The sequence below is a fragment of the Myotis yumanensis genome, unplaced genomic scaffold (genome assembly GCF_028538775.1).
Source record: "Myotis yumanensis isolate MYYU_CA2020_CCGP unplaced genomic scaffold, mMyoYum1.0.hap1 SCAF_13, whole genome shotgun sequence".
Taxonomy (NCBI): domain Eukaryota; kingdom Metazoa; phylum Chordata; class Mammalia; order Chiroptera; family Vespertilionidae; genus Myotis; species Myotis yumanensis.
Genome location: NW_027223764.1, coordinates 21,765,792 through 21,836,911, shown reverse-complemented (window position 1 = coordinate 21,836,911; position 71,120 = coordinate 21,765,792). Strand labels below are relative to the sequence as shown.

At 44.8% G+C, this 71,120-nt stretch overlaps 3 protein-coding genes across 4 annotated transcripts in view; 1 reads left to right on the top strand and 2 right to left on the bottom strand.

The window, feature by feature from the left end:
* Nucleotides 1-3,402, bottom strand: part of LOC139021861 (sodium-dependent serotonin transporter-like) — a 17,749-nt gene extending 14,347 nt beyond the window's left edge. The window contains exons 1-3 of the mRNA XM_070432602.1: nt 3,322-3,402; nt 2,827-2,844; nt 1,893-2,326 (exon numbers count right to left, since the gene is read on the bottom strand). Coding sequence (XP_070288703.1) covers nt 1,893-2,232 — 340 coding nt within the window. The 5' untranslated portion in view covers nt 2,233-2,326; nt 2,827-2,844; nt 3,322-3,402. The remainder of the gene's footprint in view (nt 1-1,892; nt 2,327-2,826; nt 2,845-3,321) is intronic.
* Nucleotides 3,403-30,951: 27,549 nt separating this feature from the next.
* On the top strand, nt 30,952-55,489 carry DNTT (DNA nucleotidylexotransferase). Its single transcript, XM_070431864.1, has 11 exons — nt 30,952-31,154; nt 39,974-40,148; nt 41,220-41,348; nt 42,537-42,707; nt 44,018-44,089; nt 45,477-45,600; nt 48,804-48,936; nt 49,964-50,072; nt 50,973-51,218; nt 53,446-53,529; nt 55,403-55,489. Exons 1-11 carry the CDS (start codon nt 30,952-30,954, stop codon nt 55,487-55,489), a joined length of 1,533 nt encoding a protein of 510 aa, XP_070287965.1.
* Nucleotides 55,490-55,858: 369 nt separating this feature from the next.
* Nucleotides 55,859-68,348, bottom strand: OPALIN (oligodendrocytic myelin paranodal and inner loop protein). 2 transcript variants are annotated; one of them, XR_011473517.1, is made up of 7 exons: nt 68,032-68,348; nt 65,362-65,397; nt 62,609-62,644; nt 60,647-60,769; nt 59,618-59,674; nt 57,745-58,124; nt 55,859-56,276 (listed from the first exon to the last, which is right to left on the bottom strand). XR_011473517.1 is itself a non-coding variant. In XM_070431863.1 (6 exons), exons 1-6 carry the CDS (start codon nt 68,032-68,034, stop codon nt 57,948-57,950), a joined length of 432 nt encoding a protein of 143 aa, XP_070287964.1. In that variant the 5' UTR covers nt 68,035-68,348; the 3' UTR covers nt 56,602-57,947. The 2 variants fall into 2 exon arrangements, 1 of the variants encoding a protein (XP_070287964.1); XM_070431863.1 differs by lacking the exon at nt 55,859-56,276 and having other exon boundaries at nt 56,602-58,124.
* Nucleotides 68,349-71,120: the final 2,772 nt, after the last annotated feature.

Sequence of the window (71,120 nt, the reverse complement as noted above, 5' to 3'; positions counted from 1 at the left end):
GAGGCAGAGAGCAAACGGAAAGAAAGCTGGGCTTGGGAGTCAACAGAACAGCCACTGGGACAAGTTAGTTCCACTTCTAACTGCCTGGAGGTCCTGGGGCCACATCTCCTCTGTGAGTATTGGCTCCCCTATCAAATGACTGGGTTGAGGAGAGAGCTGAGGTTCCCAAACCCAGCCAGCCATCATACTCACTGGTGGGCTTAAAAACATACATCTACCCAGACTTCCTGAAGCAGGAGCTCCAGGTATGGGTCTCACAAAAAATATTTAAGCTCCCTAGGATTTCTGATGCAACCAGTCCATGGATCGGCGTTTGGGAACCTTGGATCAGATCTCCGTGACAAACAGCTGCAATAATCTACGAGTCACTGAATTAGAACTTTGTTCACTATTGATTATCGATAGCGAGCTATTTTCTCTAATTCCACTGAGCCAGAACACTCCCTCCTGAGCCACTTTGGCGGATGTGGCCGAACAGGGTAGTTTGTCACAGGCTGAGAAAGGCCGGAGCTGCCGCATGTCTGGCGATGCTGGTCTCTCATGGCTGAGGCAGAATGTGGAAATGCCAAGTTAAGGCTGCTCGCTCGCCTGCAGCCTGAGTTTTAGCCCAAAGGATGGATGAGCTGTGATTTCCCCTGACAACTTACCCTCCCATTAAGTGCTTTGAACCTAGAAGCCTGAAGTCGGTGTCGCTCAGAAAGGCCCCACCTAATTTACAATCTGGGGAAATCTGGATTGAGAATAAGAACCATGTTGTGTTCTCTTGGTGGCATTTGTCCAAAGGGTTTTTGCTCGCCTGACTTCACCGTAGGGAATGAGTGTAGCACTGGTGACCCAGCACCTTAAGTAACACTCAGGCTAAAGGTGAGTCCTCCCGAGCTGGAGATAACGTTCTGCTCCTCCCAGGCAGGGCGTGCTGGGCTCCCCTCCCCTCAACAGGAACTGCTTTTGCAGCTGCATGGACCATGGCCCTTAAAAGCAGCAAAGACAGGCAGTTCTGTGTTAAGCAATGGACACAAATGAATTACCCCGCCCTCCCACCTCCCCTCTCTGCGCCCCCCCAACCCCTGCAACCTCATTTTAGCTGTCCTCCCAAATCTGTTGCCAGAGCTCCTGTCAAAATAAATATCAACTGATTTGACTCCCATCTCTCGTCCTTTTCCTATTCTGATGGCAAGTCCAATGTCAGTCCCATACCTACTCACTCCCCTCTTTGGGGCTCCCATATCCATGCCTACTATTTTTTCCCCCATGCCTACTATTTTTCATAATCTACAAGTTCACTGCTCTGAAGGTGTTAGGGGTAGAAGGAGGAACAAGAAATAGTCGCTGGCCTCAAAAACCTAACCCTTTTGTTGGAGACACGAGACACATCCATGCATGGCTTGGGATTGGTATGAATGTCATGCTTGCCTGGGTTCAGCTCTGGATCATGCCCAGGCTGTGACTTATGACTCTGGACCTGAGCTGACACCCTTCTCTGGTCTCACACAGGTCCAAAGGCCCAGGAGGGTCTGGACCCTAGAGCTACCACCCATTTGTTCCTGCCACAGGTCTCCCCTCTCTGGACTCCTCTGAGCAGAATCTGCCAGCAGGAGTGAAGGAGCTCAGCATAGTGAAACTGGTGACCCCCACATCTCATTGGGTGGAAGTGGAGCTTGGATAATGCAGGGAGGAGAAGGGATCACTAATGTTGGGGAATGATGCTGAAGATCTGCTGAGGTCAGGTTTGGGAGATTTCACCCAGCTTCACAGCTCAGAGAGCCTGAGACATGCAGACTTAGTCTGGAGATTTATCTTTTTGATAAGTTTCTATGTCTAAGCAATCATGTTCCCAGACCCATATTGGTTAAGCAAGACAGAAAAGATTGCTCGTGGCCCATGATACTGACCCCCTCCATTCTGGTAGCATATGTAGGGAAAGCGCCAGACGTTGCCCAGGTCCACGGCGTAGCCAATGACCGACAGGAGGAAGTCCATCTTCTTGCCCCAGGTCTCTCGTTCCTCTTGGTGAACCTCAGCCACTAGGGCGGTGGTGGCAGCTGGGATGGAGTGCTGAGTGTCATCTCCTGCACTGGGGCTCAGAACCACTGAGTACCCATTAGAGATCTGGCCGGACTCCTTATCCCCAGGGGTGAGGACACCCTTCTGTAGAATTCCATTTTCTTGACAGTCTTCTCCATCCTTGCACAGTGTTGGCTGCTCCTGGGAATTTAAAGATGTGATCTCCATCCTGTTGGCTAATGGATGATGCTGATGCCCATTTGCCAAGAACCTGAACTGAATTCTTGGTGCACGATCTATGTCAATGGGATTGAGAGCTCTGCTGGAAAGGCACACAGAGAAAGGAGAATAGAATTAAGCATTTTACTTGGCTTTAGTATTAACTCATCATACATCTTAACCTACACTAGTTAATGGAATTGCAAGTGCATCTGTTAAATGTGAGACATCCTATTTGCTACGAGAGTCAATAAAATCAACTACACTCGTCAACCTATACAAGATATCAAACCACAATGAAGTACCCAGGTTGCAGGTTTGATTCCCAGTCAGCATGCATGTGGAGGCAGACGGTCGATGTTTCTCTCTCTCCCTTTCCCTTCTTCACTCTCTAATATCAATAAAAAACATATTTTTTTAAAAGATTTTTAAAAAACAAACAAACAAAAAACCCACAGCAAATCACCCAGGTCCTTCCCAGGCTCTATTTGAGAACAGAGTATTGACTTTACTTGGGACTGGAATCTCACGCTGGAGTTTACCAGTAACGCAGAAGAATGTAAGAAGAGGGCTCGCTTCATCAAAGCTCCCCGGAGTACTCACTTGGTCCTGGATGTTGTGCTGGGAAAAGAATAACAAATAAAGAGGCAGTTTTGGCCTGCAAGCAGATAAGGACAGTCCTTTCATTTCAGCTGGACACTCAAAGGATATTTTATGGGAACTACAGGTGTTTACATGAAGAGGAAAATAGTAAAGGACAGAGGTGAAAAGGCCGCCCTTTATGAGGCACCCGCAGCTCCTGAGCTTTGGACTTTTTCACTCTCCCTGTCGCTCAGCTCTTAAAAACCTTTGGGCAACTCCTAGCTGGCTTCTGGCTGTGTCCGGTCCATCTATGCTTCTCCTTTCTATGTTCCCTAAGGTCCTACCGGGCCTTACACAGCACTGCTGCTCGCCATTCATTCTTCTTGCCACTCCCAGCAACTCCTGTGGCTAACCCACTTGTTATTCTGCAATATGGGCAGCGGGGGCACCTCTGATTCACCCCAGAAGATCCAGAGAAAGTAGGTTGGCAGCTACAGATGCCGGTATGGCTGGTACCTCTGTCCCCACACACCGTGGTGGAGAGGGCTGGGCCAGGTCCCCTGAGCCTTCACATCACTGTCGTGTGTCAGGGTGTAGGAAAGTCAGCTCAGCTCGCTCTCCTCTGGGTTGAGGTCTGAGACGTCAAACATGGGGTAGGAATTCGAGCCCTTTTGGACTTTAAACCTATAACCTGTTATAAAATAGTAAGCAACCAAAACCTTCCAGCTAATTTCATTTCTTCTGGGCCTGAACCTTTCCAACTCTGGAAACAGTGTGGGAGTTGAAACATGTTTCTGCTTAGCTCAGATCACATACCTTTCTAGGAAAAGACATCTAGGGATGACTGCCACCCCTATTCAAACTGCAAAGATTTATCCTAACTTTGCAAATCCAACAGTTGGAGGATGGCTAGGAATTGGTAGCTAATAAAAATGATAGTGTATGTGGCCTACATATTGGGGACTTTTAGTGAACATAACTATCACACATGGGAATGTAAAGACAAAACATAATGAGTGAAAAATTAGAACACAATGTAGTAGATTAGAACACTGATGACTATATACACAAATATCATGGCAAGAATTAGACATGAACCCCAGAGACACAAGTAATTGGAGTTTTAAGTTTGTTGAGTTCTTTTTTTCTGTACAGCAGAAAATAAAAATTCTAAAGGGATTGATTGTTGCCAAAAATATTATAGCAACAAAAGGGAAACCAGTTCTATGGAGGTAGAGGGTGTATGTACGTAAGGGGTGGGGTAGGTGTACTGGTTTCTACCTTATCTGGCTGTTTGGTCCCCACCCCTGACCTTATCCTGGGCTCAAGGACACAAATACCACTCATAGAAGAATATAAATTTCTGACAAAGAGCAATCTAAATAAAACCCCCATTCTTATCATGTTCACACTGCTGTCCAGCCTCTTCCTGTTCCCTGGGACTTCAACTAAACTGATGAACTTTTGAAATAACTACACATTCTCTCATCCACCATAAATAACTATGAGGCTAAGAAAGTTCTCTCTCTCTCTCTCTCTCTCTCTCTCTCTCTCTCAGAGAGAGAGAAAAGGTGGAATGTCAACATATTTAAGTATACAGCTAAATTCAACCTGAACTTGTTAATCTCTGGCTGCATTGCTCGAAGAAGGCCTCTGTACTCCCCTCCATTCTATATCAACAACATGCTTTCCACATTAAACACTGAAGAACTGGAAGATCAGATGGCAGAAGTAAGGAGCTTTACAACATGCAACCAGATAGTACCCCATGACGGAACCCGCCCATGACTGAGGCCCTCCTAGCCTGATCTTTCTTTCTCCACCTTCAAAACTTTACTCAAAATATACTTCTTCTTATCTTTAGAACTGAAACATTCCTCTCATTTAAAATAAACTTTAAAGAGTATCACCCAACCTTTCTCCAGCATGTCCACCCTGGTCAATGGGAATGAAACTTCATCTCTTTCTGAGAATACATTGGAAGGGGGAAAACATTTACTGGTAGCCATACTAGTGACTCATCCCCTTCCTGCTGCAGGAGTCAAATGATTTGTTCTAGATTTCATGGTCTTCCTCCTTTGGAGCACTCTTCAGGGAAGTTGAAAAATGTATGTGTTGGTGGACTTTTCGAGGGCCATGTGTCTTCAGGGTCTTCAGGGCCTCAGCCCCCAAGGCATTTATCTGATCTTTTCTCTCTCTCTTTTTATAAAATATGTTTTTATTGATTTCAGAGAGGAAGGGTGAAGGCGAGAGATAGAAACATCAATGATGAGAGAGAATCATTGATTGGCTGCCTCCTGCACACCCCACACTGGGGATGGAGCCCACAACCTGAGCATGTGCCCTGACCACTAATCGAATCGTGACCTCCTGGTTCATAAGTTGATACTCAACCACTGAATCACGCCTCTGGGCTATCTGATCTTGATTTCTTAGCAACTGTCATGAGCAGCTCCTACAAGAACACACACTACTCTCTATTTTTGTTCAGAACATTACATTGTTTCCTGAAATATCCCAGCAGTTAAAACAGTGATCAACAGGCTGAAATGGCCCAAGTCATAAGGAAACATGTTAAGAGCGTCCCTCAGCCGACTCAGATGTTGGTCTTCCCAGAGGTTGGTCTCTTCATCCAGCTCTGCTTTCTGAGGTTCTCCTATTGTGCTCCCACCCCTGACCATAGGAACTCGGGTACAAACACATATGTTACAACTACTTGAAACCCCAAATTGATAAAGATGCACATTCCTCCCCCCCCCCCCCACATATTTTCTTTAACTCACTGTTAGGCCTCTCCCAATGAGAATAAAAATCCCTCTTGATAACTAATTGGGTTGGCTAAGAGCAGATGGCTTGGCCTAGGCCCCCTTCTGCCTGCAGGGTCCTGCCTGTGAATCCCGACTCCTTTCCCTTGTTCCTGACTTTACAGAGCATTTTTGAGCTATTTCTACTGAGACCAGCAGATAGCAATGATTAGAGCAAGCTGGCCCAGGAATATAGAACTAAGGGTTGTTAAGGTTGGTTTCTGAGAATGCTCTCTTGAAAGCATTTTTTTTTTTAAAAAGGGTATTTTTGTCAAGGATGGTGGCAGAGTAGTTGGATGTTACACTCACTTCCTCCCAGGATCAAACTAGAATTATAACTCAAAGATAGAGCAACCAACCTGAATGACCAACTGAAGACCAGCTGAAGAGAAGTCTTATAAGCAAGGATTTACAGAAAGAAGCCACATCGAGACTCGTAGGAAGGGCAGAGATGTTGGTGGCTGAGATTCGGGAGAGATATCTCAGCTGCAAAATTCCCCCAAGAAGTGTGGGGTCTCATCTTCAAACCAGGACCCCAAGCCCAGCGCACCAGAGCTGGGACGAAGCACACGTATAACCTCTGGCTGTGAAATTCAGCAGGGATCCCGTCTGGCAGAGAGAGACAGAGTCTACTACAGACACGGGCACCCTCTTAAAGGCCAACACACAAAACCTCGTTCACAGAAACTCACACTGGACTTTTCTGTAATAAGAGATCAAAACTAGGCAAACACAGGTTAATTAATATTTCAGTAACAACTTATTTCAAAATACCTAGATATTTAATAATTTCTACTATTTAAACTAGTGTAACTCCAATGTTTTGTTACCAAAGACTTTTTTTTCCTTTACAAAGTGGGAGTGGCCCCTGCCTGAGGGCACTTCTGCAGATCTGGCCCTTCTAGGAGAAAAACTTTGGGGGTTTAGAAGGCTTATTTCTCATAGTTGTCTTTCTGAGTAGACTGTAAAAACATGAAATTTTGCGTATAAGAAGAGATCTTATCCTATTTCAAAATAGGAACAAAAACAACCCCTAAAGCAAATAGGTGAGTGATCCCAAAAGGAGGGACTGGGACATTAGCCTTAGAATCTTATTTTGCACTAACCCAGAAGAGCAAATGGCCTTTGGTTCTGAGTGGCCCAAGGCCCAAACAGCAGAAACAGAGGATTCCCTGTGTTCATAAAACGGTGAAGAGTAAACCAAGTCCTCAAAAGATTAGAAAGCAAGCAAGGAACATCCTTAACCAATTTACATTACAGACAGACAAAACTCTCACTAGCTAAGAATTTCAGGCGGCTGATGCCTTGAGAGGGAGAGCAAGGAGGGTCCCCAAGAGTAAGAACTCGGCAGCTGCTGGGACGTTCCTGCAATCCTTGCCACGGGTTCAGTCTGCCACAAGCAGCTGAGACCCTACAGCAAAGTGGGATATGCCCCCATCTTTAAATAAGTTAAACCAAACAACGAAGAGACACAAAACAACCATCAACAGGGACACTCTATGTACAACATTTATAGGTGCGCACAACCCATAAACAAGAGCTTCACACCATGCTCCTTGTCTGTCCAGCCACAGAAACCTCAGAATGCCCTGCGTTTAAAACACTACTGAAGCAGAGCAATGTATCTCGTCCCAGAGTGGATCAGACTAAGGGCTCAGAGACCAGGCAAGGACTGCTGGAGGTCCCTTGCCACCAGGACCTGGTCAGGCTCACCTGATTCCTCCTCCTGTCATACAGAAATGCTTGATTCAACTTACATCTTAGGTGAGACGAGGCTGCAGCTGGGATTCAAAACAGAAAAATTCCTGGCAGTGCTTTGAATAAAAAAGTCCAGGCCTCAGCCCCAGGAACCCCAGTCCAGGCAGCAAGGGAGATCCCTGATACTCACCCAGAGTAGTCCCTTGCTTACATCCCACCAGAGTCGCCAGGTTATGTAACCGGACAACCAAGGGGTTCTGGCTGCATGTCACTACTTCAGCCAATTGAGCAGAGACAGGGTTGAATAACAGGTGAACGTTTATTCCAATAATTTCGGCAGTGTGGGAGAGCAGCAGGCCATCCACAGAAATCTGCTCTCCTCTCCCTATAAGCCAGTTGTTTATATTGGGTAGAAGGACAAAGATTACGTGGGAAAGTAGGAATTACAGGCATGGGAAAGTAGGCACGGTATTAACATTACAGGTTACAAGTCATGCGGGCTCGGGGAGTGGTCGCAGAAGGCTGGCGCCTCCAGGTGCCCCAGGACCAGATCACAGGTAATAGGGGCTGGGGGTGGTCAAGAGCGGGTGCCTCCAGGACTAGACAGCTTCAGCCACGAGATTGTAAATCTTTTCATAATGATAAACTGTTCTTGGGAAAGGAGGATGACTACATTCCGATGTCAGCTCCCATGTCCCAGGACGTACAACTCTCAGCCAAGTTAGAATATGCTTTCTCTAATCAGAACAGAACCATCATGATTACTATTTCTTATAACTGTAGCTGGTCCCCAATATTCTATTTCTGCCCCTAACAAAATGAAGGGTTTATGATCAATCTTTTCAGTGATAATTAAATGCCTAAACATGATTTTAAGGAATGAAGCCAATAAGAGGGGCTTGGAGAAAGCCTGGTACCTTGCTTGGTCATGTGGTTCATGGCAGTCTTTCCATGAACGAAGGTTGGAACGAAGGTTGCTTTCCTGAGAGATGGCAAGGAAGGAACCTCAAGACATCATTAGGGACCTCAACTTGAGGAATTCACCGAAGTCTATGGGTATTGCAGACAAACCTGATGGCAGCTACATGGTTCAGCTTCTTTGCCCTGTGGGGCTAATTAAAGCTTGATCATGAGATTCCAGCGAAGTGTGGAATATATATTAAAAGCCTATACAATCAGGCTAAATTGTAAATAAATTGGTCTTAATTTGGCTCTTTAATAAAAATGAGGGTGGTTTTCGGGGGTGGGGGGGGGGATTGTGTTTCAGTGGAGAATTATTAGAACTGAAATGTTTTTTCCTTCCACCAGACCATTTGTCGTAATTCTTTCTCTCCTAACTTTTGCCCAATAGTACTAAATTTTATAACACAGTTTATCTCCACCAGGTTACAAGCCTTACTCACACTTAGGGAATACCTCTTCTAGACACCATTGCCACCTCCTTCTGTGTCCAGGCTTCATTGTCCCTCTGACAGAGAGCAAGGATCTCTTGACTCTGAAAGAAAACTTCTGTCCCTCCTCAGCATGAAGTATTTTCATAAGAGAGCCTATACCCCTTTTCCATGAAAGAATTCAGAGTCAAGGTCCTTGATGGGGGATGTGGTAGGTAGTTAGACAGACACAAGCAGAGCAAGGACGATGGGCCAACCAGAGGAGAAGTGGACGAGACCCTTAGACATGCATCTCTCCACTCCAACTGCTCTAAAGCTGGCAATGGAGGAACCTATGTAGAACGGACCTTTACATTTTGCCTAATAGGCATTGGGACACCTATTGCTAATTTATAGAATTACTAGAGGCCTGGTGCACAAATTTGTGCACTGGTGGGGTCCAGTCGGCCCCACCCCATGGGGACCAACCGGGGCCAGGGCAGGCCGGGGCAGGCCGGGGCAGGCCGGGGCAAGGGGCCCCAATTGTTCCACTTGTTCTGGTCGTGCTGCTTTTTGGTCCCTGGGCTTTTATTATATAGGATTCTATTCTTTTTGGGCAGGGATGTTTTCTCTAAAGCAGTGGTTCTCAACCTTCCTAATGCCACGACCCTTTAATACAGTTCCTCATGTTGTGGTGACCCCCAACCATAAAATTATTTTCGTTGCTACTTCATAACTGTAATTTTGCTACTGTTATGAATAGCAATGTAAATATCTGATATGCAGGATGTATTTTCATTGTTACAAATTGAACATAATTAAAGCATAGGGATTAATCACAAAAACAATATGTAATTATATATGTGTTTTCCGATGGTCTTAGGCGACCCCTGTGAAAGGGTCGTTCGACCCCCAAAGGGGTCTCGACCCAGAGGTTGAGAACCGCTGCTCTAAAGGTTGCCACAGTAACTTTCCGTGGTGAATGTCTGACTTTTTAGCAGGTGTTCTATTTATTGTCTTTAAGTATCTAATAACTACGATATGAATTGTTCTGATCATTTCTCCTTCCCTTATAGTAATGGACATACTAAGCTGCAGGCTGATTGGTTTCTGAAATGTGGGATAACTGTTTATTCATTTATATCCCTGCCAACAGGAAGAACAGGGGGCTTTGCTCCTTAGGACGACTGACAGTCTTTATGCCCCCAAAACATCTCAGGGTCCAAACCAAAAGAGACCTTCTCACAGCCATGGCACCGGACTGCAAAGACGACCTCCCCCTGTGGAGCCCTGCTGAATATATTGCTTTAGCCATTTTTTAAATGCTGGTGATGGTGGGCTCCCTTAATGTAGAAGTGACCTGGTTCGCTTGTGGCATGGTAAAAGCCCTGAATGCCACTTCCAGGGCTACACGTGGGATAAATCAAGAGCTGGACCAGGTCAGGGAGGCAGTTCTAGAGAATTGAGCAGCGATAGGTTATTTGTTGTTGTAGCATAACCATGGTTGTGAGGAATCTGAAGGAATGTGCTGTTTTAATCTTTCTGACAATTCTCAATTAATAGAAAGCAACATTCAACAAATTAGGGAAACCATCTCCAAGGTAAAACAATGAGAAGGGTTTCTTTGGAATTGACTTATCCAACCTAAGTGGGTTGCAGGAATTCTTTTTAATTTTTCTCCTGTTTATTTTTTTTGTAGTCTGATAGCTTGCTGCTGTATTTAATGTCTTCCTCTTTTTAGATCCTGCATTCGCTGTATTCCATCCCCAAGAACTGTTTTCAAGGCAGAAGAAAATGCAGTCCAGCAGGATGAGATTTTTTCATCTAAAACTAATTTCATAGATATAACATGATAAAAATAGCAGTGGGGAAATGACAGGGACAGAAATACAATATTTGGGACCAGCTATAATTGTAGAAATATTAATCATGCTCTGTTAACTGTGATTGTTTTAATTAAAGAAGGCACATTCTGGCCTGGCTGGGAGTTCACCTGAAAATTCAGATTATCTTGAAAAGATTAACAACTTTGTTGCAGAAACCAGAATCACCAGGCCTTTGAAGACCCCCAGCCCCTTGCATGCCTGTAAACTGTCCATTCGGCATATCCCTTTTGCCTACTTCCCCATGTAATCTTGGTCCTCCTACCCAATATAAGCAGCCGGCTTATGGTGGGGTGCAGAGCAGATTTTTGTGGATGAGCTGCTGCTCTGCCATACTGTCTGCATTATTGGAATAAATGCTCATGTCTCTACGTAATTGGCTCAGGTAGTGACAGGCAGCCTGGACCCATTGATTGTACGGTTGCATTGAGAGAATGCTCTGGAGAATGGCGGTTTTTCACCTAGTTCTATAAATTACCATCGAAGGAGGAGTTGTAAGTGGGTTACATAAAATCCACTGGTGATAGATTAGGGAAGTGGGAGAAAGCAAAAAGTGGAAACCTCTGGGATTGGATAAAAAGTAAGATGATAGACATGTTTCTTTTACATAGGTGGGTACAGGATAGTTAACAGTCAATAACTGACACTAACAAGTAACAATATACAAATAACAAATAATAACAATGAGGGAATTGTGGTCTTAGCCCTGGCACCCTGACACACTGGTTGTGCCCTGAGGGGTCCAGAAAAAGGGAAGTTACAAGTTACTCTGACATTCCAAAGGTATATTATCATAGATGCAAAAAGACAATAAGCTGAGTTAAGATCAAAGTTGATCTTTGTCAGGGAAGATACTGGCCTAGGACATGACTACCCACCATAGAATGCTTTTTAATTTAAAAAGTTTTAATTTCAGACCATCCTTTGTGGTTACTTGAGGTCTTTGAGTTTGCAAGGCCGCCACGCAGGCCTTTCCTAAGTTAGTCAGGTAGTATGTGGCCCCTTTTGGTCCACAACCTCTACTCTGACTTCCTCTATCTCTTGGTACATGGACTACAGTTTTGGCTTTTAGCCATATGCCAAATCTAATATTTTTTTCTGGTGCATATTATATCATAAACATTGCAGCAAAAGGACTATATTCTACTTCTTTGATCTTTTTCTATAGCGAACACAAAACTAGAATATTATTTATGTACTAGAGGCCCGGTGCATGAAATTTGTGCATGGGTAGGGTTCCTAGGCCAGAGCTGATTGGGGCCGTCCAGCTGCTGGCCAGGGTCTTCCTTCGTTCTGCGCCACCCCCTGGTGGTCAGCGCACGTCATAGCGAGCAATCGAACTCCTGGTTTCCTAGTTGAACTCCTGAGGGAACAATTTGCATATTAGGCATATATATATATATATATATATATATATATATATATATATATATAAAACACTTTCTGAATTAGATCTGGCAATTATTAAAAGACGCCTGAAAATAAATAAAGTAAGAAGTAGTTGTGAGATGTAATTACTATTTAAACTCAGGAATTGAATTAATGCTAAAAAACACTGAGGTTGCCAGCTTCCCACATATAAGGTGGTTGGAAGTTGCAACTCCATTCTAACAACAAGTAAAAAGCTGAACAGAGTGAAAAATCAACAAATCTTGTTTGACCTATAAGAGAGGAGAGGACACAGTGTAAACCGCTGCCCACAGGATTGGAGAGACAGGTGAATATAGGTCATTGTGGCTACTGGAACAGACTCAGGAGGAAATGAGAGAGGGTGTAGAAAAACCCGAACTGGAGTTGACAAATTGCTGGAAGTTCAGTGGGGACAACTTTGAGAATTAAAAATTACAGGGAGCCCTAGCTGGTTTGGCTCAGTGGATAGAGCTTTGGCCTGAGGACTGAAGGGTCCCGGGTTCGATTCCGGTCAAGGGCACATCTATTCTGGTCAAGGCCGTGTACCTCAGTTGCAGGCTCCTCCCCAGTGCAGGGGTCATGCAGGAGGCAACCAATTGATGTATTTCTCTCACATTGATGTTTCTCTCTGTCTTTCCCTCTCTCTTCCACTCTTTCTAAAAATCAATGGAAAATATCCTCAGGTGAGGATTGAAAAAAAAATTATAGGGAGAACCAGCCACAAGGGAACCCAACTGTATTGTGAAATTTACCTCTAGAAGCTTAACCGGGTTCCCACGGTAAATAATCAGAAAAAACCCCCTTGGGCTGCCAGCGGGGAGAAGAAAAGAAACTGTTTTGTAGTGACCAGAGCACTAGCTCACTCTTAAGAACGCCTGCCCTCTGGGGAAACTAGGTAACCCAATCCTGACTTGCTGGGGTTTTATCAGAGCCCAAGTGACCTGGGAAAGGGAGAGACCCACTCCAGCTCACTCTGGCCATCCTGTCCCACCTAAGGGGAAAGAATAAAAAAGAAAAACGCTCGTGAAGTTCACAGCCCAGGGGCAGAAGATCACTGAAAAACTGAGACCTAATCACAGTACCCTAAAATGCCTCCCCTGCCCCCACACTGCACCACCACATAAACTAAAGACCTGTTTATAGCGGTTCCTTTTACCCAGTTTATCATGTCCATCTACCAAGAAAAAAATTACAAGGCATACCGGAAGTGAAAACAAAACAGAACACAATTCGAAGAGACAGAGCAAGCCTCAGACCAGACATGACAGGGATGCTGGAATTATCAGACTGGGAATTTAAAGCATCTATGATTAATGTACTAAGGGTTGTTGTAATGGATACAGTAGGCAGCATGCAAGAGCAGATAGGCAAGGTTAGCAGTGAGATGGAAATCCTAAGAAAGAACCAAAAAGAAATTCAAGAGATTAAAAACAAAACAAAACACACTGTAACAGAAATGAAGAGTGCCTTTGGTAGGCTTATTAGTAGACTAGGAAACAAATCTCAAAGCTAGATGATATATTAATAGAATATTCAAAAAACAAAAAGAACAAAGATGGAAAACAACCCCCTACCCCAAACAGAGTATACAAGGACTGTGGGAACACTCAAAAGGTATAATATACATATAATGGAAATATCAGAATGAGAAGAAAGGAACAGAATAAATATTTGAAACCATTATGACTGAAATTTCCCCCAAATTAATTTCAGACACCAACTCATACATCCAGGAAGCTCAGAGAACACCAAGCAGGATAAACGCTATTACACACACACACACACACACACACACACACATATATATATATATATATATATATATATATATATATAATGCAAATATATATATTTACACCACAGGAATTGAAAAGTACTATAAATTAGGGGTTTTCTTACAGCACCAATTATTAAACATTCACCAACATACCACCACTCTGGCTCCTCCAGCGTCAGGTTCAAGTACAACAGGATGGTGAAGGCACCCTCAAGAGTAGTGAGATCCACCCTGATTAGACGTTTTTGTTACATCTCCATCCCTAAACCAACACCAAGGCCAAGAAGAAAGTGATGCCCTGTTGTCCACCTGGAGCTGGGTTAGAGGCCCACCCAAGCCCATGTATTTGGGGTGTTCCCCACAAGGAAATCGGGCTGTCACTGATTTCATACCCACCATAGCTTGTAAAGTAGTAACTTATACTTAGTTTTAATCTCACCTAACCTGCCTCAGGATTCCTTCTTCCATTCATCTTGGAGAAGAGGCAAGGGGTTCTGGACCAAAGAAGGGAGAGATGGGTAGGCTGTGATCTGAGACCTGGTCCCTACAGTCTCAAATCTCCCCCTGTGGTGGGATGATGTCCCCACTACCTTCCCCTGCTCCTGTTTTTTGCTGCTCATAGCTTGCTTACAACTTAGACAATTGAAACATGCATTCCTGTGTTTGCAGTTTCTTGATATATTTTTAAAAAATAATTTATAAAGGAACCCTCATCCACTGCTGGTGGGAATGCAGACTGGTGCAGCCACTGTGAACAGTATGGAGTTTTCTCAAAAAACTAAAAATGGAACTCCCATTTGACCCAGTGATCCCACTTCTAGGAATATATCCCAAGAAACCAGAAACACCAATCAGAAAGGATATATGCACCCCTATGTTCATAGCAGCACAATTTACCATAGCTAAGATTTGGAAACAGCCTAAGTGCCCATCAGCAGATGAGTGGATTAGAAAACTGTGGTATAGCTACACAATGGAATACTATGCTGCTGTAAAAAAGAAGGAACTCCTACCATTTGCAGCAGCATGGATGGACCTGGAGAGCATTACGCTAAAGATAAATACCACATGATCTCACTCATTTGAGGAATATAATGAACAACATAACCTGATGAATAAAAACAAATCCAGAGACAGAGAAGCATCCATCAGACCATCAAACCTCAGGGAGAAGGAAGGGGAGGGTGGGGGAAGGGGGAGAGATCAACCAAAGGACTTGTATGCATGCATATAAGCCTAACCAATGGACACAGACATGAGCGGCATGAGCGGGGGCGGGGGAGGGGGGAGCAATGGGGGGCGGGTGGGTAAGGACACATATGTAATACCTTAATCAATAAAGAAAGAAACAAATAATTTATAGTATTTTTTCCTGTGAGTGGTTCTAGTCAAGTGTAGAAGACACATAAGTAATTACAAAGCCATGTTAAGTGTGTTTCCACAGAGAGAGACTTAACTGGGCTGGTAGCTAGTGGGGGGTTCGGAATATGCGGCAGCTCCCCAGAGAAGAGGACCTGTGAGCTGGAGCTTTCCATACACATAGGAAGGTGGCAAGAGGAGCTCCAAGGGGAGTTTCTGTTCCAAGGGAACAATGTGGGCCGTGCTACCACAGTTCACCCAGCTTTAGTCACCCCCCCCTTGTCCCCCAAACTCTAGACGCCTCAGGAAAAGTCCCTTCCTCTCTTGCTCTCCTTTGCATTCTGAGCCAAAAACAGAACTCAGATCTAGGCCTCACACCAGCGCCGTGTGGTTTACCCTTGCGTGAGGGGCCGAAGAGTCTGGGTCTCTGAAATGACCCACGGCACCTCGGAAACCTGCAGCTGCCTCTTCACCTTCTCAGATGAAACCCTTTCCCCTCCAAGCATAAGCACTCAAAGCAAACACATTCTTACTTTGGTTAGCGTTTCTCTTTGGCTCAGTGACTGTATTGCCACAGAATTGTTTTATATTTTCATCACCAGACGTTTCTGCAACAGTTTTTTGAGCCTGGGGACCATAGCACCATTTATAGCTTTGCTTCTATGGGGAAAAGTGCTTTCAAGTTCTAAACAACCAAGTTACAAATAAATGATTGGACTCAACTGCTTTTAGGCAATGAGCTTCCTGTAATGTTTTGCACACTTCAGTGCTAAAGGCTGGTGTGTGTGTGTGTGTGTGTGTGTGTGCGAGTGTGTGTGTGTTTAAAATTTCTAAATATGGGTGCCAGGTGTTCCATTTTCAGACTGACCAAGTGTAACATTTTTTTTTTCTCTCTTAAAGCAACAGAATCATTTCTTTGGTGAACACATATCTGTTTAAGAGAAAACTTGGCAAAAGAAATGGCTGGGACCAAAAAAGGAAATAGTGCTAAATATGTAGGGAGAAAAATATGTACTTGCACAGAATAAGAAAAGAGGTTAACTTATTTTTTAACTGTATTATTACAGGTTAAGGAAAAATGGTAAAATGACTCCAAGTAGAAGGAGAGATAGGGATCAAAGCCACCTGCACAAGTTGGTGTTATTTTGAGCGCGGTCACCCAAAGAGGTTGTCGAGAGAGATCGTGGAGATGTTTCTCGTGTGTTGCAAAGCAAGTTCAGGCCTAGAAAAATTAAAAACCACACAGTGAAGAGAGCACACAATCTGTCTCCTAATAAGTCAATACCATCAGGTAATGCAGACATCAGGAGGCGAGGCCATGCAAATTGTTTTCTTTGCCTCAAAAGAGGACATTGGGCTCAATACTTGATTAATTTCACTCTCCCACCCTAGATCCCTCTCTCTTTCTTTTCTACACTGTTGACTGACCTTCTCTATTTAGTCTTATTTCTTTCTCACTTCCTCTAACTGTAAGGGATGACGTGGTAATTAATGCTCTTGAACCGAAGAAACTAATTCAACTGTAGTTTCCCCCCTTTCAAAACCATTAATTTACTGCTGTTCGTTCAAGATTCAGACCTTTTGTATATGCATTAGCATAAGATATATACATTTTCCCCTATAAGCAATGGTATGTATTTTCTATGTACCTAAATGGTAGGCATTTAAAAAAAATAAAATACTGGTAACTATCAAAATAAACATTTTTTTAAAAAAAAAACTTATTTGTCCTTTTGAACCAAGCCTGGTATTTCATAGTGACCAGGACTGGCTACATATTTTGTGGAATCCAGTGCAAAATGAAAATGTGAGGACCCTTGTTCAAATATTATTAAGAATTTCAGGACGGTGTTAGTAGAGCATTAAATCAAGTGTGAGTCTCTTCTGAGTGGGGGGTCCTATGTGGCTTCGTAGGTCACGCACCCACGGAGCTGGCCCTGCTGGTGGATGTTTTTAATCGGAGCACACACATATAGACACAGGCACAATGCCCTAGGCGGGTATAGAAATCATCAGAAATCCATGCTGAAAATTTAATGACATCACCTCACAAAAAGCGCACACATCCTGCGGTGGTTTCCAATACACTTCCTGAGAATTCACTTATTGACAATAACTGACGCGGAGAAAATATTGTAACTCATAACAGCACCTGGGCCAACTGATGAACAGAGTGTTTGGGGTGCCCTGTTGTCAGACTTTTAGGACTTAATAACTGAGAATGTCCTAAACAGAGAAGGAACTTTGAGGTCACTTTTCCCCTGGGGCCGGGAACCTTTGTAATGACCTGTGTGTTGGGAATCAGGCAATGGGTTGACAGAAGGGCTGATAAAGCCAGGTATACAGCCAAGAGAATTACGAAGAACAGGTTTCTCTGGTTCCAACCAAGCAAATCACAGTCAGATTTTTCTTCACCGAAAGATGCAACCTGAGTGGTGGCTTGATTGTCTCCTAGTCCTTCTGCTGGTCTCATGGACTGCCATCCCCCACCTCCTGGACACTGTCTTCCCCTTGTGAGAACGGAGTCATTGTCCCGTGTCATTTCATGCAAATTTGGCGGGGTGTCCGTAGCATCTTCCTCTGCCTAGACTTCTGCTAGCTTCAAGGTGAGGAGGGGCATTTCTCTGGGATGGGGGAGGGCGATTGCCTGGATTCCAGTTGCACCTGTCTCCAGCAGGATCGGTTACTGCGTTTTCCAAAGGCAAACACAAGCCACCCTCATGAGATATTTTCTTGATCACCCACTCCGATGCCCAATCTGTCTCACGTGAGCGTGAGGAATGCATATACGTATCGTTCTCTGCTTCAGAGATGAGAAAACCGGGGCTACTAAAAAAAGGAGGGACTCGGATCCAACCACTGCACTACCTGACCCTTCGCCTTTATTCTGTACTGCCCACAAAACTTACTGTCAGTTAAATTATAAAACAGCAAAAGTCTAAGATTTTCTGGGAAATAATTATATTTACAAGATTGCAAATAAGTCCATTCAGGCTCCCTCTGGGTTTCCCTGTTTTCTCTCTCCACCAAATCACTCCCCCTCCCCTATGCTGATTCCCCTCCCACTCCCTCAAAGCCAAGTGGATGATTCTAACTTCCTAATCTCCCCTTCTCCTCCTGTCACCACCTTCTCCCACTCAGATGTCAGAAAACAAATAAACAAAAATCAGCGAACTCAGAATACTCACCAGCAGGGAGAAAGAAGCTAGCCATCTCCAAAGAAGTTGGAAGGATTTCAAGAAAGTTAATAAATTTCAAAATCTAGAAGTGTGTTGCCTAAGTTAACTGGCAATGCTGTATCAACTTGTAAAAGTTAAAATAACTAATGTGTCTAGAGACCTTTAAGTGCATAAAACTCTTTCACACGTATTAATGCAGTTTAACTTCACAATGCAGTATAACACAGATACTATTATTAGGTCCATTGTGCAGAGGAGAAAACTGAGGCACAGAGCAGTGGAATGACTTTCCCACAATTACTCAATAGGAGAAGGGAAGTCAGGTGTTCTGACTTGGAAGCTCATGTTCTTTCCACGCTCCCACACAGCTAGTTGTTGAACTATTTTTAGCTCAATGCGCACATATTTCTTCTTTTTCCAAATGACAAGAGATACAACTCAGAAAGTGCTAAGGGCCTAAAGTTCTGCACCTTGACATCCTCCTGCTGTCAAATTTAGAAGCCACTCACCTTCTTTCAACACTCCAGTAGGTTTCGAGACAATATGGATCCAATACCTTACTTTGTACAGAAAAATCAATCCCATGAAGATTAAAGACTTAAACATGAAAATAAAACCATTTTTAAAACACGAAAGAGAACTTGAGGAATTTTTTCCCTTTGGTTTAGAATCTCAGAGTGGGAAATGACTTTCTAAGCATGACAGAAAACATAGAAGTTTTAAAAGATAAAATTGATATATAAATTACATTAAAAAAATCTATGTTTAAGAAAACACCACCCATTCATTACAAGATAAAAAGTCAGAGGAAAAATTATACCAAGCATTTGCAACCTGTATGCAGGAAAAGGGCTAATTGTGTAAAATGGAAACAAGTTTCACAAATTGACAAGAAAAATACAATACATTCCATAGAAACTAGGCAACAGATATAAATGATGCGCAGGGGTGGGGAACCTGTTTTCTGCCAAGGGCCATTTGGATATTTATAACATCAATCGTGGGCCATACAAAATTATCAACGTAAAAATTAGCCTGCTCTATTTGGCCAAACATTTATTTAACTCACCCCTAATCCCTTGGCAAGGCCAGACCAAGTGATTTTGTGGGCTTTATATGGCTCGAGGGCCAGACGTTCCCCACCCCTGGTTTATAGAAATAGAGATAGCCACTAGATGAAAAAAAATGCACAAACTTGGTCGTATGAAAGGAAATGCAAATGAAAACTCCACTGAGATACCTTTTCCAACATCTGATTGGCAAAGATCCCACAGTTTATAACAACACACTGTGTATTAAGAGTACGAGGAAATGGGTCCATTCCCACCTCCCTGGTGTATAACCTGAGTGTAAATTGTTACACCCTCAATGGAGAACTATTTGCAGGTGGGAAATATCTATAAATATTTAAAGGCACATTTCAAGGATTTAAGCCAGTTACCTTGTCATCAAGTGTAAATGATGGAACCTAGACTTGGCTCCGAACTCCATGCTGCTAGCTGTACTGGTTAATAATGCGGATTTTTTTCAATAGATGGGGTTACACATATGTTGATATATATGCGATTTGATATGTATGCTATTTTGTTGTATTGACAACAAGCTTCAACACTTCATATGTCAAATTTGCTGGTGTTAACATCATAGATATTTTTATGCTTAAAAATGTCGAATTTTGTGCCAAAAAAAGAGCATTTGTGGGAAGTTTTAATTCATTACTGAAAGTTATTGTATACTTCGGGAAGCTTATGGTGAACATGTTCCATCTCAAGATACTTGTGAATGCTGGTTTGAATGTTTTAAAAGTGATGATTTTGATGTGAAAGACAAAGAATGTCCAGGTCAACCGAAAACGTTTGAAGACCAACAATTACAAGCATTATTGGATGAAGATGCGTGTCAAACTCAAAAACAACTTGCAGGAAGATTAACCGGTTAATGGTTAATCCTCATTTTTAATCCGTTACCAATTAACCTGCATAATGGTTAAAAATGCAGATTTTGTAATAAAAGAAAACAATAATTTCAAGAGAAACATCAAAAGTGCTTTATTCAAAGTAATGTCCATCGCTAGCTACACATTTCACCCATTTTCCTTCCTTTAAAATCTTTCCCATTGCTTGTAAACAATCGGCAATTGTTTGCTGAGCAACGGTTAATCTTTCTGCAAGTTGTTTTTGAGTTTGACAAGCATCTTCATCCAATAATGCCTGTAATTGTTGTTCTTCAAACTTTTTCGGTTGACCTGGACGTTCTTTGTCTTTCACATCGAAATCATCACTTTTAAAGCGTTTAAACCAGCGTTTACAAGTATTTTGAGATGGAGCGTGTTCACCCTAAGCTTCCCAAAGTATGCGAAAACTTTCAGCAGCACTTTTCTTCAAAATACCTGGTACACCGAGTATTTATTGCACAGTCCCAGAGCTGCAGGACCCTGAGGCCAGAGCAGCACCTACCTATGTGTTAAACAGACATTCCATAATAGCTGCAAGTGCAAATAACAGCTTTAATTTTCATGATAAACTGAAAGAAAGGTGCTTATTATGCCTGACAGAATGGCTCAGAGAGGTTAAGTTTCCTGCTCGAGGCCACACCGCTGCTAACTGGCAAAAGCAGAGACAACCCCTTCTCATACAGAGCTGCCGTCCAGCCCCTGTTTATGCTGACACCTGGGACCCCAAAAGCTCCGTGGGAGGAGGCACCTGTATGACACAATGCTGATCCTCAACATTTGTTGGTTGAATGAATGAACGATAGAGTCCTATGCTGGCCTTTGCAGATAAAGAGGATGCTGCCCCTTTTCTGCACGATGAGGAAAAAGAAACACAGAGCAGGAGATGAAGGAGTGAGATCTAATTCTATAAAGTAATGTATTCACAACCAAATGCTCCAGACTTTCTCCAACAGGAATTTTGCTTTACAACCCAGAGACCTTTTGAGATAGAAAATACTGACACCACGTGGTGACAATGAGAACTTCTGTGCCTGCACCGGGCGACAGCTTCGTTGGAACTGAAGCGTGACATTGTCTGGCCAGCTCACTGCAGGACTGAAATAGCACCACTTGTGAACAGCACCGCGGCCTGGTTCCGTTGTGCAGCACTTCCTACATGTGTATGTCAGGGTTTGCCCCCACGAAGCCAGCACTTCTCCTTTGCCACCAGAATCCCAGAGCATGCCAGGGGTGCGGCCCACTGCTGACCTGCACTTCTCAGTTGCCATCCACACTGCCTTGGTTTACAGCGGGTGGCTATACATGCCAGGGTGGGCAAAAGTAGGTTTACAGTTGTGAATGTGCAAAACAGAGTTTATTCTTGTATTATTTAGTTATGAGGTATTGTGTTATTTATTTGTATTATTTGTCTTCTTATTGTTATTATTTTGTAAACTTACTTTTGGGTGATCTATCTTTTGGGTAATGATGGCTCATAATTTAACCTACTTTTGCCCATCCCTGAATATACATAAGCACATGCAAATTTATTTAAAAGCTGATGTGTCAGGGTGCAAGACCACTTATTTTACCTTTTGTGTACAGAGAAAATGTGAACTTTGTTATTTTGTCTAGAGAAGAGCTGAATTTTTTTTTTCTTCTTGCTGGAATGTGGGGTGGGGGGGAGGGCGGGATGTAAAGTTTAGTTTCATCTGTCAATTTCCGTCCAATCTTCTTGGATAATTCCAGGCACTATAACCCCCTCTAGATAGTGCCTGGGTGAATGGAAGAAGCAAGTGGCCATCTGTGCTTGTGGCGTTGAGGAACACTCTCGCAGGGCGACGATGAGGTGGAGTTTGTACTTAAAGGAGGATGGATGCCTTCTCATGATGCCCTGCTTAAAAGCAGTGATTTCATTTAGCAAACCCAAATGTCAAAAGGGAGTGGGAAGGCGTCTGTGTCTCCATATCATTTTAGCTTTTATAAAGGAAGACAAAGCATAGTTAGCAATGGCAGCTATCCACAACAAATACTCTGAACCAGCAGCTTGTCAACCTGGGCAGCTCAGGAGGGCAACTGGGGAGCTGGGGGAAAACACGGATGCTTATTCAGCCTCATCCCCACACCCTGAGGTTCTGATTCCATTAGTCTGGGATGGAGCCTGGTGCCTGATATTTTAAAAGCTCAGATAGTGCTTTTGTGTAGCCAGGGTTGTGAACCAAAGTTCTGAGCAGAGAACAAATATTTATGTAACAATGTATGCATGTTAACAAGCGAACACTGATTTTGTTTTCGCTTTTGTTTTTACTCACTGTTACGGACTGAATGTTGGTGTCCTTCAGAATTCACATCTCGAAGCCCTACCCCCCAGTGCGATGATATTTGGAAGTAAAGTCTTTGGGAGGCCATGAGGTGACGAGGGTGAGTTTGGTGCTTTTATCAGATAAAAGACAAGAGGGGTGATCGCTCTGCGTGTCAGCAAGAAGGCAGCCATCTGCAAACCTGTAAGAGAGGTCTCAGCAGGAACCGAACCGGTTGGCACCTTGACCTTGTCCCAGCCTCCAGAACTGTGAGAAATAAACTTTTATCGTTTAATCCACCCAGGCCATGGTCTTTTTGTTATAGCAGCCCAAACGGACTAAGACACCCACTGAGGCCCAGGAGACTTGGAACATCTAGAATTTACAGAATTTTCGTCTCAGAGCTGCCAGCCCCCACTTGGATTTTTCTGGAACGCTCCTCTCTCCCTCTGTTCTCTTCCCAAGCTGGTTTTTCTCTCTGAAGCAAACTTTTTCCTTCAGCAAAAGTTCTTCCTTCTGGACCCTCTTCTGCTTTTTCTAACAGAGCTCAGAATTACTAAGAGTGTGTAGGTCTATTTCCTCCCATGACTAAGTAACCTGCTACCTCAGAAAGCTTTGAAAAAGAGCCAGCCTCTTTGTACCACAGTAGCATGTAGTTTATACAAGTTAAAACCTTTGGTTAAATACAAACTAGTAAACAAAGAGATATAAGCCATACTATTGTCTCTAAAATATTAAAACATCAAATATGAAATTTTCTGTTATTTTTAGAAAGTAAATAATAGCTCACAAACCTTTATGGGAAAAGTTTACTGTGCTGAAAGGGACTCCCCAGTGCCCTCTCCCTAAATTGTTCTCTTTGAGAAACACACATTCAAGATAAATCTCTCAGAGCTGTTGCATCAGGACCTGAGTTTCACACCATATTCGCCAATGTGTGATTGTTTCAACTGGGCCTGGGCGGTTGGGCCCCTTTTTCCTCCCAGGTGGTGATAAAAGACTCACTTCCTGGCAAGGAATCAGAGAGGGTTTTGGCTGCGGCCCCAGCAAAACCAGCTTTAGAGAACTGGTTTGGCATAAACACTTGTGGCCCCGAGCAGTCCTTTTCTACGTGCCGGGGTGGCGCATGCACAGAATTCTTTGGCCTCTCTGGATAGAAGCAGGTGTGTAACGAGGGGCTGTCTCTCTGGGGTGCACAGAGAGGTCAAGGATGGAATCCTTACCTTCAAGAGAGGTCAAGGATGAGCTAGGTGGGAAGACAAGCCAGGCTTGTCTACATAAAGAAAAGCAGTTAGGAGCAGGAGACACTCAAAATGTGTCTTCTAATTGTGAGCTCCCAGGAAGCTGGCCCTGTGGTGGGGATTTGTGAGCTGGAAGCCTGTTGGGGCTGCCCTTGGGATTAACATCTGGGGGAAGTGAAGGAAGTAGACTTAGTGGAGGGAACAGTTGGTCCACGGCGCAGTCACAGGCCTCAGCCAACCCTGCAGGAGCTGGAGAGCCTTCAGAGTCATCACCCCTTGAACCAAGGCCTTCATAACCCACCAGAAAGGGGTCTGACCCCAGGCCGTGAGCCATCAGCTCACAACACGCCCAGCAGCAGAGGAAATGAGTGTCTCCGACCTGAAGGGGGGCTCTAGGCAGCAAACCACAGCATCTACCATCGGTGCCCAGGGATCTTCTCTGGGGGGATTTCAGTGACCTTGACTGTGAGTGTTTACAGTAGGAGGAGGACAAAGACCCATAACTAAGGGACTAGGAGCAATCCCAGAATGTGAAGCGTACAGGGTGGACAAAAGTAGATTTACAGTTGTAATACAAATAAATAATACAATAATTAATAAATAGTAATTCAAGAATAAACTATGTTCTGTGTACTCACAGCTGTAAACCTTCTTTTGCCCACCCTGTATCATTATCATCAGATTCTGTTTGTTGTCCATTTCGCTGCTCTAAGGTCATCTCAACCCTTTGAGTGACAAATAGTACTGTATGGTATCAAGTTTCCCCCACAAAATCTAGTAAAGAATAACTAAAAAACCCAACCAACTCTTTTCAAACTGGAAAGGACAAACACATTTCAGTTTGGCTTAATTCTGTATATTTAACAGTTTTGGTTATGATCCTATTGTTTTCTAATTCTGTCTAAATCGTTGTGAGAGTTTCTCTTTTGAGAGTTGTTTCTTTATGATTTACCGCCTTGCTCTGTCTCATTTGCCCCCAAGCTCTATTCCTACTGAAATTAGCTTCTTTTAGCTTCTTTGCTCAAATGTCACCTCCTCTGTGAGGCCTTCTGAGATCTTAGTTAAAAATGCCCTAGTTTCTTTCCATAGCTCTTATCACCATCTGGCCTTCTCCAGTTTATTTGTTAATTGTATTTATTGTCTATTTCCCTTTAATGAAATGTAAATTCCATGAGGGTGGGGATTGTGTGTTTTAGTCACTCTATATTCTTACTGTATAGAATAGTGCCTGCACATAGTAGCCACACAGTAAATATTTGTGAGTAAATGAATGAATGAAACCCTAGTTCAGGCTTCTTTCAGCTCTTTCCTGGCCTGTCATAGGCCCTATGGCAATAGTCTGCCAGCTGGAGTGTGGACCCATGTCTCTGAAGCACCTCCTTCTAGACTAGTCTACATGTTACTGCTAGACAGCCTTTCTCTGGCCTCTGTCCTGCTCAGAAGCTGTTGGTGGCTTCCTAGGGCCAACTCAGGCTTTGGGTGCTCTGGAGACCTGGCCCCTCCCTCCAGACCCTGGACAGACCCCCTCCCCTGTAAGCACCATTCCTGCCTCTCCCCTCCCCTCTCTCCTCTGAATTCCTCCAGCAGGAGAGTGTGAGAGGAGGGGTTAAATATCCTCCAGGGTTCTCTGAAGGGGAGTGTAAGGGTAAATGTTAAAGTGCTTCGTAAAGCCTAACATCTTTACAGATGAGCATTATTGCTATTCCATCATCGTCACGTGCTTATGTCATAGCTTTTCAATGAAATGATATGTGTCCTAAACAATAAGGTAGGACTAAACAATCTACCCGGACTCTCCAGTTTACCAATAACAAAGCTGATCCCTGACCCAGATTGCAGTGGCGTGTTGGTCCGGTTTGCCCAGCTAACAAAAATCAAAGGTTAAATATTCCGGAACTTTCCAACATTCAAACACTCCCCCACACCTATCTGTCCCTTGTGCTTAATTCTGGCTCATGGTCCAGAGGGGACAGAGATGTTGCTCCCGGTTACCAGGAAATGCCACTCAGTGGGAATGAAAGGATCTGGAGAGAGGTGAAGAGCAGTTTGGGGAGTGAGGAGAAGGAGTTCTGTTTTAGGCACTTTGAGTAAGATCCCTAAGGGGAACCTAAATGGGTCTGGCACTCAAGAGAGAGGAATGGGCTGAAGATTTAAAATCACTGGAGAACTGGAGGACTTCCCCCCAGGTATCCAGGAGTCATTGCTGACCCTTAGTCTCCCCAACCAGACTTTTGTGACCTGATGCCTAGACTATTACAATTGTCTCTTAATGTCTTCCCTTCTCTCTCCCTCCTCTGATTCATCTCATTCATTACCATCTGGATAATTTTACTACGGCACCATTTTATCACATCCTGCCTTTGCTGTGTCACCTGCAGCAGCTCCTGATTCTTTGCCAATAAAATCCTAACTTTCCTACCAAAATTCCCAAATGCTTCCTGGAGGCAAGGGTCTGCACTTTCTCACTTCCGTGCCTGGATCTCACGCTTTCACCTACCATCGTGTGCACAGCTGGAGTTTGCTAATAGAGACTAGAAATCACATATAAGCTGCTGCTTCCATCAATTCCCTTGTTCTTGGCATCATTTTTCACCTTGTAGACGAAGGTGAAACCCCAAGTTATCACTAAAATATAGAATTTTCTTGTATTTATTAGCATCAAGGATATATAGCTACAGATTTCTTCTCAATGGCAAAAGGAAAAATGTAAAGATTTTTAGATATATCTACAATGAAATATTACTCAGCCCCCCCCCCCCCCCAAAAAATAATGAAATCTTACCATTTGCAACAGCATGGATGGACCTAGGGGGTATTATGCTAAGTGAAATAAGTCAGACAGAGGAAGAAAATTACCATATGATTTCACTTATATGTGGAATCTAAAAATTAAAATAAACAAAACAGAAACAAACTCATAGATACAGAGAACAAACAGATGGTTGCCAGAGGGGAAGGGGGCTGGGGGCTGGGGGCTGGGGGCTGGGGGAAAAAGGTGAAGGGATTCAGAAAAGTACAAATTGGTAGTTACAAAATAGTCACAGGAATGCCAAGTACAGCACAGGGAATATAGTCCATCATATTGTAATAACTGCATGGTGTCAGGTGGGTACTAGACTTATTGGGGGAGTCACTTCATAAAGTATATAAATACCTAACCACTACACTGTACACCTGAAAGTAATATAATACTGAATGTCAACTGTAATTGAAATAAATGTTTTAATAAAATGAAACAACTGCCCTATGTGTACATATAAAAAGAAACTACCGGTGTTCCGAAGGAGGCAGCTCCACACTGCAGAAGACACTTGCTGCCAAGAACCAAACACAGCTGCTCAGGCAGCAGAGGAAGCTGGTGCTCAGAGAAAAAAACCAAACCAAACCAAACTCTGCCCGCACAGTGAAGGATGGCAAAGCTCCCAGATGCGCAGCTGGAAATAAGTAGAGGATACACGTTATTTCATATAAAAGAAAAGAAAACTGCCGGAAGCAGACGTTTTCTCTCTCAAACGGACTTCTCCCAGGGCACGTCCACGGGACAGCAGGACTCCCGGGGATAAAGCGATGCTTGCTGGTGGGAAGAGGCTCACTTCTCTGTGAACCAGGGGAAAACCCGCCTCCTTCCCCTTCTTCCCTGCCCACACACACGCACTCAGTAAAGCTCTCTAAAACCATCATGTGGGTACCAAGTATTGCCCCAAATGGGAAAACAAATCAGCACTGAGCTACGCAGAGCGGCCAGTGACCAGGTGTGCTCTCGGTCTCCTCGTGGCTGTCATCCTCCACCCAAGTCAGGAGCTCGGGATGTGTCTGACAGCACGTGGGACTGCAGGGTGAAGGAGAGGGCAGGATCTGGACCCGCAGTGGGCCAGGCAGATATGTTCACCCTATCTCTTTGTTTTCTAATGTTTTTATTGATTTCAGAGAGAAAGGGAGAGAGAGAAACATCAATGATGAAAGAATCATTGATCGGCTGCCTCCTGCACGCCCCCCACTGGGGATCAAGCCCACAACCCAGGCATGTGCCCTTGACCGGAATCAAACCCCGGGACCATTAAGTCTGCAGCTGATGCTCTATCCACTGAGCCAAACCAGCTAGGGAGGTAAAAATAATAAATAAAAAGCTGGAGTATGGAACCAGCTGCTGCTGTCAGAGTAATGAACCATGAACTGAAAAGACCCTGACAGTAAGATTTGAAATACGAAGAAGCAAAAAACACCCAATCGGAAAAGCAAAATGAAAAAAGAATCCAAAAATACGAAGATAGTGTAAGGAGCCTCTGGGACAGCTTCAAGCTTACCAACATCAGAATTATAGGGGTGCCAGAAGATGAGAGACAGCAAGATATTGAAAACATATTTGAAGAAATAATGACAGAAAACTTCCCCTACCTGGTGAAAGGAATAGACTTCCAAGTCCAGGAAGCACAGAGAACCCCAAACAAAAGGAATCCAAAGAGGACCACACCAAGACACATCATAATTAAAATGCCAAGGGCAAAAGACAAAGAGAATCTTAAAAGCAGAAAGAGAAAGAAACTCAGTTACCTACAAGGGAGTACCCATACGACTGTCAGCTGATTTCTCAACAGAAACTTTGCAGGCCAGAAGGGAGTGGCAAGAAATATTCAAAGTGATGAATACCAAGAACCTACAACCAAGACTACTTTATCCAGCAAAGCTATCATTCAGAAGTGAAGGCCAGATAAAGAGCTTCACAGATAAGAAAAAGCTAAAGGAGTTCATCACCACCAAACCAGTATTATATGAAATGCTGAAAGGTATCCTTTAAGAAGAGGAAGAAGAAGAAAAAGGTAAGATACAAATTATGAACAACAAATACACATCTATCAACAAGTGAATCTAAAAATCAAGTGAATAAATAATCTGATGAACTGGTGATGGTAATAGAATCAGGGACATAGAAAGGGAAGGGACTGACTATTCTTGGGGGGGTGGGGGGAGAAAGGGGTGTGGGGGTGAGTGAAGAGATTAGACAATAATCGTACACCTATGGATGAGGACAGTGGGTGGGGAGTGAGGGCAGAGGGTGGGGTTGGAACTGGGTGGAGGGGAGTTATGGTGGGAAAAAAGAGTAACTAATGTAATAATCTGAACAATAAAGATTTAATTAAAAAAAAAAAAAAGACCCTGACAGTATCATCAAGCAAACCAAGGCGATCAAGTCCTCCTCTCTCCAGCCTTGCAGTCTCCCTCTAGTGCCCCCTACTGGCAGGGCCTAGGAGAAAGGTAGAGTTGGAGCTAAGAGACTATAAATAGCCTAAGAACCAGACAGGCATCATCACATTTTAAATTTTTGTGGGTAATATTTTCAATAGCAGTGATTCAAAGCAAATTAAATAAGACAATGGCTGGTATAACATTTTGATGATTTATAATGTTATATTACATAGAGATCTGATTTCAGACCAAACTGGGACTTCTTTAAAGACAAAATACCAAATTACCAACTGATATTAATTTAAAGGGCTTCCTCTGGGCCTAGCACTCAGCTCAGCAGGCAAAGGAGGTGAGATCTGTACCCACAGCCAGATGTCAGAGCCCGAGCTCTTGGTCATATCTCTGTGCCAGGTCTCCATCCCATTTGCCAGTTCTTCCTCTGGCCATACCGTGGGGATGAACACAACAACCCCAGCTCTTGCCAGAGTCTATTGCTTGCTCCATGATGCAGGGCCACTTGGTAGTTAAGACTGTCCTCCCATGAAGCTTTCAGCATTTCAATCACCAAAGGCCCAACCAACAGTGAGGGCCAGAATGGACTCATCCCCAGGTTTTGATCGTTAGCAAGCAGTCATAGCATCCTGGAACCATGGAGCTACATTAAAAGTCCTTATGAGATACAGTATTTGAATCCCTTCTGTAACATTTCCTACTTGAGACCATTTACTAGCTCTGTGACTTTGAGCAGGTTGCTTAGCCCAATGGGAATGTTAGTACCAACCCGACGGGGGTTGTGTGGATTCAGTCAGTGAGGCTTGTTGGTACTTGCCTTTGCCACACAGAGATGCTCAGGAAATGAGATCTATCAAGTGTATCAATGAAAGACACTAATGTCATTTGCATATAAAGTTATGAAAACATCTCCTTATGGCAGTAATTATCATCAAAAGATCAGCCCATTTCATCCCAAAAGATCCGTTTTTGAGGCCTATAATAGGCTATTCTCCAGACAACCTTGTAGTCCACTGAAAAAGCTGAGACATATACCTTGAGTCTGAAGACCTAATTCAAGATCTGGTTCTGCCACTTATTCTGCGATCTTGAGCAACTTGTCTGAATCTTGTTTTTTCCCCACTTATAAAATGTATCAACATAGCTAAAATGCCCACCATGAAATACTATGGAGCAATTATAAGCAATAGATTAGAACACAGAACAACATGGATGGATCTGAAAACATTGTTTGTTTTTAATATGTGTTTATTGATTTCAGAGAGACAGGGAGAAGGGGAGAGGGAGAGAGAGATAGAAACATCAATGTGAGAGGAACACCAATCAGCTGTGTCCTGCACATCCCCTACTGGGGATCGAGTCTGCAACCCAGGCATGTGCCCTGACTGGTCATTGAACTGGTGACCTCTTGGTGCATGGTCGACGCTCAATCCACTGAGCCACACTAGCCTGGCTGAAAACATAGTTTTGAGTGAAATAAGTGATCAGCAGAATGAGAAATATAACAATGCCATTTATGTAAACTCCAAACAGCCACATACAATGTATTATAACAGCCATGTGAATTCTAGAAACTCCATGTATTGCAATGATTGTCTACGAAAGGAAGAGAATGCAAGCAAGTTGGGAGATTAAAAGAAATAAAAAGTAAAGACAAGAGGGGCCTTGACACATAAACAAACAAACAAATAAATAAAATGGGAAAATGATGCTTCCCTACCTTTCTCATAAGATCTGAGGAGATTATACATAGCATAGGAAAGCAAACATTAATTTCCTGTTTCTGTTATGATCTCCACATTGGACAACGAGGCAGAAATTTCCCATCAGTCTTCAGCAGGAAGAACATCACCAGGGAAGGGCCCAGGAACCTTGCCCTGGCTTCAGAGCCTGCTGGTGAGATGACATCAGAGCTCTTCTGAAGGAGGGGTAGACTCTCCTCACTGCTGGAGACACCACCTTCAGACACAGCTGGGGCAGCAGCAGCCGCCTTCCCATGGACTCACTGCAAATGGCCCACTTGGTCCCTCGGAAGAAGAGACCCAGGCAGATGGGTGCCTCGATGGCTTCTCCTCCTCAGGACATCAAGTTCCGAGATTTGGTCCTCTTCATTTTGGAGAAGAAAATGGGAACCACCCGCAGAGCCTTCCTCATGGAGCTGGCTCGAAGGAAAGGATTCAGGGTGGAGAATGAGCTCAGGTAGGACACCACTGATTTCATTTGTGAGTCAGTTTTGTGAAAAGCTCCTTTGAAACCCAAGAACCCCGTGCTTCCTCCCATGTAGGGATGAGGTGATGAAACCAAGGAACAGATCTGAGCCAATTAGGGGAAGTAAGATGAGTGGTGACTGAACAGAATTATATTGAAAATAATTAGCACCCAAAAATAAGGTACAATTTTTTTTTTTGCCTTTGACTTTTATGAGATGAGGTATCTAAGGACAATAAACAGAAACCTAGTTGAAAAATCAAGGCTGAAGCCACTCAATTTCATTCTTGACCAGTTTGAACAAAACACCACCGAGTTCAATCAAAAAATTTCAGCTACTTTGAGGCAAAAAGAATGCTTTGGCTGCCTGGCTCTTGAGCTAAACATCTGGCTGTGCTGAGGTGACCAGTGTCTGTGACAGGCTAGGATGAGTGACTATAGCTGGCTCAGGTAGGCATCCCAATGTGGCCTTGATCTTACTTTTCCAACGAACGGTGTGAGTGGGGTTTGCAGAGAGAAGGATCTTCATTAAAGATTCAGGGACAACTCTGAAGCTGAGGGTGATAGGAACGCTCAAGAGAACCGAGACAAGAAGGCAATTGAAGTAACCATTGGCCTACTTGACTGGCTCACTCACAAACCCAGTCACATCCCAGCAATTAGCCTTATTGCTTTCCTCACTGTTATGTAAGCTCTTCACTGATCTCAAATAGATGGAAGAGAAAACAAACAATCCAGAAATAAATGGTATTAGAACCTTGACATAAATAGTTCCAAACAGAACCACCAGGGGCCTTGCAGTGAATAAAGAATGATGATTAATACAACAGGCTGGCTTTGATGGTCAAAGGAATAGACTGACCGATTTTTTTTTTTCCTTCAGGAAAAACGATAAGAATTCTATGTGAAAATAGATTTGCATTTACAAAATAGTCTTTGATGTTTAAAAATAAAACAGGCAAGCCTTTCGTGCTGAAGAAATGTCAGCTTCAAATTGCTTGAGAGACATATGTAAAAAGTTGATAATCAGATGTGGTAATTTTCACGAGACCCATTATTCATCTGAAAACACCATGTCACAGAAACATTTTATTTTTTATCAAAGTGCCTCATGCAGAAATTCCTGAGTCTTCCATGGCTTCTCTCCCGACTGGTTTCTCTTTATATGGGCTCCTTTGTCCCTCTCTGACTCTTTTTTCTCTTTAACCCCTATCTCATTTGTGATGTTAACCCAAAATATTGGGTTGGGAGGAGGGGAAAGATGACATAGGCAAAGAGGCAGAGAGGGGGCAATATTTTCAAAAGAAATTGGAAAAAAAAGAACCACTCAGAAATTAAAAGCCTTAGCAAATACGGAACCGCTTTTTTGTGGTAAAGAAATTTGGCGAGGGCCGGGCAGGGAGGTGAGAGCCAGATGGTCAAGGTAGCACTTACATAGATAGCTCTCTGTTGAATGGTCCATACTTCCAGCAGCAGCTGGCTAGTGAAGTCACAGGCACAGCTATAAACCATACCTGTTGGCAGAGGCAGGTACTTGGGCAGATTACGGAGGCAAGTTTCTTCTGGCAAGAGAGCTCTAGAGGCAGCGCTGTGCCCAGATGCCAAGCCCAGCTGCTCGGGCGACAGAGGAAACTGGTGCATGGTGAGCAAACTGCTGCTGTGTGTGCGATGGTGGCAGAGTTCCCAGGCTGGCAGCCCAGCAGACACATTAAATACAAATGTGTTCTATGGCACAACAATAAACCACAGGAAGTAGAAGTCCTAGCTCGCAAACGGAATTTCTGTACTGAGACACGCACACGCTCACTGGAAAGGACAATAGACATCATTGCAGGGGGAAAGCTCTAGATAAGAAATCTAGAGACCTCAAATTCTGGCCCTGACGCTTCCCAGCCACGTCATGTGAGGTGAGATGCCCTCTCTGCTCTCTGACCTTGGTTTCCAGATAAATGGTTTAGTCTGATGTCACCACCCGAGGTGATGCTGGATGCCAATGCGCTTTGATAAATTAAAAGTTATGCAACTATAAAGTGTGATTGTTTTCTTGTTAGGTAGCTGGATCCATTGACCTTTACAGCAAAACCCTAAGGAGAGGGTTCTTTCTCCACAATATGAACTAGGTCAAGTCATATAAACAAGTAGAACAAAGACAGGAAGGAAATCAAAATGTTATAAGTGCTTATTTGGGGGCGGGGAGGGAGTAGTAGTGAGAAATTATGGCTGCTTTTACTCTCCATTTTCCAAATTGTTTACAATATGCATCTATTTTAAAAATGAAAATAAAAGCTGATTTTGATGCTTCTCAATAGTGAAGGCTGGCTATGCCTGTTCTTTCTAGTAAATAAGATTCTGAGAAGGAGGAGCTAAAGGGGAGAAGGGATGTTCTGAAAATAGGAAACAACCTTCATAGTTCCTAGCACATTCTTTGGCTTCCAGGAGGATTAAATTTGAGGGAAAATCTGATTCTTCCTTTACCTGGGCCTGAGCACAGCTTAGAAATGGCGCACCTGCATGCCCTGAACTGTCTGGAGCTGTTATATTCCCCAGCACATGTGCACATACCCTTCCATGTTGAAGAAGGAAGAGCTATGGCTGGAAAGATGGCTCTTCAGGGTTGTGTCACTGGCAGTTTAACACTTGCTGGGTTCCACTGTTCAAGCGGTAGAAGTCCAGCAGATGACACTTTCGTCCTGCCTCCATAACTTGTCTACAAGGCTACCTTTGGAAGGCATTGTCTTCAGTAAAAGCAAGGCATACCATCGTGGCATCACAAGTAAAGGGTTCTGTTCATACCCACACTGCACAATATGTGTGTGGTCCTGGACATGCAAACTAGAAGACATGAGTCCTGCTAGCAAGGAGTTTATGACGAGACAGGGGAGTCGGGATTGTAGCTTAGTTATCGTCTAGAATTAAGAGATCATAATATAGTTTCCAAGTATGTATTAGTATCCTTCTCCTTCTCCTCCTCCTCCTTCTCTTTCTCCTTCTCCTTCTTCTCCTCCTCCTCCTCCTCCTCCTCCTCCCCTTCTTCTTCTTCTTCTTCTTCTTCTTCTTCTTCTTCTTCTTCTTCTTCTTCTTCTTCTTCTTCCTCTCCTTCTCCTTCTCCTTCTCCTTCTCCTTCTCCTTCTCCTTCTCCTTCTCCTTCTCCTCCTCCTCCTCCTCCTCCTCCTCCTCCTCCTCCTCCTCCTCCTCCTCCTCCTCTTCTTCTTCTTCTTCTTCTTCTTCTTCTTCTTCTTCTTCTTCTTCTTCTTCTTCTCCTTCTCCTTCTCCTTCTCCTTCTCCTTCTCCTTCTCCTTCTCCTTCTCCTTCTCCTTCTCCTTCTTCTTCTTCTTTTTTTTCTTCTTCTTCTTCTTCCATTTTCCTTCCCTGATTCCTTCACTTTCCATTCATTTCAGTGACCAGAGAGTCAGCTCTTAGAAAGGCAAACATTCAGAATTGAACTCCCAATTTCATTCTCCATGGGAAGCAAAGGCTCTAACTTACACTGATGCCTCCTGTCATAATGATTCAAGAAATGTGTTTCTCCTCTGAATAAGCGCCAAGTAGCAAATCCAGGTGGCCGGCCACATGGACCAACTCCCCTAGTGCCCCTCAGTGCCTTTCCCTTAACACACCCCAATCTTTAAAAGGTCTCCTGCCTCATTTCTTTGAAGTTGAACTGCCCTCATGCTGGACCCTCTTCCCTATTGCAGTAGTTATCCTATATCATAAAAGGCTAATATGCAAATTGACCGAACAGCAGAATGACTGGTTGCTATGATGTGCACTGACCACCAGGGGGTAGACGCTCAACACAGGAGCTGCTCCCTGGTGGTCAGTGCACTCCCACAAGGGGAGCGCCGCTCAGCCAGAAGCTGGGGCTCACGGCTGGCGAGCACAGCAGCAGTGGAGGGAGCCTCTCCCACCTCCGCGGTAGCACTAAGGATGTCCGACTGATGGCTTAGGCCCACCTCCCCACTCCACCCCCCAGGGAGCCTGCCTAAACCATCAGTTGGACATCCCCCAAGGGCTCGTGGATTGCAAGAGGATGCAGGCTGGGCTGAGGGACCCTTTCCCCCCACCCCCCACCCCCACCCCCCGAGTGCATGAATTTCATGCACCGGGCCTCTAGTTACTAAATAAAATCTATCCTTGCAGCTCTCACTAGTGTCCGGCTTTGTTTATCTTTAACAGTGACCTATCACTTCAAATTTGTGGTGTCTGAAACAAAAACATTCAAGGTCATTGCCAAATAAACTGAACACCAGATGAAAAAGATGCTACCAGCTCTAGAAAATATGATGTTGAACTAGTCCATCTCTAGGCCCCTTCCAGGCCCAGTGTCCAAACACATTTTTCTTTATATTTTTTTCTTACTTCCCCCCTAACCTTGAACCTCTCCTCCCTACGCCCCTCTATGTCTAAGACCTACGACCCCTGGAAGCCCTCTTAGAGGAGAGAACTTCCTCCCTGGAGCATGGGCGATCCATGACCTCCCACTGGCTTTGCTCCTCATCTCATCCAGTTACCCTTCCTCGACTCCAAGGGCAAGGGCGTCACCAGGGCCATCATACACACCTCACTCTGACCTCTGACAATTTTCTTAGACATGGCAGGCTTCAGGAAATACTTGCTCAAAAGAATGATTTATCTGGTGAATATGGAACCAGCCAGAGGAACTTGTGATTTCCAAGATTAATTTTTGTAATTAAATTTTTTTTCTACAATGCACCAGTATTACTTTTGTAAGCAGCGAATTGATACTTTATTTTTATAAATTCAGGAGCATGCTATGTAAACTCTAGTCCAGCTCTGGTCCAAATTGCTTTGTATTTCAAAATTTGTGGAATTTAAATTAATGAAAATGCTCACCATACCATTTCAGATGGGCCAGAAAGTCAAGGCAAGACCCTCTCAGTTTTAAGCCTATCAGGGCTGGAAATAGAAGCCTGTCTTTACTGCTTCGATTTTCCTGTTTCAGGGATTCGGGAGCAGATCAGTTGCCAAGTGGAATTGGCTGTTTTTAAACTGTAAACAGCTCAGCTTAACTGTAAATTACTATTTAAAGGCATTGCTTAAAAAAACCCAAGTCCTATATCAGATGGGAAGGATCAGGAATGACCTTTCCAGGGAAAGAAAACCGTTTTAAAGACAAAGATAAAAGCAGGTGACCGCCCATGAAAACTGGGGATGTCAGATTGGGTGTCTGTCTCCAGGCAAAAGGGATGCTGCCTCTTTCTTCATGGAGAGTTTTTCTAATTATACTGAGAGGCAGGACCAACTAGAAAAAGAATGACAGTAAGAGCCAGGATACAGATACCAGAGAAAAAAAATTCAGAACTAAGATTTGTGAGTTAATTCCACAACTCAGGCCTTTCCAGACATCTGAGGGCCACATTGGGGCTCTCATATCTCTTACCACATGTGTTTTTACACTCGTAATGGGTTTCCTTTCATTGTTCCTAAACTGAATTGTTAAACATACTTTAGCGTTGTCCTAAGGCAGTGATGGCAAACCTCTGACACAGCCGTGGGCAAACTACCACCCGCGGGCCGGATCCGGCCCGTTTGAAATGAATAAAACTAAAAAAAAAAAAAAAGACCGTACCCTTTTATGTAATGATGTTTACTTTGAATTTATATTAGTTCACACAAACACTCCATCCATGCTTTTGTTCCGGCCCTCCGGTCCAGTTTAAGAACCCATTGTGGCCCTCGAGTCAAAAAGTTTGCCCACCCCTGCGTCTGACACCTCTGACACGTGAACTCATTTTTTTGGTTGATTTTTCTTTGTTAAATGGCATTTAAATATATAAAATAAATATCAGAAATATAAGTCTTTGTTTTACTATGGTTGCAAATATCAAAAAATTTCTATATGTGACACGGCACCCGAGTTAAGTTAGGGTTTTTCAAAATGCTGGCACTCCGAGCTCAAAAGGTTCGCCATCACTGTTAAGGTATAATATAAAAACTATGAAACCCATTAAACCGTGCCTGGTAGGTATAACTTTAAAATGTAGACATGAATAAACACATATGCCTTCTAAATGTTCAGGTGTGCCTGCTAAAATTACCTGATGTACCTGCAGAGAAACGCGTGCTGTGTTGGGAAGCTTTGCTGTAATTGAGCACAACATCCAGTTAAAAGAAGATCTTCCTTTACAGATGTGTTTCTCAAAGTGGAGTTCTTGGGCTGGGGTGGGGGGTGGGGTAAAACATGGGCGCTCCCATGAAGAGGCAGGGGCTGTTCCCCTTTCCTTGCATCTGGGAGGGCTTGTGACTGCTTCGACCAATAGAGTGACATGATGTCACTTTGGAGGCAGAGTCATAAAAGGCCCTGTGGCTTCTACTACTCCTGGATCCCAGAACCTCCTGCAAGGAGTTTGAGTGCCCCTGAGAGAGGCCACTCAAAGGTGTCAGGTTGACATCTGGAACATCGCTCCATGGGGACCACCCCAAACAGAAGGATCACCAGCCAAGCTGCCTGAATTCCTGACCCACAGAATTGCAGATATAATGAAATCATTACCTTTGTTAAGCCATTACATTTTGGGACAGTTGGTACGTAGCAATAGATAACCAGGACTGACTAACTACATCAGAATCATGGAGGGAGTTTGTAAAAAATGCATGTTCCTGGGCCCTAGGTAAGATTTACTGAATCGGAATCTCTGGTAATAGGGCCCGGCATCTGAATTTTCACCCAGTTTTCTGGGTGTCTTGGATAAACACTAGAGTTTAAGAAACATTCCTGCCCTGACCGGTGTGGCTCAGTTGATTGGATGTCATCCCATGCACTGAAAAGTCACCGGTTCGTTCCTGGTCAGGGCACATGCCCAGGTTTCAAGTTCCATCCTGGTAGGGCAGTGGTTCTCAACCTTCTGGCCCTTTAAATACAGTTCCTCATGTTGTGGTGACCCCCAACCATAAAATTATTTTTGTTGCTACTTCATAACTGTAATGTTGCTACTGTTATGAATCGTAATGTAAATATCTGATATGCAGGATGGTCTTAGGTGACCCCTGTGAAAGGGTCATTCGACCACCAAAGGGGTCATGACCCACAGGTTGAGAACCGCTGTGGTAGGGGGTATGCAGATTGATGGTTTGCTCTCACATCGATGTTTCTCTCTCTCACCTGCTCCCCTCGCGTCTCTCTCTAAAAATCAATAAAAAAAACTTTAAAAAAAGAGAAATATTCCTTTGGAGCCATTGATGAATCAATTCATTTATTCATTCTACCCATGGTCTACCTATTGACCATTACTATGAATTTGGCCATGTGCTGGGCATCAGGCCTGGTTATAACCCAGACTGTAGCCAGGCAGATCATAACGGGCACCGAGGAGCACGTTTCAGTTCAGCACTAGTTGCAGAAGAGCCTGCGCATTTGCCCTGCGGGGAGCTGAGGGACAAATTCCATCTCATAACGGCTTTGGTTGGCTCAGGGCCTCCCAAACCTAGTCCAGCACATTAGTTAGTCATGGCTAAGAGACTGGGTGCATTTAAGGAACTGAATCCACTGATATTTCAGGAGCAGCCATCTCGGCAGTGCCTTGGGGTCTTTGGGAAGTTGGGGACCGCCTTGTGAGGCTGCCTGCCACCTTTTATTGTGAGAAGAAAGCCCAGGGCAAGGCAGATACACCTCAGCCCCACCCCAGGTCTTTCTGTCCTTGAAAATGACATTCATGTATATTTTCCCTCCTAAGGAGAAAAATGATGATAGGTGGTTCATGACAGAAAATACATTAAAATACCCAAACAAAACCTCACCCAGGGCTCTAACCACAGAGTAGTAGAACGTTAAGAGACTGCTTGAGTCATGCACACCTGGGTTTGAATTCTGGCTTCATGTAGCCTCCGTGAGCCTCGGTTTTCTCATCTAAAATTATACTGCCCACCACCTAAGACTCTTGGGGGGATCAAGTAAGCATATACTGTTGGACCTTTGTATCCACTGGTTCTCCATCCACAGATTCAACCAACGTAGATGGAAAATAACTTCAAAATTCCTGGAAGTTGATCCCTTAACAATACAGTATACTAACTATTCACATAGCACTTACATTGTATAGGTGCTATAGGTAATCTAAAGTTGGTTTAAAATACATGAGAGGGTGTGCATAGGTTATATGCAAATACTATCCCGTTTAATGTAAGGGACTAGAGCATCCAAGGATTTTGGTATCCATGGGGGTCTTGGAACCAATCCTCTGTGGATACCGAGGGACAACTGTATACTAGTACATGTGAGTATGTGGTTATTATTTTTTCTAATATTCTGGAGTACTTCTCTCTCGCCTTTATCTTCTGTATATGCCTGTATGTTATTTTGTCACCCTTTCCCCGACTTTTCCAGGCATCTGATGTCTCTGCTAGAGCAGGGCTGTGTCCTCAGTGAGGAGACAGTGGTGGTGGAGCAGGAGTGGAAAGAGAGGATGGTGAGGGGCATGGATTTGGAAGATGAGCCCCAGGGCTCCTCCGTCCCGGGTTGAGGCAAAGCCCAGGGCTCAGAGAGCCTGGCAGGCTCCCTGTGGCTTCTCCATGTTGGTGTGTAACTATGGCAACTGTCCTTTCAGGCTTTCTGGGACAATTCTATTTGTCTCGCAGTCTTATTGTAGTTCATATGATATTGGACATAAAACACCAAAATATGAGTTCTATGTGGCAGCAGCAGGGACAGTGGGCTAATGGCATTACCTAGGAAGTGTTATTATATCTCTATTGCTGTCCTTTGGCGGGGATGCTCTGAGGGCCTTGAGGAGAGAGGAGAGCTTCTGATTCTGGAAGTCCCCACAGCTGGTGATTTGTCTTGCCTTCTGCAGTGATTCTGTCACCCACATTGTGGCAGAAAACAACTCAGGTTCCGATGTCCTGGAGTGGCTTCAGGTGCAGAAGGTAAGAGCCAGCTCACAGCCAGAACTCCTCGACGTCTCCTGGCTGATAGAATGTATGAGCGCAGGAAAGCCAGTGGCGACGACAGGACAACACCAGCTCGTCGTAAGTGTCCTGGTTGTGATTTCCACTGTCCGTGGCTTGATGGTTGGGAGCATGGGCTACAGAATCAGCAGACTTGGGTTCTCTGCTCTCACCCCGTGTGACCTTGGGCAAGTCACTTAGCTTTTCTGGGCTTCAGTTTGCTCCCCTATAGTAGGGGATAGCAATAGCACCCACTTCAAAGGATGGGTCTGAGGATTAGAATAACATACATGCAAAACACTAACACAAAGCCTGACCTTACTAAATGGTAGCCATTTTTATGAAGAGGTACACACACAAATTCAAAATATTGAAGCCTTGATGTTCTGGAGCTAGAGAAGTCGAGGGTTTCTATTTTTTTCTTACTATGGCCATTCATAAAGCAAAAGATTAAGAAAGTTAAGCTCTCAATTCAAAATCCTTCACCATCATGCTAGAACCCTCACGAAGAAGGTTTGTTTCCTTTTCATAGAAAAGGAAAATGGGACACAGACACCAGGGGGGTGAGGGCATGAGTGGGGGGATGGGGGGGTAATGGGAGGAGATAAGGACACATATGTAATACCTTAATCAATAAAGAAAAAAAATTATTAAAAAAAAAGAAAAGGAAAATGGTATTTCACTGATGGTCCTTTTTCATGTTTTTTTTTTCCTGATTGGAAAAATAATGCATGTTAATTATAACAAATTCAAATAGTAGAGATTTGTATAATATAAAATTTGACTCTCCTAAAATTTTATCCTCTTTCCAGAGATAATTGCCATCAAACTGCTTCCAATTTTTTCTTCATGCACGTCTATGATTATTACTCTTTTTTTAAAAAAATATATTTTATTGACTTTTTTACAGAGAGGAAGGGAGAGGGACAGAGAGTTAGAAACATCGATGAGAGAGAAACATCGATCAGCTGCCTCCTGCACACCCCCTACTGGGGATGTGCCCACAACCAAGGTACATGCCCTTGACCGGAATCGAACCTGGGACCCTTCAGTCTGCAGGCCAACGCTCTCTATCCAGGGAGCCAAACCGGTTAGGGCAATAATTATTACTCTTGATTGTCATTAAACATGAATGCTCATGCAATTGTTTAGGTGAGAAGAGACTATTCGGGTGGCCCCAACCCAGAGCCCCAGGAGACTCCACCACTTGCTGGAAGAAAGATCTCTCCATACGCGTGTCAGAGAAGAACCACTTTAAACAACCGTAACCACATATTCACGGTAACCGGGCTTCACAGCACCCAGGGCCGATGAGGCCTGCAGGTCCTTCCCATGAGTCTACAAATTGTGAATTCTTCTGAAAAGCTAGGAAAGTTTTTCCCACACTCACCACCACCCCCTCCCCCACCCACACACACACCCTAATCTCTGGTTTTCTTTCTATCAAGAATGGACCTACTTCTATCACGGAAATGGACAAATCTATTTAGATTATACTCTTTAAAGATGGTAGATTACTATTTATTAAGAGTCATCCTTATTGGGCACCACACTTGTCAAAGGCAAATATTCTGAAAAAGCAAATACGGTGATTAGTCCAAAACAAAGTAAGAGCAAATTACATAGAAATAGCAATACTGCACTAACAGCCTGTGCTGGGAAACCGAAAGCGCTTCTCGCTTCTCTGATGTTAACTAGCTCGGGGAGGTCAATTCCTCTCTCTGAGCCCCAGTTTCTTCTCCATTCAATTAGAAAGTAGCTAGATTATCTCTAAAGCCCCATCCAGCCCTGAAGTTTGGCAATTGCGGTTCAAATGAGCCTAACAAGCCCACAACTGCTTGTCCTCCAGCGTCGAGTCAGTTGTCAGGTGGGTAAGGCATGCAGCACTACGGTGAATAGAAGACTTCTGTGCGAGGAGGACCAGGAAATGGGCACCATGTGCACGATGCCACACAGCTGCAGCTGCTTCCTCCTCCGCCAGAAGTGCAAACATACTCCACCTCAGATGACCCCGGCCCGGAGCCTGTGCCACCTGTGGTTACACCCGTCATGCGGCCAGCCTGTGTCAAGTGCTGACTGTGCTTTATATACAAGCCAAGAGATGGGGATACCCAGAGATCAAGGCAGAATCCTGGCCTCAGGCCGGTGGGAAAGTCAGCAAGCAAAGAAGGAAGGATCAGTAACTCCAAGTAATGGCTGGTAGGATGCCGTGAGCATGAGAGCATGCTTCAGTTAAATCATTTCTGAATGTCTAATGGCAGTGAACTCAAACTTTCCTTCCACAACACTCTGAGGCCTGTCTTCTTATCAAACAGGAGAGGGGTGCAAAGGTACTGAAGACCCAATCCCGACCTTGAGGGAAAAGGGCAGGCAGGGTTCCGATACTTGGAGGAGAGCAAGAGACATTTGCAGGTGACCATGGGGCTGGGAAACAAGACCGTGTTTTACTCCTCTGGTTTTGTTCTTCAGGATGCCTTTGAGATCCTGGCTGAAAACTGTGAGTTTAGAGAAAACGAAGGCTCCTGTCTGGCATTCATGAGAGCGGCTTCTGTACTTAAGTCGCTGCCATTCACCATCATCAGTATGAAGGACACAGAAGGAATTCCCTGCTTGGGGGACAAAGTGAAGAGTATCATAGAGGTAAGGGTGAAATGTGATTTGTCACACCTCTAACAGGTAAGTAGGTAGGCAGGGAGAGAGAGAGAGAGAGAGAGAGAGAGAGAGAGAGAGAAAATATTTTCCTATCAACTATGTAGATATATTCATGACTTATTTACTTTCTCTAGATATATTAGATAGATGATAGATGATAGATAGATAGATAGATAGATAGATAGATAGATAGATAGAATCTATAACCAATAATATGACAGCTGGAGCTATGTGGGGCCAGCTAAGTGAAAAAAAGGACTCTCCTGTATTATTAACTAGAGGCCTGGTGCACGAAAAATCGTGCAGGGGGGGGGGGGTCCCTCAGCCCAGCCTACCCCCTCTCACAGTCCAGGAGCCCTCAGGGGATGTCCTACTGATAGCTTAGGCCCACTCCCCACTGTGGGAGGTGACTGGGCTGATCAGGGGAAGGCGCTGCCCTCATCACCCTGCTGCTGCCGCCACTGCCAGCGTGCCCTCAGCCCTCGCAGCCACTGTGGCTTTGTTCAGAAGACGTCCGGTCTATCTGGTATAATTAGCATGTTACCCTTTTATTAGTACAGATCACAGTGAAAGACTCAAGTGACTTCAAAGCTCAATAGCAGGGGATGGTCTGACTTCAGACACAGGCTGGGTGAAGGGCCTCAGTTCCATCAGGGGATGTCACCCTCTACGATGGTGATGGGTGTAACGGGCAGTGGAGTTGATTCTGCATCTCTGTATAAGTTTTAGATAGAGAGCCAAGGGTGGGTGCCTATTTATTTAAAGATGTGAAAGGATTCCCAGCAAGGCAGGTCGGTCACCCAGGACTATGTTTCAGTATAGTCTAGTGCAAGGTCAATTATTCAAGATAAATAACCCTAACTCTATCTAGAGGAGGGTGGTGGCTCTGAGCCAGACATCATAAAGGCTTGAACTTCGTGTTGGCTTTCAATGGGTCCGAACCTAATCCACTCAGATAAAAAAAATCTTTGTTTCAGCAAGTTTGTATCCATTGAAAAGAAAATTATCACAAATATGTAGACACCTTTGGTAGGTGAATATTCTGGTTAGGTGTTCCATAGATTTGGACCCGAATCATTCTGTACCTTTGTTCCTGAGGATTGTAAAGTGACACTTGGAAATATATGACCTGGGATTTTCAAGATTATAGGGAAATAGTCTTGTTTTCTTTGGATAAGCTAGGGGAACATCCTCCACACAACGGGTGTGCATTTTATGAAAAGTCAAGCGATTTCAGCATCTTAGACTGTGATTGTCCAACATCACTAATTTAAAATATTTTCCAAATGTCTATGCAGGAAATTATTGAAGATGGGGAAAGTTCTGAAGTTAAAGCTGTGTTAAATGATGAGCGATATCAGTCCTTCAAAGTAAGTGATTTTACACATATTTGCAAAAAGTGATTTTTCAGTTAATCCTATTACTCATTCTAGGTGGTTGTATGAGTCAGCCTGGGCTGCCCTAACAAGATGCCATGGCCTGGGTGGCTTAACTAACGAATATTTCTTTTCTCACAGTTCTGAGGCTGGAATTCTGAGATCAGAATGCCAGCATGGTTGGGTTCTGGTTAGGACTCTCTTCCTGGCTTGCAGGTGGCTTCCTTCTCAGTGTGCCCTCACATGAGATAGAGAGAGAACAAGCTCTCTGGTGTCTCTTCTTATAAGGGCACCAATCCCATCACTATGGCTCTACCCTCATGACCTCACCTAAAGCTAATCACCTCCCAAAGGCCCCATCTCCAAATACCATCACACTGGAGGGTAGGACTTCAGCATATGAATATATATACTAGAGGCCCAATGCACGAAATTCGTGCAAGAGTAGGCCTCGATCCCGAGGCCGCAGTCCCGGCTTGCAGTCCCGGCTTCATCCGGAAGGTCATCTGGAAGGATACCCAGTCTAATTAGCATATTACGCTATTATTATTATAGATTTTTTGGGGGCGGGAGCTGCAATTCAGTCCATACCAATGGTCTAGGAAGCAGATGCCTAAATAAGTATAGGTGCTGGAGCTTATTGCCACGCTAGGATGAGATACAAATTACCTCACCCTCCAGGAGTCTGTCACTCATGGGCACAAATACCACAGGGACACGACAACCATGGGACGGAACAAACCTGCTCTTAAAGAGCAAACCTGTGTTGACCAGCTCCTTCCTGCATCCTTGTCTACTTTGGAGCAGCTTTATTACCTCCCAATGCTCCTCACCTTGGAATTGAGAGACTTCTGCCGATCCCTTCAGTTCAGCAGGGATGCACAGGCCCAAAATGTGGTGGTGGTTGTGGGCAGGAGCCCGGGCTTGGAGGGCAGACAGACTCGGTTTCAGCCCGGGCTCTGCCACTTACCAGCTGTGTGATGGTGGAGAATTTATACAACCTGCATGCGCATCCCTCTTTAAAGTGTGAGGATAAATCTGCAGAGCATGAGTGTGTGAGGGGCCCTTGGCAAAGGGAAATGCCGACAGGGATAGCTGTTGTCACAGGTGGACCGCGCAGGCCATGCCATGATCCAATTACTGGGGAACCCTATGCAGATGCAAGAACCTGCCTCCTCGTGTCTACTTCATTTATCAGGAGAGGACTCCCCCGAAACAAAAATTTCTCTAAAAAATTACTATCACCCACTTACTTGTCATAATGAGGAGAAACTGGGTCAGAGATTTGCTTACACTTTTTCTTAATCCCTTGACCTTGGAAAGTATCATTCGTTGTTATGACTATTTTAGAACTGAAGGCCTGCTTCTCCTTCCCTTTCAGCTCTTTACTTCTGTATTCGGGGTGGGACTGAAGACATCTGAGAAATGGTTCAGGATGGGTTTCAGGACCCTGAGTAAAATAAGGTCGGACAAAACCCTGAAGTTCACACGAATGCAGAAAGCAGGTAAACCATGTCTCCTGAAAACCTCCCGTCGTTACCATGGGCTGGGCAGGTGGAGGTAGAGCTCTAAGTCAGCTGCATCTCAACTCTAATCCCCATGAGCTGAGGTGCTTTTGTGGCCTCTTTTCCTGCTGCGGTTAAAAGCAAAGACTTTTGGAATCAGACAGCCCTGGATCCAAATCCAGGCTCCAGCAATCTCCAGCTGTGTGATCTTACAGAAGTGTTAAAGTCTCTGAGCTTAAGTTACTTCGTCTATAAAAGGGAGGTAACATTGGTACGTAAGTGGGAAGTAAATCAGATAATGCAGGCAAAGTCCTTAGTGTTGTGCCTGGCACAGAGCAAATACGCCCTTCATGTAATGATTGTCATTCCTTTATGTCCAGATGTCAAACCAGGTTGCTCTGTTGATCTGCTTCTTACTAAACTGTCCCTTCTACCCTTTGGGTCCTGGTTGGGTAAGAGGTATCGGTGAGGGTTGACACGGAGGATTAACAAGCAAAGGATATTTGAACAAACTAGAGTTGTTGTCTGCCACAAATTAGATCTGTTTTAGAAACTGTAGAACACCAGGACATAGAATGGAAATGGTGGAAATCCAGACGTAGGGTTGATCTGGTTGACCCAACCAGACTGGTTAATCTGGGAAGAGAAGACTGTGCTGACACAGGCATCCTGAAAGCCTGGTGGGCGTCCTGGAGGCTGGAAGTGTCTTGGTCACTTCCATTTAGGGAAGGTCCTGCTAAACCTTTTTTAAATGAAGAAATTCCAATGCATGGTCAAAAAAAAAAATAATTGTACATGTTTTAAATGTTTACTTTTAACATAGAAATACAATTTAATTGGGATTTGAAAGGGCATCATATCCACAATTGTGGACCCTGTGGCTTCTGAGTTACACAGAATGATGAAGTTGCCAACATTTTAAAGATTTAAAAGTAAGGGGATCTTCTACAAGATGAGACTAGGAATAAAAAAAAACAACAGCTATCTTATGGTAAAGTGTTGAAAAGAAGCAAGCAATGGGAAAGAAAACAAATCAAATCTTGGTGGTTCACATCAACATAGCTATACAAAACTCCTGCTCATCTCTCATCAAGTTGCTAACCTCAGAGATATTGCTGATATGCTTTATAAGATGCCACATAGGAAATAAAAGAGTCTAGGTGCAGTGGTTCTCAACCTTCTGGCCCTTTAAATACATTCCTCATGTTGTGACCCAACCATAAAATTATTTTCATTGCTACTTCATAACTGTAATGTTGCTACTGTTATGAATCGTAATGTAAATATCTGATATGCAGGATGGTCTTAGGCGACCCTTGTGAAAGGGTCGTTCGACCACCAAAGGGGCCGCGACCCACAGGTTGAGAACCGCTGGTCTAGGCCCTAGAGTCTAGGGCAGTGATGGAGAACCTTTTGAGCTCGGCGTGTCAGCATTTTGAAAAACCCTAACTTAACTTTAGTGCCGTGTCACATAGAGAAATTTTTTGATATTTGCAACCATAGTAAAACAAAGGCTTATATTTTTGATATTTATTTTATATATTTAAATGCCATTTAACAAAGAAAAATCAACCAAGAAAATGAGTTCATATGTCACCCCTGACACTCGTGTCATAGGTTCGCCATCACTGGTCTAGGGGAAGACAAGACCCAGTATTTAATTCTGGGCTCTGGGTTCGATTCTGGTCAAGGGCACGTGCCCAGGTTTCCAGCTCTATCCCCAGTAGAGGGCGTGCAGGAGGCAGCTGATCAATTATTTTCTCTCATCATTGATGTTTCTATCTCTCTCCCTCCCCCTTCCTCTCTGAAATCAATAAAAATATATATATTTGGCCTTGAACAATCACTGTCTGAAATATAACATTGCTCAGTGTATTGTTCCTTGTAATAAGCTAACCTCCCCAACCATACCAAAAGGAAAAGCAAGAAAGCCAATAAAGTTGCTTTCCCAGGTGTCAACAAATTATTATAGTCTCTCCAAGCTCATTCCTGATATCTGCACATGTCCTTAAAAAAATTGTTGTCAATCATGACTTTCGGTGTGTGTACATCCTGAATGCACACAGGAATTTTATGGATACCAAGTGAGTTGCAGTTTGAATATCAGCCATGATGAAATATTTTGTATAAAAAGTCTAATGGAACATTGCTTTTTATTTTTTCACATTAATAAATTATGTATTTAATTTTATTAAGTTGATTTTTATTGCGGTAAGAGCACTTAACAGGAGATCTACCCTCTTAGTAATTTTTCTGCCTTGGTATCATAACTTACTTATCCATTTCCATTGTGTGCTAATTAGCTTGACTGTGGTAATTATCAAAACATCACATTGGAAACCTTAAATATATACACAGATTTTTATTTGTCAATTATACTTCAATAAAACTGGGGGGAGCGGGGAGAATTCCTGAAACAGACTTTGCAATCAAGAATTGGGCTGCCCCTGGAGGTATCAAAGCCTCCCACTGTTAGAGAGACGTAAGCAGAGTTGGAAGGTCTCCCGCTTGGACCTAGATAAGAGAACAGAGCCTTGTATTGAAGGATAATTCATTGTCCCTCAGGATCTGTAAGTCTCCCCCGCACCTCTGCTCACCTCTCCTCCAATGCTTCATCTCACATCTTGGAGGTAAGGCTTCCCTCTCCGTTACTCATCCGCCTCACAGCCCCCTTATGGGTCTGTGGGAATAATCAAGTCATTACAACAACTCTTCATCCGAACAGTCCTGTCTGAGCTTTCATTTCTTCATGGTGGTCAGACAAAGAAGCAACAAGCCAACCACCAAAGACGCTTTGCACGTTAGATGCACACCTACCCTCTTCCTACTCTTGACTTTAACTTTATTTCATCTATCACCTTCCAACCCTGAACCTTCCTACCCCAAACCTTTATGCATTGTCTTCTTTAATAATAGGGTGTGGCTTACTGATGAAGGGGGCTGGTTCTTCAATAGGAAGTCGGATTTGAACCTCTTGGTTTCCACAGGGATACGCAAGACTGTTTCTTTCTTAGGAAATTGTGGGCCTCTCAGTTAGAAAGCAAAGAGCCATTGTTACCATGAAAAATTCACAGCCGAGAGGACAAATAACATGCCGGTAGCCACGTTAGCTGTACGTGGAGCAGAACCCCTTCCCTTGGAGGGCTGGTCATTTCACACGAGACGTGTCACTCTCTCCATTGACCTGTCCAATGGCCTCTCAGGATTCCTCTATTATGAAGACCTGGTCAGCTGTGTGACCAAGGCCGAAGCAGAGGCTGTGGGCGTGCTGGTTAAAGAGGCCGTCTGGGCATTTCTCCCGGATGCCTTCGTCACCGTGACAGGAGGGTTCCGGAGGTAAATAACGAGGGCTGCTTTGGCTTCCCCTGCTCTAACGCCGTCAGTGGCTCCCTAGGCTTCTGAACCTGGCGCGAAAGATCTCTGGTGCTGTGGCCCCAGCCTCTCTCTGCAGCCTCGTTTCCCACACCTCGTGTTCCACCCCAGCAACCCCAAATGGCTCGTCATTCTCTGCACACACAGGGCTGTTTCTTTCCTCTGGGACTTTGCTCAGCTGGGTCTTCTGTTTGTCCTGGCTTTCCTCAAGTCACCTGACTGATGTCTTCTCATCCTTTAAGATTCAATTCAAATGCCACCCCCTCCAGAAAGCCTTCCCTGAATCCTTCCTCCCTATGCTGGGCGAGGCACCCCTTCTCAGTGCTTCCTGGAGAGCTGCCAACTAGTTTGTTTGTTTTCGTGCTTTTCCCACTAAGATTTTAGAACTTAGTGCTTGGCGAGAACCAGTGCATGGTGCCTGGCACAAAGTAGGCATTCAAAAATATTGGTTGAGCCAATGAATGAATGAATGAATGAACTCTCCACAGAGGTGTGTGCAGGAAAAAGCCTCCATTTTCAGAAAGAGATTCCTTCCCCCTCACACCCTCCCCCGACTCTCTCTTTGGCTATCTTACATGGTGCTGCTGGCCATCCTGGCAAGCTGAGCCCTTAATCTATGTCATAATCCTAAGAGCCCCATTTTATATTAAGCAAATATAGTTCTTAGTTTACTGTTACCATGCTTGTCTGTATGTATGGGGTGGGGGGTGCAGGGGGGTGCACTGCACGTGTGAGTGTGCAGAAGAAATAATCTTCCTTGTCATTTTTACCCACACATACATGATCATATACATGTATGATTTTTTAAATTTTTTGTGTCATAAATTTATCTTGCAAGGCGTGGGGTGGTGTAACCCAGGATATTTTGTTTAAACAAATGTCAGGACCATTTTGTGTTGCAAACCTTAAGCATAAGGCATAAAAACAAAGACTGTTAAAGACTGAGAGCTAAAAATCTAACTTCCATTTTCTACTGGTTATTTTTAATCAGGGGTAAGAAGATTGGGCATGACGTAGATTTTTTAATTACCAGCCCAGGATCAACAGAGGAAGAAGAACAACAGCTTTTACCTAAAGTGATAAACTTATGGGAAAGGAAGGTAAGAAGAAAGGTCAAAAGTAGACGTTTGGGCACCCAAGCATCGCGTTAATGCCATTGCATTTTGCACACTATCTCACAATCTATAATGACTATTCGATTCTCAATTATTTGTAACAGCTGGTACAATGCCGCATGCCATGCCCTGAGAGGTACCGCATACACACCGCCTGTGTTTTCTTTGTTCATGGTCGGTTGGCTCTTAAAGGGGACGGCGAGTTGCTGAGCACTGGCCTGCGATCAGAAATGGGGGGTAGATTCTCTGGCAGCTCTGCTGTGAACGGCCTTGGCTGGGCCTCTCCAACTGCCAAATTCCCCGCTGCAGAGGGAGGATAATACACCCGCCCTGGCTTCCTCTCTGGGCGTGGCCCGGTGGGCTCACAGCGCCGGACAAAACACACCCACCTTCTGCTGGAATCCGCAAGGCGTCCATTAAGAACATCCATTAGCAGCCTGGTATAAGCCCAGCTGGTGTGGTTGAGCTGGACCCTTGAACCAGGAGATCACTGGTTCCTGATCAGGCTGCAGGCTCCACCCCTAGTAGCGGGCATACATGTTCCTATTCTCTCTCCCTAAAAAAATCAATAGGAACTTTTTTTTAAGAACCTGGTGCCACCCAGCCAGCATGGCTCAGTGGTTGAGCATCCACCTATGAACCAGGTCACGGTTTGATTCCCAGTCAGGGCACATGCCCAGTAGGGGGTGTGGAGGAGGCAGCCGATGGATGTCCCTCTCACACTGATGTTCCTCTCTCTCTCTCCCTCTCCTCTTCTCTCTGAAAACAATACAAAAATGAAAATTAAAAGATAATAAATAAAAATATTAAAAGAGCCTGGTGTAAAACCGGGGACCCTGTCCAACGGGGACTCTTCCTGATTTATGTCTTTCCATTTGTTTGCAGGGATTACTTTTATACTATGACCTTGTAGAGTCAACATTTGAAAAGTTCAAGTTGCCTAGCAGGAAGGTGGATGCTTTAGATCACTTCCAAAAATGCTTCCTGATTTTAAAATTGCACCATCAGAGAGTAGACGGTGGCAAGTCCAGCCAGCAGGAAGGAAAAACCTGGAAGGCCATCCGTGTGGACCTGGTCATGTGCCCCTACGAGCGCCGGGCCTTCGCTCTGCTGGGCTGGACCGGCTCCCGGGTAAGCACTGCCTGGGTCCTCGGGACCGTGGCCGAGAGCAGGGACAGTGGCTGTGGGGGCGGGGTGACAGGAAGGGTCAGTGCCCAGGAAGCTCTACACCCGGCATTCCACCTGCACGTGGTCAAGCGAGACAGATGGATTTGGAGGTTATTCTCAAAGTGTGGTCTCTCAACCGGCAGCATCAGCCTTACCTGGGAACGGGTGAGACATGAAAATTCTCCGCCCCACCCAGACCTACTGAATCCGAAACTCTGGGGATGGAGCCCAGCAATTCGTAGTTGAAAAAGCTCCCCAGGTGATTCCAATGCAGGTGAAGTGTGAGAGCCACTGAGGCAGACAGCAGCATGGTGGCTAAGAGCACAGGCTTGGCCTCCCCAGACCCGGTCACACGACTCTGCACTGCCCCCTAGCAGCTGGGCGATGTAGGACAGGCTCCCGATGTCCTGTAAGTCTTAGTTTTCCCATCAGGAAAGTGAGGGCGATGACCTCAGCTACCTCCCTGGCTCACAGGATTCGGTGAGATGAAGCTGGCAAAGCCCTCGGCACACCCCGGGCACCTGGTCAGGCTGGCCAGGCGGCAGCTCTCCGCTCCAGGCATTTTATAGTCACAGAGATGGAGCCCCTGATTGGAGGCTCGTTAGCACGTGCTCCACACTCTGAACTCAGTCCTCCTCCCCCTTGCCCGCCCCTCTCCCCCCCGCCCCCCCCCCCCCCCCCACACACACACACACTGTTTCACCCGTGTCCCAAAGCAGCTGGCTGTTCCTCAGAGAAACGAGTCCTTGGAGGTTTTTATATGGAAGATGAATGACATGACATGACACAAATGAATTGCCCTCAACCTTGAGTTAAATGTCAGGTGTCTGTGCTTTGGGGCTGGAATTATTCCAAAGACCCAGAACACACCTGCCACATAATAGATGATCAACAAATATTTGTTAAGTAAACATTAATACTCTCCAAATGACAGCCATCATCATAATCCCTAACAGTGTGTGGGAAAATGCTCCTGACATTTCAGCACAGAAGTCCAGGAACCTCTCACCACCCAGAGCTGGGGAGTCAGGGCAGCCTCTCAGCGACCCCATTATCCCCTCATCTCCAGACTTCCCCTCAGTGTGAGCAGCCACTATTCTAAGCGTGGGAGACAGCAGGAGAGTGACCCAGGGCTGGGAGGAGGCTCTGTGCTGACCAGCAGCTACAGCACCCAGAATCTGCTTCAACCCACTTTCCCCACAATCCTGGCTTCCCCTCTGCTGCATTATAAAGGCTTCCTGCTTGGAAAGTCTGTCTTCTCACACACCCAAGTGGTGGGCTAGCAGAGCAGTTCCCAGCTTCAACCTGCTTTCCTGTAATAAAAAAGCATGCTTCGCCACTAGAGGGCGCAATTATCCCTACTTTCACCCGATTCCCACAGGAAAGAACAGTATTTCTAGATTTATGCTTCTCAGAAAAATTAATTTCAATGAAAATGTCATTGATTGTCCTCCTATTCCAAGTCGTTCCTGTCCGCTAGTTTAGGCTTCAGGTTTTGCTCCCTGTGACTTCAGAGTCCACCCCTGATCATAGGAGATGCTGCTCTGGGGCAGGTGGCTCAGACCATCAGCTTTACAGAATCTCATATGAGAGGATGTTAGAACCAGAGGGGACCTTCCTCATGCACTTCTTCCACCATCCTGTTTGAGCAAGCAAGATTCAGAGAGGCTGGGTGACTTGTCAAGAGATGTACAGCCAGACAGGGACAAAATCCAGGCTGGAACCTGGGTCTCCTAATTCCTCCTTCCCTTTTGGAAATCTAATAGTCCAAATTAAAAAACAAAAACAACAGTCCCCCCAAATTACTTAGCCAGCATTTACTCTGAACCAGATATTATTCTGTACACAATCCTCACAATATCCATTTGTTCATTCAGCAAACATTTGCCGTACATCGATGTACCAGGCATATTTGACGAGGAATATGGTTAAGAACAAAAGAAATTGAGTTCCTGTTTCCACAGAGCTTACATTCTAGTGCGAACACGTGAGCACAGCGCTCTGTCATAGCAGAGCTTTGGGCTGGGGGAGAAAATCGCTTTGAGAATGTTTAGCAGAGTTTAATTCCATTTCATGGAACGTTTAGTGTTGAGATAGATATTTCATTCTAGGGATATAGATGCCTCTAAATGCATGATACTGAAGACAGTCTAGACTTGATAGTAACTTATTTTATTTATCTCTTGTCCAGCAATTTGAGAGAGACCTCCGGCGCTATGCCACACACGAGCGGAAGATGATGCTGGATAACCATGCTCTGTACGACAAGACCAAGGTAGAGCTGATTCCCTGAGATGGGCGACTTTGACCCTTCTCCCAAAGGCTGGCTCCCTGAGCACTTTTCCTGAACTGATTTGAGTGTCCAGTTTCCGTTTCCTTTGCCCAGAGTGTCCCGCTCCCACAGACCATAGCTGAGGGCAGCTGGGAAGATCCTAATGGGAGCACAGCCTCCCACCTGGCCCAGAATGCACCTCAGGGGCCCTGGGCTCAAAGATGATGAGCTCATGGGTTCCCCAGAACCAGTCCAGCAGTGAGTATTCATTGAGTTTAGTATATCCTTGGTGTTTGTGACGAGTAACTCCAAAGAAAACCAAAGATCACAAATACCACTCAAGCACTCCTCAAATGCAGTGGGCAGTAGCATTGTGAGTGACCCCTTAGGTCCTTAATGAGAGTCGACTGCAAGAAGGGAAGCGTCAGAGCTGCCCTGAGAGGTTGCCGAGTGGTCAGTTAGGCTCACTCAGCAGCCACGTTACTCATTTGGCATGCTAGCCTGGCAATGTCACAATTCAAACTCACGCAGCAGCAAAATGATAAATTACTATACCAGTTATAAAGAGTTAAAAAAAATGTCCAACTGTTAGTCCACAAGTGCTGAGGTCTACTGTTCGTACAGTGGTCAAGGACACTAAACTAAGCTCTGAGAGGAAAGGAGACATAAAATAACTGAAAGTAATCGTGTTTGCCCTCTAGTTTATAGTCTAAATAAGGTGTGTTTAGTTAGAGCTTTCTTCGTTGCAAGTGTCAGGAACCCAACCTAAAACCGCCTGGGCACAAAAGAGGAATTTGGCTTAAATACTGCAGCATCCGGGTGATATTGACTTCAGGTGTGGCTGCATCCAGGCGCTCACACAGGTTTCCCTCAGTGCTGGTTTCATTCTTAGGCAGGGTTTTCCCATGAGTCCCATCCTTCCAGCTTAGCCACCCCAACAGAGAAGAGCCTCTTACCTAGTAGTTCCAGCAAGAGCCTGAGCTGATGCTCCTCGGCCAGGCCTGGGCCCCGTGCCCATCCTGAATCCGTTACGGTGGCTCTGATTGGCCAGACTTGGATTGTGTGTCCCTTTTTGGAGGTGAGCTCAGCCCCACCCGATCTTCATGGACTGAGAGTGGGGGGCGGGGCGTTCCCAGAGAAAAATCAAGGTGCTCTTGTCAGAAGAGAGGGCCACGGATGCTGGCAGGATGTTGAGCGTGTGCGTGGAGGCAGATTCACGTAACCCTATTTAGGAACACTTGCAAATTGACATATAATAAATAGTTCAACATAATCGAGTGTCTCCTATGTACCCAACACTATGGGATGGAGGAGAAGTGGTGTTTCGTCTTAAAGAGAACAAGAGTGGAAGCCTGGTGGGGGTAAGGGCAGGTGTGGAGGGCCAGGAGGAGAACACAACACATAGGAGTACCCAATTCTTGTCACTCCTCGTTACCTATAGCAACAGTACTGAGTTCCAGCTGCACATTAGAATTACCCAGAAGTTTTAAATAGATTGATTGCAAGAACTCTTCTGACATTCTGATTTCATTAGACTGAGCTCAAGTTTCAATATTTTTTTTTAAAACGTCTTCAGGTGGTTTCAATGAACAACTGTGGTTAAGAACCACAGGAAAAATACCAAGTGCCTTTAACTGAATATATGAGGCTGTCATATTTTACCTTAATTTGTTAAGTGCCATGTTTTGTCCTGGGAAAATATAAAAATTATAGAATTCAGTTAAAACGACTTTTAATGCTCTGAAGCAGGGGATTCTGTTTTTTTGGCAATAATTCATTTTGTCAAGATAGTTTTACAAGTAACACTTGCTCTGTGTTAGCACTGTGATGCTGAACAAACATATCTGAATGCCCATATTTCTTGTTATGCTTTCAGAGGATATTTCTCGAAGCAGAAAGTGAAGAAGACATTTTTGCACACCTGGGACTGGATTACATTGATCCATGGGAAAGAAATGCCTAGAAAATTTTGTTGACATTTTAAAAAAAAAGTTTCAGGTTAAATAAATATGCTTCATATTATAGTTAACGGTGCCTTAGGAAAGTTGGGGGTTTTTAAGTCTCACTGAAATGCAGATTGTTTCCAGCAGTAAATAGTTTTGGAAACATGATAAGGCATCACCTGGTAATGGGTTATGCTCTAATAGGCCATTTGTACGACCGTTGCTTAGAATTCACAATGCATTTTGCCATAGAAACAGTGTTGTAGTTGGTGGCTCCTTTCCAGGTTCCTCATTAAAGCCCACTTCCCCACAGTGTAGCTGAAATACGGTCTATTTCCAATAAAAATAGGAGGACACAAGATGATTGAATCTTCTTCCTTTTTTTCACTCAAATATTAGAAAATACTGTAAAACAAAAATACAAAATGAAAGAGTAAAGAGTTTAAGGCTTATCGCAAGGGGAGAAACAGGTTTCGTTCGGCCAGACATTCCGCGGCCGGAATCATGGAGCAAGGAGGTCTGGAAGGGCAATGTCAGAGAGAATGGCTGATCGGCACAACAGTAAGAGGGCTGCCACCCGGAGGGGAAGATGGACATTACAGACTGGGGGCCGGGAGGCCAGGAAACCTTCACAGAGGAGGAGGGATCCTAGTAGGCTTGAAGTAATGGGAGGATTTGGATCCACACCGTTTTTTGCTCTATAACGGAATTTCATCAATTAGGGTGGTGACTAGTTTGTGGAATTCAGACGTCCTCAGTGCCTCTGGCTTTGGGGGCAGCGCGCCCTCTGGTGGTGAACTGAAGAACCTTTGAAGGCAAGCACAACATGATCATGGGCTGCACCCTGTGGAGGACTGAACATCTCCATCACCAGCCAGCAGAGAGAGTGCCAGCACCAGGAGTACCCCTGGGATAGCCTTAATTCCAACCCCAGGGCCAATGACATACTTTAATATAGGTGGAGAAAAACCGCAGATGTGTCATAGGTCCATAAGAAGGACTGTTTCACTTTTCACTTTATTCCACAACTAGAGGCCCGGTGAACGAATTCGTGCATGGGTGGGGTCCAGCTGGACTGCCCTGATCAGGGCCAATCAGGCTGGGCCAGCCGACGGGAGGGACCCCCCCCCCCCCCAATCGGGATGGGGGGGGGGAGGCCGATCGGGGGCAGGGCTGGCCAAGGGGAGGGGCCGAGGGTGGTTGGCCAGCTGGCCCCACCCCCAGGTCGAACTCCCAGTCAGTCCAACTCCCGCCCGAGGGGACAATTTGCATATTAGCCTTTTATTATATAGGATAAGTTTTTGTGCATTGTAGCAGAAAAAAAATGATAGAAACATCAAACCTTGCTAGTTTAGTAGAAACAACTTGAATGAAAGATTCTAAGCAATGGATTGTAAGTGGAATTAAAGTAAGTGGTCCAAAATATGTCAGACCTCATATTATAGACAAAATGGCCAAAGTGACTGCACCCGGGGGATATAGAGTACAACTGAATTTCACAAGGGGCTTTGCAAAGCACAGATGGCATGTGGCAGTGACTGAATTTGTAGAATCCATCCTTTGTTATTTGAAGAAGAGGGAGACAGGATTCCTGGAAGCCTCCTCACAGAAGCGATGGCGAAGGCCTGGCCCAAGCCAGCTGACACTGCACAGCCTTCCCTCACATGGTAGCCACATTGCTACTCAGCCCACCCCTTTGGCCCAGTGTTCATGTACTGAATCCTCTGGATCTCTCTTCTTGACCATGAGCTTTTCCCCATGATAGTCCAAGGACTTGGGCTTTTCTCTCTACTCCCACAAAATGGATATAGCCTCATTTCTAATAATCATTTAAAACACTATTTACCATACACCACACATGTGCACACATCCCATTGCAATTTATCTTCCTTAAATATGTCTGATCACAGACACAGTGGGAGTAATGAATGGTCCAACCATGAGCTGCCTCTGTAGTCAAGGCATGTGTGCCTCCATCTGATTTCTACCCTGAGATATTCAGAAATAGGATCTGCTTTCCTTCATTACCCCCTTGAGATTCATTTTCATATCATGCTGCATGCCTGCCTTGACGAACCCTCCCATAGAAGTCAGGTATAATGATTTTTTGAGAAATGGGATGTAAAAAAAGGTGAGGAGGCAAGACACTCAGAAATCAAGCCCCTTTTCTAAAATCTCACACACACACACACACACACACACACACACACACACACTTCCCACTGGGGTCAGGAACGGGACCCAAGGGCTCCTTCTGGATGCACAGTGATCTCACTTGGTGGTTCGCTGCTTCTTAAACCACAAGATCGGAGAGCTGGAATGAACCTTGTCAGATCTGTCCTCAAAGAAACAAGCCAATCCAAAAGTTTTCCAGATCTGTCAATGAACTTGGATTGGTTATGAAGCAGCTTAGCATCTCTCCTCACTCCACGCTCAGATCCCCGGGTTTCCAGCTCCAGTTCTGCTCTTTGAGCTACATCATTCCAGGCTCAGTCTGGGTACAAGCCACCACAATCCCCTCCTTCTCTCCACCTCCACAGTAGGATGATAAGCGTCAGGCATGATCTCCTCACTTCCTGATACAGTCTTCACATATATGTGAGCTTCTTCTGCTCCCATCATATTCTTCTCATGTGTGGGTGGTCTCCTAGGATTCTTGAGAAAACAAACAGGTTTTTAAAAATACAGCAGAGACGTCTGCTACTGGCCAAGTTGGAGTAACAACAACCAGACTTACCCTCCCACCAACAAGAACCAAAATTCAGACAAACCATCTAAAACAATAGTTTTCAAAACACTGGACATCAGCAAGGATGGACAGTGATCCTTAAAAGACAGAAAACAAATAATTGCCTGAGCTTGCCGCCTTGGGAGGGTTTTCGGGCCATTCAGCATTCTCTTGCTTAATGTTAGCATAGTGTCTGTTGTTCTATTTTTTTTTCTTTTTAATCTACTAGTGTCTTTATATTTAAAGTGAGTTTTAGTAGGCAATATATAGTTGTATCTTGCTTTTATATCCAATCTTAATATCTCTGCCTTTTAATTGAGATATTTATACCAATTACATTTAATGGGATATTGACACAGTTGGGTTTAAATCTACCTTTTTGCTATTTGTTTTCTATTTCATGTGTCCATTGTTACTTTTTAACCCTTTTTTCTGCCTTCTCCCATTTAGATTTTAGAAGTGCCTTATTAAGTTCCATGAAAAAAAAAAATCTGTTGGGATTTACATTGGAGTTACATTTATTATGTAGACCAATTTTAGGTTGTTTGACATCTTTATGCTTTTGAGCTTCCCTATCCATGAGCATGATATATAATTCCCATTATTTAGGTCTTATATAATATCTTTTACTAAAGCTTTCTATTTCTCCTTAAAGGGGTTATATTCCTCAGCATTCTATGTATATTTTATTGCCACTACAAAATGGTATTTAAAAATTTTTTAATTTTTTATATTGTTATTGATTTTTAGAAATGCAAATTACTTTTGTATACTGATTTTGTATCCAGTAAACTTGTTAGATTTGCTTGATAATTCTAACAATTTATCTGTAGGTAATCATATCATCTGAAAATAATGAAGTTTTGTTTCTTCTCTTTGAGTCTTATATGTCCTACTTCCCTTTCATATTCTACTGCATTGGCTAGGGCCATACAATATTGAATAGAAGTGGTAATAATGAGCATCCTTGGTTTGTTTCTGACCTTGAAAAGAAAGAATTCATTAACAATTTACCCTTAGGTATAACGTTTGATGTAATTTTTAAAAAAAGATATCTCCATTCCATTTAAGAACATTCCTATTCTATTTCTAGTTTGCTAAAGTTTCCACACCACAAATGGCTGTTAAAATTTTGTAGTTTCTTTTCCTATTGAGGTGGTCACATGATTTTTCTCTTTTAATCTGTCAGTAAAATACATTATATTACATTGATTTTCTAATACTAATTCAACCTTGAATTTCTGTCCAGCCAATAGAAGTACGAGAAGCTCCTCTGTGTTTGAGTTTCACTTTGTCGTCTCTTGTCCACACGTGCTCATAACTGTACTTCTCCTGTGATGCAAAAGACTTTAAAACCCTTGCTTCACCAGGTTTGTTTACTGTATGATGATATACAGTGATTACAACCAAGAGTTCTTACCTCAGCTATCTTGGGATTGTCATCAATTTCTGAAATTTCATAGGGCCTCTCACTTTCCTAAGTTGGAAAGGAAGGAAGGAAGGAAGGAAGGAAGGAAGGAAGGAAGGAAGGAAGGGAGGGAGGAAAGAAGGGGAAGGGCAGGGAAGGGCAGGGAAGGGCAGGGAAGAGAAGGGAAGAGAAGGGAAGAGAAGGGAAGGGAAGGGAAGGGAAGGGAAGGGAAGGGAAGGGAAAGGAAGGGAAGAAAGAAAGAGTCACACCATTTGCCCATGACCTTGATTGTGGTACTTAAACTTAGGTGCACATTACAATCACCAGAGAACTTTGAAAACAAAACAAAATAAGCAAATAGATAATAACTCTCCCCTTCCAAAACACAAGCAAGAAATTCCATTGTGAGTTACTTCAAAAATAAGCCAGGGTTGACAGTGTGGAAAAGTGGGTGGGAGTAAAGATGAAATATAATTTGCCAGGAATTGATAATTAGGTTTATCATATGATTCTCTCTACTTCAGTATATGTTTAACCATATCCATAAATTTTAAAAAGTTGTGTTTTTTAAAGACCAGTGCCACAACTCTATTATCCCATGATACTGATTTAACTGGCCTTGGCGACTGGTATTTTTGTAGCCTCCTCGATGATTTTAAAATGCACTGAAGGTTGAGAAACTACCACTTAATTAACACCACCAGCAAGCACAGTACTTCTGAATGGTTGAAATTTACAGCTTGTCAACACATCTTTATATCCGTGATCTCATTTGGTCCTTGCAAATTTGCCTGCCTCTGAAAATAGGTAGGCTAGTTTTTATGACTCCTCTTAAGTTGAACGAAACAAGGCACAGAAAAGGTTAAGTCACTAGTCCAGGGTCACGTAAGTGATCAAGTGGCAGAGCCAGGGTTGGAGCCTCGGTTTTCTACCTCCCTGTGAATGCTGACCTCGGTGAGAACACCAGGAATGTTCACAGAGGATGAAATTAGAACCCAGAGTCCACACGACACCTCCAGACCCAAGGACGCTGCTAATCACCTCAGTGGACTCACTGCTGCTGCTTCTTCTTCGGTGAATGAGAGTAAACAGTAAAGCTACCAGCAGGGCTGTGGCCACCAGAGACGGGATGCCTGCGGCTAATCCAATAGAAGGCCCACAGTCCTGACACAGAGAGAAAAGCAGAGTCAGATTCTCCAGGAATAAAGGAAAAGTTCAATCAATTAAAAGTAAGAGTCCTGGCTGATGTGGCTCAGTTGGTTGAGCATCATCCCATGTACCAAGAGGTCACTGGTTCAATTCTCTATCAGGGCACATGCCTGGCTTATGGGCTCAATCCCCAGTAGGGGGCGTGCAGGAGGCAGCTTATCAATGCTTCTCTCTCTCTCTCTCTCTCTCTCATCAATAAAAACATATTTTAAAATAATAATAATAAGTAAAAAGCCTTCAGGGACCCTAAGTGTTATACAAAATCAAACAGATAATGAAATATTGTAAAAAATGTTTGCAATGCTCAGTACATGGCAAATGGCTCATTTTCATAGGATTTAATTTACATAGTTTAAGTCAATTAGAAAAAGGTGATAATCCAGTAGAAAGTGACAAAGAATATGAACAGGACATTCTTAGAAACAGAAATACAAATGTTTCATTAACTGAGATATGTTTCAAAGCAACAATTAGGTACCATTTTTATCTATCGGTTTGGCAAAAAGTGAAAGGTTTTATTATATCCCACACCATTTTGATGTGAAGTTTTAAAATTTTGTTTACACTAAATGCATTAACCAATTAATGTTCAAATTCCCACTTTGTTTTGATCCGAGTGGAAATAGCCACATAAATTTTCAGATTCACAGATTTTTCTGGAATTATCAAAGATAATCTTCAGCCCTAGCTGGTTTGGCTCAGTGGATAGAGCATCGGTCTGCAGACTAAAGGGTCCCAGATTCAATTCTGGTCAAGGACACATGCCCGAGTTTTGGGCTCGATCCCCAGTAGGGGATGTGCAGGAGGCAGTTGATCAATGATTCTCTCTCATCATTGATGTTTCTATCTCCCTCTCCCTTCCTCTCTAAAAATCAATAAAAATATATTTTTAAAAGATAATCTGCAGAATCTGTATAAATGTGTGATTCTCACATATAACATAAATTCAGAAAAGTATATCAATCATAAATATATAGATTGATGACTTTTCACATAAGGGTCCCAGCACCCAGATGAAGAAACAGAACATTGCCAGCACCCAGAAGCCCCCCCACTAGTAAGACTATCCTGAAATCTATCGCCATAGATTTGGCTGTTTTTCAGCACCATATAGATGCATATAGACCAGTGATGGCGAACCTAGACACACGTGTCAGAGGTGACACTCGAACTCATTTTTTTGGTTGATTTTTCTTTGTTAAATGGCATTTAAATATATAAAATAAATATCAAAAATATAAGTCTTTGTTTTACTATGGTTGCAAATATCAAAAAAATTCTATATGTGACATGGCACCAGAGTTAAGTTAGGGTTTTTCAAAATGCTGACACGCCGAGCTCAAAAGTTTCGCCATCACTGATATAGACAGTATGTACAATAAGTCCTCACTTAACATCCATAGGTTCCTGGAACGTGGTGAAAAAAACAATAAATGAAACAGGTTTTACCATGGACTGATTAATAGAAACAAGAGTTCCGTTCCTACGGCATCTCACCAATGCTATAATGAAACAGCGTTGAACAAAGCATTCTTCCAGAACCTGCCAACTCTTTTGTGTCTAGCTTCTTTTGCTCAACACATTGTGAAATCCATCTGTGATTTGCATCTCTCCCTCACTTCTGAGCTGAGTTGGTCATAAGAATAATAGTTGAGCCAGAGTCTGTGCTTGGTAACAGCTGACATATCAAATTCATCGACCCCTCCAAAGAAATGCACAAGCTGGGTACAGCATCATTACCCCCGTTTTAAAAATGACCAAACCAAGGCTCCCAAATTTAAGTGGCATACTTACCACTTCTTTCCCTCCTGTAGCAACTGGAGCGGACGTCTGTGTGGAAAAAGAACAACCATCTTAAGAAAACAAATGACTATTCTCTGTGGAATGAATATTATACAAAAGAGTCTTCTGTCAAATGTGAAGCTATCGTGCCTAAAATTCACCCCTTTGCTAAACGTTCTATTAAAACAATGACTGCCAAACAGAACCTTACTTGACTGCTTTCCAGGTAGAAGAAATGAGATTCTTCTACAAGGAGACAGAATTCAGAAACTCGGGAGAACTCTGTTATGTACCCCCGGGATTTGCCATGACACCCTTTACAACTCAAGAAGGCTTTCGCCGGGCCCTAGTCCCCCCCTCCTTCCCAGCACACTTTGGGTTTCCTGTCCCCACTGCCAGAGGGAAAAGGTAAAGACTGGTGGAAGCTGGTGAAGGACACCTTATTGTTTTCAAACATGCAGTGAAGCAAGTGGCTGTGGGGGATCTGAAATTGTGACCTGTCCATGTTTCTGGGGTAATGCCACACTCGATCAATACTTTGCATGTTTCCGGTTCACATCTCCACTGAAGGAGAAACACTGGAGCTCCCCTTTTTATGAGCTATTTCAGGTGATAGTCTTACCTGGATCAATAACTCTAGGGAACCAGATCTACATGAGCAACCAGCCGCTGTCAACTATGCTGAGTGGTCCAGTGTGGGGTTAAGAGTCAGGTCCTGGGCTCTCTACCTGGAGGGGAATGGCAATGTCTCCACTCACAGGCTAAGGGGTCAGATTTCTTTATCTGTAAAATAGGATGTTAGTACCTACCTCCAGGGGTGTAATGGGCACCAGGAGAATAAGCCTTTGTCATTCTTTGAAACTCGGCAAAGCTCTAATCAGACCTGTTATTTACTTAATATTCTCATCAACCTCATTAATATCTTGTTGTCTCTGGGATTGAGGTTTTCACAATTTTTGTCTCTATTTCACACAAAAAAATGAACTAGATCTCAGAGACGTTATGGGATTTTGTCTAAGGTTCCACAGATCATCGTAAATCTAACCTGAACTTGGGTGCTTGAATTCCATGCCTAGGGCTCTTGCCCTGAGAGTTCCCACCAAAGGAGCAATGTGATAAAGGAGGCGTTGACATTTGTACTTAAATGGTTGCAGTTCTACCTGAACACAATCTCCCCGCTCCCCGTCTTACCGTCTTACCGTAATACTGCATTTGCCTAAAGTGTTTTATTTCTCTGGGTTGTGGTAAGAGTTGAATATAACTTCAGGTAAGATGTTCTATTTTCAGGTTACAGAAATTCACTTCGGCTGGCTTGGATTCCCCAAAGGATTTAGGGGTGCTGCGTGGAGCCCCAAAGCAGCGGGACTCTGGCTCCTCCAGGGACCGGGGCTGGGGTCTGGGAGTTTGTCAGGACCAAAGCCATCCCTCCTGGGACCTTTCCATCTCTCCCGGACACGTAGCCTTTCACACGGGCTCTTCTTTATCTGCTTCCTTCTTCTCACTGAAGATGAGTTTTTCTGCATGGTCTGGCCCTTAGCCAAGCTCTTAACCGCTGTGTTACACTGCCTGCCCTGACCCAATGCTGCACCCCAACTCAGTTTTTGCACTTGACAGTTCAGTATGGCCCAACAGGGACCACTTGCCTCTGAGGCCGTGTTCCCAACTCCCTGCAGAGGCTCTGATGAGCCAGGTATCCACCTCTGCCCCTTCCCAGAGCACTGGCACTCAGCTGCACCAAAGGGGGGGGGTCATATGGTAAAGACTTAACCGCGAGGTAGGGTGACCGACCGTCCCGGTTTTCCAGGGAGGTTGCCTAGGTTGCAGCACAGTTGGCGTTAAAAGCAGACGGTCCCAGGCAGATCAGGATGGTGGGCCACCCTACACAGGTTCACAGGGAGAGGGGACAGTTCCCAGAGAAATGGCTGTTAACCAAGAAGGCACTCCAGAAGGTGACAACCAGCATCACAAGGACCTCTCCTCGCCCACTCCCCTCTCCCCTTCCCCCGCAAAGCAATGGCTTCTTGCTCCTCTGAGTTACCTTCACAGGGTAACCTCACAGGGTGGCCACGCCAGGATAAGACAAAACCTGGGGTTGCTACAGACCTGCTGAGCCTAAGCAGCTTGGGGGGGCGGGGGGGGGGGGGAGTTCCAGCTGGGACCATCTTAACAGGCTTTGACAGCTCAGGAGAGGGAGGGGCATTTGTCTGTCAACAACAGGCAGAGGCTGAAGCAGGGAGCCCAGCGAGTCAGGGAGGCTCAGAAGGCAGGGCGCTACCAGGAGGGTGCGGCAGGTGCCAAGGGAGTCTGGGCAGATGCCCAGGGCAGCCAGCAGGGGCCCCCGGAGGCTGGCAGTGAGTGACAAGGCCCTACTTTCCCACTGCTCTCCAGGACCGGGCCCTCGTGTTACAGGAGACTTGAACCCTGGCTCAGGTGTCCACTCATGAGGTAGATCCAGTTTATTCTCTTCAAATAACCACACGACTTAAGCGGAAACATTTGGCACAGTGAAACCCACTAGAAAACTGGGCCAGGAGACCGCCTAGCTCCACCACAGCAGCACTGCTGGTCAGAAACAACCCTGGGTATTGTTTTCTTTTCAAACAGTGTATTTACAATGTTCAGCTTTGAAAAAATGTCAGCAGCCTCCAGCTCCTGATCGGGCCTTTGAAGAGCCAAGTGCCTGCAGGTGAGGTGTACGCGCTGGTGCTCTGGAGGCCTGGGGAGGGTCTGCGGTGGCGCCTGGTGCATGGGGCTGCTGGACTTACCGTGTTGGCCGGCAGCGTGAAGTTCAGCGAAAAACTCTGCGAAAGAGAAGGAAACAGTAAAGCTCTCTCGAATGGCCAGCCAGGCCCCCGACCTCTCCACCAGTCACTGACCCTGCGATTCTAAGAGCACTTACTGGCCAGATAGTGTCAGTCGGCTCGTGTCCTCTCCCAATCTCAGCCCACAAAGAGGGCAGGGGAGCAGATGAGCCTGAGCATCAAGTCAGTCCTCAGCCAGGGCCAGACCAAGGGGCCAGCCTGCAGGACTGTTGCCTGGGGGGACCCCAACCCAGGAGGCCAGTAAAAACATTACTAGAAATTCAGCAAAGTGCTGAAAATGGTCCTCCTCACCCCAGAATTGTCCTCAGGGAGGGACTGTGAGCATTTAGGAACACTTGGCACTTGCTGCTTGGGTTCGGAAGTAAGACCTCCCCGGGGCCGGCTCCGACCAGAACACCTGCTCCCCAGATCAGAGCCTGAGAAGGACAAGGCTTCCGTGTTTGATGAGTCCAGGGCAGAGGTTCCAGGGCTGGGGCTGAGCGGGCCAGGACCACAGAGGAGAAGCCAACCCTTCTCTCCCCTCTCCTCACTCAGCACCCAGCTGCCCCCTCCCCCTAATATGGAGTCAATGGTTTTGTTTTTTAAATATGTGTTTATTAATTTTAGAGAGGGAGAGGGAGAGATAGAAACATCAATGATGAGAGAGAATCATTGATCGACTGCCTCCTGTATGCCCCCCACTGGGGATCAAGCCCACAACTCGGGCATGTGCCCTGACCAGGAATCGAACTGTGACCTTCTGGTTCATAGGTCAATGCTCAACCACTGAGCCACGCCGGCTGGGCTGGAGTCAATGTTTAAAGTTCATGGGCTCAATGGGGCACCAAATTGTTCACCTGCCCAGGTGCCCAGTTATCTGGGTCAGGCCCTGCCAAGGGCTCCACTGGCCCTTCCTCCTCTCATCTTCATCTTCTGTCACCATCGTTTGGCTCGTCAATGCCAGTCTTTCCAGACTACTCTTTACTGAGAGCAAGATAGACATTATTCTAGGACATTAGAGCAAGAGGGTCATCTGGGCCACCACAGGTCAGAGTCTTCTCCCTCACGGGACCTAACCAACCAAGCCCACGGATGCTGCAAGGACACTTGCTGGTCACTGCACAGAACACAGCTGCCCAGAGCCTTATCTCATCGGTGAGTACTGGGTACTGACGTCAGCAGGCCCAAGACAAAGCTTCCTTTGGGTGGACAGCAGACGGGAGGAGCAGCAACAAGTGAGCCGTTGCATGTGCTGTTTATCAATATTTGGATGACGAAGGTTTTGGCCAATTTCAGAAAGACGTCTATGTTTTGTAGAAACACACTACAGTGCTCTCACGGAGAGAAAAACATCATGTAAAGTTGGGTGGAGAAGAATCTGACGCAGTGTTCTTTAAAGAGGCAGCTGGGTGGGGTGAGGCAACCCTCCTCTGGATCCGAGTCCAGGCTCAGCCACTTAGAAGCTGTGTGGCCTTGGAAAAGTGATTCAGACTCTCTGGCCTCCATTTCCTCACACAGATCCCCCAGGCTCAGGTTTTCCATCCTCAGAATGGGGACACGATCCACGCACGTGCCCTGCCCACCTTACAGGATAAGTCCACCGGAAATGACACTGGGGGCAGCTCCACCCAAACTGTAAAGCACGTGGGTGTGTGAGGGTCCATGAGGTGCCATAGTCTTCATGGCCCGGCACAGAGCAAGGCACAGGGCAAGCACCTGGGAAGTTCTTTTTGGATGGAACCGCATACATACATCAGCAATATTCAAAGTACTCGAATTTGGCCTAATACCCTTGTTGCTAAAACATGCTCATTGTAAGTCTAAGCACATTATGATGTCGACATGACGGTTCTGAAGGCTCTTTAGGATCTCAGCGGCCGAGTGGCACTTGTTCTGGTAAGTTTGCTGTTGGTGAGGGGAAGTAGAGAGAGTCGGATAATTACTCCCTGTTATTGAGGGTGTGCTGAGTGTCAGATGCTGCGCTCACCACCTCCTCATGAAGGGCCTGCTCTCACCCCTACATCACAGGTGAGAACTGAGACCAAAATAGGTTCCTGGATGTCACCAGCTGGTAAGTGGTAGGGGCTGGGTTGGATTGTAGAGCCTCCTAACACCAAAGAAATTGAAAGAGCCTCCTTTCAATTATCTCTTTAATAAAGAATCACAGAAGCCTCTTCTGTTTTCCCTTTTAACTTAGTAAACCTCATTTGAGTCACAACCAAATATGTATCACAAGTCAATAAAACAGGTGGAAAGTTTCTGATGCAACGTAGGAATATCAATATTGCTGCCTGAACAATAAGGGACAAAGGCATTGATCAGACCCATAGCTTCACCTGGGAAGTGAACTTAGCTGAAACATCTACTTTGTACCCTTGCCGTATGTGAGGTGTTATGAAAAGAACCTTAATATTTAAATAAAAGACGAATCCGGCAAATATTTGATGAGAACTTTACAAAAATGATTAGTATTTTGCACATAGAAAAGTAATTTCAAACCAAGCCCCTTGACTTCATTGTACCACAGAAACAATTCTATTAGCATTAGAGAGGCGAGTGTTAAAGGCCTGGGAATTGTTTGTATTCAGAGAGAACGAAGGTTAGGCTGAGAGAAAGACGCTAGCTGTCACTTACCATCCCGACAGCCTCCCGAGAACCTTCTCCAAACACTGTCCTCCGCAGGCTCCTTTCTCTCTAGAGCTCTTGGCTTGTGTCTCGCATTTGCAGGGACATCCAACTGGGAGAGCAGGGGTGACAGGGCTAGAGGTGGCTCCAAGAGAGCCCTGGCCAAGCCATTTATGGTCAGGGGAGTAGCCGAGTCCTCCGCCCATCCCTCGAGGAAGATGGTTTCCTGCTCCATAGCCACTGCGTATCCAGGCTCCACAGAGAGGCCAGGTGATCTTTGTCAACATCCATTATCTCAGACTCCCGTTCCACCCTCTCTGCCTGTATTTCTTGTCCTTCTTACTTTTCAGGCCCCTTCCTCCGTTACACTTCCAACTCAGCAAAGAACCCACAGCTGGCCCGAGAGCTGAGAGGCCCCTGCAGCTGGAAACTCTTTAGAAACAATGGGTCCCACAAGCCGAGGCGGGCCCAGCTGCTAGCCATCGGCATCCCAGCGAGGATGGAGTCAACAGCACCAGCATCACTGTGGAGGATGCCTGGGAGATGGGGGCTGGGACCTGCTCTGTATTGAGACGGGACTGCGGCTGCCGCAGCGAACACACACCCTGCCTGGTGGAGGTTAGCCTCACCCCTGTCTGTTCGCACACGTTGAATGGGGGTGCTCCTAGAGCTGGAGGGGGCTGTTGACATGGGCTGCTTTTTATTTCTTCTGAGTTCTCTGTTAGGAGTTTGCTTCTTTAAAATAGTGAAGGGGTTGGAGTGCCATGCCAACCAAACAACGGAATTAAGACCAATTAATTTGACCATTTAAATAAGTGAGTTTCTTAATTTATTTAACAAATATGTTTTGCACCTTCTACCTGTTGAGTATTATTTGGGCACTGCTCTCAGAATTGGTGAAAAAGACGAAGGAGGCCCCAGCTCGTAGGGAATGTACATTCCAGCGAGGGCAGGAATCACGGTGGAGGAGCAGCTGGGGTGGACGGGAACAGCGAGCAGAGTGACCCAGAGGCAGCTGAGATGACATTTATGTTGCATGTGAAAGAGAAGAGGGTCCCAGGCAGAGGGGACAGCAAAGGCAAAACCCTGGGGCTGAAGCAGTCTGGCACCCTCACACACTGGACAGTGTCCAGCGTACCTGGAGCAACAGAGACCAGGGAGGGACCTCAGAAGGAGTTAAAGACTGAGTTAGAGACCCATGGTGTGAGCCGGCAGGGCAGGTAAGATTTATACCAGGGGTCCTCAAACTACGGCCCGCGGGCCACATGTGCCCTGCTGAAAACATTTACCCGGCCCGCCGGGTGTTTTTGCCGCCGCTGCCTGTTGCTTAGCAGCCGACTAGTTTTTTTTTAAACTATAGTCCGGCCCTCCAACGGTCTGAGGGACAGTGAACTGGCCCCCTGTTTAAAAAGTTTGAGGACCCCTGATTTATACAGTAGAGCACTGGTTCTCAACCTTGCCTGCACATTAGAATCACCTGGGAATCTTTTTAAAAATCCTGATTTCTGGGCCTCATCCTCCGGAAATTCTGTTTCTTTGTTATGGGGTGAGGCCACAACATTATAACAAAGAAAAAGAACTTCTGGAGGATGGGGCCCAGAAATCAGGATTTTAAAAAGATTCCCAGGTGGTTCTAATGTGCAGCCAAGGTTGAGAACCACTACTGTAGAGCAATGGGAAGCCTGGCCAGGGTTTTCAGTGGGATGGGAGCCTGAACTAATTGATGTTAACATAGATCATCTGGCCTCTCTGTGGAGCCTGATTACAGGGGACGAGAGTGTTAATGCAGACACTGGTTCGCAGAGTCCAGTGAAGGATGATGGTGGCTGCCCTGGGTTGGGGCAGTGGGAATGGAGAGCAATTAATGAGTTAGTGACTCATTGTGGAGACACTGGCAATGAGATTTGATGATGGGGGGGTGGGGGGGGCCGGAGAATGTGGGGCAGGGGAGGGGAGGGAAGGTGAGGAAAAGAGCAGAATGAAGCCAACTCCTGGCTTTGGGGCTTGGCTCACAGAGGGGATGGAGGTACCATTTAGTCAGGTGATAATGGAAAAATGGATTTAGGGTGTGGGGTCCAGGCAGTGAGATACTGACCTGAACAAGACCAATGTGGTCTTTGCCTCATGGGGTTTCCAGTTCCCAAGATGATCCCTAAACCGAGTCTATTAGTGCCTGGGCATCATGGAGACACAGTCCAGGGAAGTCTGTATTGAGAGTCCTAGCTGCCCTTCTGGAAGCTGTGTGGTCTTAGGCAAGTGAAGTGACTCCTTCCAGACTCAGCCCCAAGCTATAAAATGGGGCGGATACTGTGACAATGACTGGACTACTTACATTACACAAGTGGTACAAAGCATGCTTCCAACTTTGTTTGATGGGTGTAGGATCACACCTGGGCCAGATAACTGGACCAGGGAACTCCAGCTCATGGTTCCAGCCCCCTCTGTGGATGGGCAAGGCCAGTGAGGTCCTTTTTGATTCTTTTTGTTTGCTATGTATTCACTGACCACCAACTCTCCCTCCAAAGGGCATGTTAGTCCTTTAGAAGAATTGCTAAGACCTCTCTAGTCTATGGTGCCTAGGTCACAAGCATCAAAACGGACTCTGATTACTTTAAGAAGGGGACTACCTGGTTGGGTGTAGTGGAGCTCACAGAAAGAAGAGAGGGGCAGGGAGCTGGGCTCGGGGAAGACAGAGTAGGCTGCTCCCGAGGCTTCAGCAGCAGGAACTCCTGGACAGTCCTCTCACGGAATAGCCTCCCACAAAAAACAAGCCCTAAAATATCTCAGCTCCTTTTCCTCCTGACGGAGACTCTAATTCCAGGAAGAGGATCTTATGGTCTGGCTTGAGTCATGTGACCTAAGAGGACCTGCCACCTGGCTGACAATCTGCCCAGTGTGGTCCCTCCAAGATGAGAAGAGGTGGTTCTGCAAAAGGAACTTAGCACCATCACCCAAAGAAGGGGGCCTGGGTGAAGGGGGCTCTTCTCCTCTGGAAGCATTAGTTCTGAGAATTATTTCCTGAGAAATTGCAGAAAGAATGCACTCAGTGGGTGAGAGGTTAGGACTGCCAACTCTGAGATTCTCTTCTTGTTTATACG

Excerpts from the sequence above, each read along its gene's own strand:
- DNTT (XM_070431864.1), top strand. The coding sequence starts at position 30,952 with ATGGACTCACTGCAAATGGCCCACTTGGTCCCTCGGAAGAAGAGACCC. Across the intron at positions 48,937-49,963 it reads GTGACAGGAGGGTTCCGGAG|GGGTAAGAAGATTGGGCATG; the intron begins GTAAATAACGAG and ends ATTTTTAATCAG. Across the intron at positions 51,219-53,445 it reads TGGGCTGGACCGGCTCCCGG|CAATTTGAGAGAGACCTCCG; the intron begins GTAAGCACTGCC and ends TCTCTTGTCCAG.
- OPALIN (XM_070431863.1), bottom strand. Across the intron at positions 62,645-65,361 it reads TCACGCTGCCGGCCAACACG|ACGTCCGCTCCAGTTGCTAC; the intron begins GTAAGTCCAGCA and ends TTTTCCACACAG. Across the intron at positions 60,770-62,608 it reads CTACAGGAGGGAAAGAAGTG|GACTGTGGGCCTTCTATTGG; the intron begins GTAAGTATGCCA and ends TCTCTGTGTCAG.